Below are 59,934 nucleotides of genomic sequence, written 5' to 3'. Positions count from 1 at the left end.
GACAGTATTTCAATTTGTTAGACAATGCTTCAAACCGTAGATGCCCCCCCCCCCCCCCCTCAGTCTTTAAAGAGGATTCGGATGGTCTGTGGACCCCCCCAGTGGAGAGAGTTGTCATCTCCGAGAGGCGGGCGGGCGTGCGGGCGTGGGGAAAGGAACGAACAGCCTTGCTGCTTTTATAGATTGCTGTTAGGTCAACAAAACTTTGGCAGCATTGATTAACTTGACAGTGAATGCTCTCGTACATTTATCACTAATGGCTGTGCAGTAGGAAAATCTAATAAGAGGCAAACAATCCCCCCTGGAGCTGTAACAGGTTCAGCATGACCAGTGGAGCGTGGGGCTGGGGAGAGCGCCGTCTCCCCTGACGACCGAGCCACGTGGGTCAGACAGCCGCCATCACCGCCATGATGCCCCCAAACGCAAGACATCATGGCGCTGCATCATTCCCTTCTTCATGTCCTCCCTCCCTTTCTCTCTCTCTCTCATGCATGCAGACCATCTCTCTTTCAACCCCTGCTACTTACCTCCCTTGTTCTTTCTTCTGTTTCCCCTCTTTGTCTTTAACTTCTTTAGCCTCTCTCATTCTGATTTCCTGCTCCCAGGCCCTATGCTAGTCTAGAGGGAATATGTAGCCTTTGATAGATGACAGAAAAGCTGATGCTGCGAGGTCACATCCTGCCAAGAGCAAACCGCACAAGTCATTGGCCAAAAACGAGGCTCAATTCGTTTGGGTGTGTTTTGTTATTTTGTTCTTCCACAAGCCTGTCTTCTTCATTTGCTTCCTAACCATAAAAATTAGAACTTTTTGTGAGCAATGAGTGTGTGTGTGTGTGTGTGTGTGTGTGTGTGTGTGTGTGTGTGTGTGTGTGTGTGTGTGTGTGCGTGTGTGTGTGTGTATGTGTGTGTGTGTGTGTGAAAGAGAGAGAGATTTTTTCTTCACCGCAGAGTGGAGTGTAATTTGCATCAGGAGCCATAAAGCATGCAGCACATACGTCAGAGTTTAGCGGCCAGGGGCCATCGATTACCCGCCACCTGGGCATCAGGTTCACTCTTAGGATTCAATTTTTTTTTCGTTTTGCATATTGTATTGATCGGCTGGTGGTAAACGAGCAAAAAGCACACGGCCAAGAGGATGAATTGTTTACTCGCATAAAAATAACCTTTCAATAGGGGAAGATGCATGGAGCCGACTTCAGGTGGCGATCTGCTGGCCCAAGCAGATGGCATTCAGCTGCTATTGATCTGGCCTGGCAGGCCATCGCCGGGGCCAGGCATGGCCAAGCCTCTCCTTTTCTCCTCCTGGCCTCATCCCTCGCTCCTCTCCTCCTCTCGCCATCTCCTCTCTCCGCACTGAGAACAAAGGAAACGAAGGTGATGGAGCAGAATTGATTTTTTTCAACCCGTCCAATTTAACCAGCAGCCCCCTTAACTTCTCCAAAACACAAGCTTGGGAGCCTGGAGGGGGGGGGGGGGGGGGGGAGGTCATTATGTCATGATATGAAAATAAAACCTGGAAAAGCAGGTGAGTTGAATCACTACTGATTTGTAAAGCACCCAATCTCCTCCCTATTAAACACTGCCTCACCTCAGTGACCCTCAAGTCCAGCCTTGCCGCTGACCACCAGACCAATGTGCTTCTTCCATATGTATTCCAACCCACCTTTTCTGAACAGCATTTTATAAAAATCTCTCGCATTTCTTTACAGGAAATAGATTACAATAGCTGGGGCTATTGTTTTTTAGAGTGAGTCTAATTGTCTATGAGAGAACAAGAAGGATGGATATAAAAAGAAACGGGACTGGGGATAGAATGAAAGATGAAAAGGTAGAGTTTTCATAAAAGTGGGAGACACAGAAATACAGAGATGGAAAGACACATTAACAAGAGGAAGAGGGAGGAGAAGAAAGAAGGAGAAGAGGAGAAAGCCTCCCCCCCTTGACCCTCCATGTGTCTGTGTCTGTGCTGCGTCTCCACAGCACACTTCAGTGCTAATTAGTTTCAGAGGGAATGTAGGGGCCACTGCCTCGTCCACTCCACACTGAGAAGCACACAGCAGAAACATTACTCAGACAAATACAAGATAGGCCTTCCTCAGCCCTGCTGTAAAACTGCCCCAGCACAGAGAGCACCGGGCAGGAGAGACCATGGAGGACATCAGCCGATGTGAAGACCAAAGGCCTAGAAACGCCATCCCCTGAGTAAAGCCACTTTTCTTTAATTTTCAACAGCTTAAACACCACCCCCCCACCCCCCCCCCCCCCCCCCACTGGCTCTGAAAAGAGGCAAGATAGTTTGATGACCAGAGCTACAGTGCTGCCACAGTATGTGTCCAGAGGAGGTCCATTAAAGCATTCCTCTGTAGAGGTGGACCTTACACTTACCAGTAACACTGATGGGTTTATGGGTCACTGGTCCCTGTAACAAATCTGATCCTTTGACCTTTCAACATACCAATGATCCTTTGCTGTCATCTTTTAGGTTTTGTTTTGTATTAGGTGGACATAAACATTAAAACCAAGCTATGGATAAAAGTAATTGTTGAGCATTGTACATGAACAGGTGAAAACTCATCCCATGCTACCTGTGACTAAATGGGACTATGTGCAGAGTGCTCTGGTGAAAGTTCCCTTTGATTTGTTAAACAATTCCTTTCTGACCAAGCCCTGATAAATGTTCTGTTATATATAAAAGCGACTCAAACATTTCCCAAATTCTACAATACAAATGAAAGTAGTTGATCTTTACTGAGCGACATCTGTGTGTTTGATATCAGTGATGCTGTGTTGATGAACAGGCCTTCCTGCTGTGTGTCTCCATCCATGCCCTGCTCCAGCTGACCACACTAGCCAGCGCCCACCTCATTAGTTCCAACTCGTGCTTGTGTTGATTAGCAATTCCACATGGCTGGCTCCAAACACCAGGGCGTGGGGACACTTACTTTCTGAACCTTGACTATGCCTGTTTTACAAATGCACTTCTTTCCCTTGGAAACAAAAAAAAAACTTGCCTGTATCTATTTTGGATGGCAGTTGGTGAAAAAGTCCCTGCACGAGGCAAAGTTTGATCGGTAGCTTCTGCAGAGAATCTGGAATGCGTTTATAAATAGCCGTGCTGGGTTGTGGCGCCCCGAGGGCCACAGCGTTTGGGTGGGTTCTGGCAGAGTACACACACATCATCTCAGAAGGTTAGCCGGCTCTCTCCTCCGCCGTGCCGGCCGGGGCTGCTCGGCTACCGCGGTAATTGGCTGATGAGGAAGCCGGGGCCTAAAAAGAATGTCAGTGTTCGATTTCCCAAGCATCCTAAGTGAGGATATGTCACCATTTCTGCTGCTCGCCGTGACATGGCTCTGTGGCAGAGGCTCTGGGGAAATCATTAGACTGTTTATACCTCTCCCCTGTCTGCCGCCTCTTCCCTCTGATATTTTCACAACGTTTTCCTCTGAGTGATGGTGGCTCGCCAGGAGCAGGGGAGAACAAGTCCCCCTTGTAAATTTGCCACCATATTTTAGCTGGCTGGAGGAGGAAAAATCCAGACAATTGGTGATGCTCTGTGGGAGGTTGAACGGCACAGGGGGATGGAGAGAAACAGAGAAGGAGAGAAGGAGAGGGAGAGAAACAGAGAGAGGACAATCAATGCTGTCCACCTAGTGTCTTGTTCCCAATGTAAGGGGATGGAACAGTAAAGATTTTTGGAGTGGTTGTAGTGGTGGGACTTTAGTCATTACACATTTTTAAGAAGTATTCAGTCGAAAGGTTTTAGGCCTCGGGCTTTAGCACTGAATCTAAAAAGGTGTCAGGCACACTTACATAAAGACCAGCACGAGCATACAGGCCCCAAAGGTGCAGCAGCAAGTGAAAAGAAAAAAGATTGAAGTTATTTACCAAAACTGTGAACTACTTAGGCGTTCCCGAATGGGGTTCAAATACATATCTTTACCACACAGGTGTCCATAAATCTAACCCATGTCCAACAGCCAAAGCAAATACACAATTAGCAGATGAGGCAGAAGTCAGTTGGTCAGGGTAGTGTCCAGTCCTCATGCAGTAACTATACGAGCTCTCCCTATCTGATCAGCGCTCTGTCCATTGGGTGTCAGAAATGTCAATATGATAATACCCAGCCTAATTGTGTGGACCTGGAGGCCTGAAGGCGGCGGTGATAATTGTCAAAGTATAACAGGGTTAGACACTTAGACACTGTCATTACAAGCCAGTCAATATAGCAGAAACTGAGCGGAGATCGGAGAAAGATTCTGCTGACAGCAAGAGACTGAGAGAGAGAGAGAGAGAGAGTGTGTGTGTGTGTGTGTGTGTGTGTGTGTGTGTGTGTGTGTGTGTGTGTGTGTGATTGAGAGAGAAAGAGAGAGAGAGAGAGAGAGAGAGAGAGAGAGAGAGGGAGAGAGGGAAAGAGAGATAATATTAGTTAGATGTTCTACACACATGTGATCAGTTTCTATCTGGACCTGGATCTCACTCTCAGCAGAGGAAGCCCTCCAGTACTTAAGTCCCATACAGCACAGTGTACTCCAGTACATGCTTAAGCCCCATACAGCACACTAAGCACTCCAGTACATGCTTAAGTCCCATACAGCACAGTGTACTCCAGTACATGCTTAAGCCCCATACAGCACACTAAGCACTCCAGTACATGCTTAAGCCCCATACAGCACACTAAGCACTTCAGTACATGCTTAAGTCCCATACAGCACAGAAAGCACAGAATTCTTGATTCTGAACACGCTCTTGAAGCATTCTCATTTTCAGTTGTAGGTACATGAAGTTTTTGGTCTGTCTGCAATGATATTTAGAACAACATCTCCAAAAATGTCCCAAACATCTGATATATTTCAGAGAGAGAGAGAGACAGAGAGAGAGACAGACAGAGAGACAGAGAGACACTGAACATATACAGTACACAGATACAGAATGATCACATGCACGCATCAAGACAAAAAGAGCAGCTAAAGAAAACGTGCATACTGTTCACACTACACAACACACAAAGACACAAAGACACAACGTAAGTATCTAAGTGTAGCCGGCAGGAGCGCATTGACGCGCGGTTCTATCAGTGGCAGTTTAAGAGCGTTTCCGCCGGGCTGATTTGTCTGCTCTTGACCTTTTCCAGCGTGGCGTCCCATCAGCCAGCAGCTGGCAGCCCCACAGGGGGCCTCCTCACAGGGCCAGAGGCGCTCTAATGAAGCCTGTCATCTCCCACATATCCACCAGCAACTCCAGCTCCACCGCCCGGGCCTCCCCATTGATCCCCTCTCAGCTTGAGTGTGTGTGTGTGTGTGTGTGTGTGTTGGGCAGTGTGCACTGTGAAGAGGAGGAGGTTACAGAGTCTCCTCTTAGAGGAAGGGAAAAGGTGTTTTGTGTGCATCTTTCCATGTGAATGTGTGTATTACAGTGTGAATGTTTGTATTACAGTGTGAATGTTTGTATTACAGTGTGAATGTGTGTATGTGTGTATGGCAACAGGGGGGAAATAGTTGAGTGCAAAACATAGTTGCTGGATCTAACGTAATAAACACCATGAACAGACACACGTGCACATAAAGGGTGAAAGAATCATTCCGCTTTACAAATGCACATACACTCTTAAAACAGATGTGTTGAAAACAACACAACTTGCGTTGTTTTTAACACATCTCTGTGTCCAGATAGGGACAACACAGTTTGTGTTGTTTCCAACACATTAGTTTTAAGAGTGTAGCCCGGCACTGGTCAGCTACATCAATAAAATCAAACATAATTACAGACTTGAACACTTTCTAATGAATAATGGTCACTGTTAATACACCAACAGCTAAGTTTCTGGATTTGAGAAATAATAAATCTTTTCACATTTACATTTCTATGTTTCTACAGGATATGGCTATATCAGTATAATACACTGTAGTTATCATACAACTCTTTTATTCTAAGTGTTGTCCTTTTCAATCTCTCAACCAAGAGACAAGGTGGGGGGAGGATCTCAACAGTCATATTTCTCACACTTTGTTAACCTTTGTTCTTGAGGTCAGAGCTGGAAATGTGTTTCCAGATGTTGAGAAACAGGGTGGTATAAAACCAAAATACACAGCCTTGCGTGACACAAATGTCACAGATGGGTCTGTGTGTGTGTGTGTGTGTGTGTGTGTGAGAGAGAGAGAGAGAGAGAGAGAGAGAGAGAGAGATTGAGAGGAAACATTTGCTTTAAAGCCCAACATAAAAATATACCCGGCTTTTAATATTTTCACAAACCAAGATCTTTAACCAGAATCTTAGCAGCTGTGCCAGTGCGACTGTAGACCTTGAGAATTAAAGTCAAGTTCTCTGACACAAGTGTCATACCAATATGAAATCTATATTATTATCGGTGTCTGACCATTAGAACTAGTACATCAACTCAGTTAGAGCTGCAAAAACAAAACAGGGACAGCGTGATCTTGTTATGAAATAAAAACTCTTTAATAAAAAGTAAACATGAATAACATTTGTCCACTGTGTTTCAATGTTTCATTCAGTGACATGAAAAAAACACAAAGGAAATTACAGCACATACAATAAACAGACCAAACACGTATTATTGCTGAAAAACATAAATAAACAATAAACATGTATAACAATAAATTATGTGTCATTGTGACAATGTGACATTTGTTGCACATTAATGTGACCTATTGCTCATCTCTACTGGTGATTTAACAATTATTTTGGAAAAACTTGATATGACTTGATATGACACCATCTCAGAACACTGATATTGTACACTGATATTATTAATATTGATTATAACTCAAAGAAGGTGTGGAAACGCTTGACTCTAACAGACCCATGCTCCTCAATGACTAAAGACTGTTTTGCTTGTGGACATATTGCCAACTAAAGCCCAAAAGACAAAACCGCAAGATTATTGAATATTCTTCAGATTACCAGCTGAGTAAACAACATCTAACAATGGACATTATTCAGACTGCATACATGAATGCAAGAAAATATACTTAATAATTACAATGTGAGGTGTCATTAAAAATATCAAGCTCACACATTTAAATTGGCAATGAATCCGTGTCTAGCCCACATTAAACACCACTGTGTGAGTGCCAAGATTTCAAGTACAATATGTGTTTTGACCAGTCAGGAGCTCAGCTTTTGCATAGGCAGTAGAGTTGGTGCATGACAAAAGTTCTAAGTGACTGTCTTTATCAAGAATCTACACCTACATTTAGAACTGCAGCACTGCATACTTTTGAAGTTGCTATCTGATCTAATATAATCAGTGCCATGGACATGTTTTAAATCTGCATCATTTGAAGTCACAATATGCAGGTAGGGTACAAAAACACTGCAGAAATACAGGTACAACTGTTACAGCATTCTCATCATGTATCACGGGAAGACATCAGTTAGTAACAGCTGTGCTGTTGCAGGTGTTTTAAAGGCAAGACTCTTGGCTGTTAGTTGGTTAGCTTGTTAGGTTTAGACAAAAACATCTTACTTGCTTTTTAACTCTAAAGATGAGCTTTTAAGGTGATACATAACATTTCAAGTAACAGAGCAACTAAGATAATAAAATTGATCCAGCTACAGACATAGCCCTGGCTATGGAGTGGCTACACACTTCCCACACCCCTGAAGATCGTACTACATTTTGCTTTAATTAGCTACTTTAAATGTGCAAAAGTTAAGGATTTCTTTTAGGATTTTAGTTTTTTTTTTGAGAATTATAAAGTGCTGAAGAAATGTTGCAGCTGCTCATCTGCGTTTGGCACTGACATCCGTTTGGAAATAATAACTAAAGAGGAAAAGAGAGCATCACGTGCATCAGGCTCATGACTGCTATAGACATCATGTTTCACCATCCACATGGAAGTTGTCCACAGAGCAACATGTCTATTCAAGCCTAAATACAGTATACATGAAGTACATCTGTACTGTCTCATACATCAACGGTGTGCTGGTGATCTGCACAGATTGCTCTTCTAGCTTGTTTGTTTTCATTAAGATTCCAGTTAAAGGAAGACTTCCATCATGCCATGATGACTTCACTCAGAATGAGCAAATCAACTGCCCACATGCAGTTTATTAGGCCCTGTGTACACCTTGCCATGATATTTGTCTTCTGTCAGAAGACTATTCCCCTACATTTGCTTTCAGTATTAATCATACTTCTCATGTAAACAATAATTCTCCACTCACCTCCCCAAGGTCAGTATGCTACAGAACAGGACCGAGCCAAATAATGTGCAATATGCTATGGGATTTGCATTGACAGCATCCGTTTTCAGCTGAGGTCCTTGTTACTAATAGTATTACTACTGGTGATTATGTTACTACAGTATATAGATGTAATAGTTAGTCATTTAGTCTGACATTTGACATCATTTACTGACAATTTATGACATCTTAAAGGTGCTCTAAGTGATATTGGATAACATAGCTTGCCTCTCCCTCCCCCTCCCTCCTGTGCAACTGAAACTCTCCTGAACGTGCATCTCGCACGCGTGTCGGTGATTGGCTGAAACAGTTTATGTTTCATAGTCCAGGCTGCACCAGGCTGTTTTGTTGCCATTTTTGGAGCCTGGGCTGAGTTTTTTACAGTGTATTCAGGGGACAGGCCGCTAGCGGATGGTGAGGTGATGTTTGCTGTATGTGACAAAAAATGTTTTAGCTTAGAAACTGCGTAATATCGCTTAGATCACCTTTAAATAAGTCCTATAAAATGTAAATTATGAGAAAAATGATAAGAACAACAGCAACAAAGACAACAACAGAAATATTAGACTATTATTTACATCTGACAAGATGATCTAAAAAATTGGACTGACTAGACCAGTTCATTTCACAGCTCATATTTGTAAATAATTCAAACATAAACACATTGTCTCATCAAATATGTATTGTGCAGAAGAGCTCAGATGAAACCTCAGGGTTACCAACCTTCTACCTCAACCACAAAAGGCTCTTTGACTTCAATCTTCCCACTGTTCACAATCACACACTCAGTATAGGGGAGGTTCCGATCGTTTGTGTCCTGGAGTTCTATGGTGTGTACCACAGGCTAGAAACAGACCATAACGATGTGTATGAAATTCAAATAATATTTGAATAAATAATGTATTTAGAGTACATCATATGAGACTAATAAATTTCATCAAACAAAAATAGTGCTATACATTATGCTATGCTATGCTACACACACTACTTGAAACTACATGTACTGCTATAGTTTAACCCATTTCACCCCAAAAAAATTACTTATAAGCCTCTAAAACTGTAACTGGGGAATATCCCAATACTCTTTCAGTAAATATTGAAACAATAGAGTGTTTCAATGAAATGTGTGCAGTGTCAAATGTTTTGAGTAAATTGTCACATGACCAGAGCTGTTTACTTCCTGGTTGCACCTTGAGAAGAGGATGACTGCCTCACAGCTCCCAAATAAAAGGTTTTTAAAGTATGTTAAAATAAATATAGGACAAATATTTTTTGTACACATGGTCTTTAAGGTGTCTAGTTATGATATATACATTTATAATTATTCAAATGTCTTTGGTGTGTTTGCAGAATGAGTAAACATGTTAACGGTCACAAAAGTGACCGGTGGGATAGAATGTTGTATCTAGATGCACACATACTTCTACACCTACAAACACACACACATACACATACTCATACATACACACATACAGAGACATACACACACACAGATACACACACACATACATACTCACACACACATACACAGATATACACACTCACAGACATACACTCATACACATACACATATTCACACACACACTCACAGACATACACACACACACACATATTCACACACACACACATACACACACACACACACACACACACACACACACACACACACACACACACACACATATTCACACACACAGACATACACACACACACTCACATACACACTCACACACACACACAAACACACACACAGACATACACACTCACACAAATACACACACACACACACAGATATACACTCACACACTCAGACACACACACAGACATACACACTCACACACACACAGACACAAACACACACACACACAGACATACACACTCAAAGGGACTTCACATTGCACGCGACATACACTTTGCCTGCTGTTCTCACACACCCACCTGCAGATACACACACACACACACACACACACATATATATATACAGCGGGGAAAATAAGGATTGAACACGTCAACATTTTTTTCAGTAAGTATACTTCCAATTTTCACCGGACATTAGTATTAACTCAGATAATCCACCCATATAAAAAAATCCAAACATTAAAGTCCATAGGTAGAGTTATGTCTAATAAAGTGAAATGACACAGGAAAAAAGTATTGAACACGCCTGCTGAAATTTTTGAAATACTTTTTAGAAAAGCCTTTATTTGTAATGACAGCTTCAAGGCATTTCCTGTATGATGAAACTAATCAGTCACAGTATTCTGGTGTGAGTTTGGCCTATTCTTTTAAACAGATAGTCCTTCAATATTGAAGATTCCAGATTCTTGTGAATCCTGATCTTTAGTTAACTTCCAAAACTGTTCAATTGGATTGAAGTCAGGGCCTTGATTTCCTTTCTCTGAAACCAATTGAGAGTTTCCTTTGCTGAATGGTTTGGATCATTGTCCTGCTGGAAGGTCTAGCCATGTCTCATCCTCATCATCCTGGTGGATGTAAAGATTCTCCCGGAACAAAATGACTCCATGCATCATTCCTTCAATTGTATGAAGTCTGCTAGTACCATGAGATGAAAAACAGCCCACACCATGATGCCACCACCTCCAAACCTCACTGTTGGTAGGGTATTTTTAGGGTGATGCACAGTGCCAAATATGGTGTGTAGTATGACATCCGAAAAGTTACATTTTGCTCTTGCCTGACCAGGATACATTCTCTCAGTATTTCATAGGATTGTACAAATGTTGTGTAGCAAACTTTCAACGAGCTTTGACATGTTTTTTTCTTCAGCAATAGAGTCATGCGGGATGAGCATGCATAGAGGCCATGGCGGTTGTGTGCATTACCTATGATTTTCTCTGTAACAATTGTACCTGCTGCCTCTATGTCTTTCTGGAGCTTTCTCCGAGTGGTCCTTGGCTCTTGGGCTACTCTTCTGACTTCCTGGTCAGAAATCTTGCAAGGAGATCCTGTGCATGGCCAGTTGATGATGCAGTGATGTTCCTTCCACTTGCAAATAATGGCTACAATACTGCTCGCTGAATGATTCTGAAGTTTTGAAGTACATCTGTAACCAGTCCCATTGATATGTTTTGCAACAATAAGGTTGCAAAAGTCTTGGGAGAGCTCTTTGCTTTTACCCTTTATCATGAAATATTTCTTGTGTGACACCTTGGTAACAAAAAACCTTTTTATAGCCTACCAGTATGTACTAACCCAGCTAATATAAATTTGCACAGATAGGAGGGATAATTTCTCTAACTACTTATAGATTCCAGTTTGTTCCTTGCCTTTGTGTACTGCTTTTTCTTAGTGTGTTCAATACTTTTTCCCTGTGCCATTCCACTTTTTTACTCATAACTCTACTTTTAGACGTTAATGTTTGGATTTTTATATATGTGTGGATTACCTAAGTTAATACTAATGTCCGGTGAAAATTTCCTGCGAATAGCCTCACTGGAAGTATACTTACTGAAAAAAAATGTTGTGTGTGTGTGTGTGTGTGTGTGTGTGTGTATTTGTGTGTGTGTGTGAGTGTGTATCTGTGTGTGTGAGTGTGTATATCTGTGTGTGTGTGAGTGTGTATGTCTGTGTGTGTGTTTGTGTCTGTGTGTTGTTTGACGAGCTTCGGCTCGTTAAAATAGAACCCTGAATGTGTATGTCTGTATATGGTCTGTGTGTGTATCTGCATGTGAGAGTTAGTGTGCATATTGTGTATGTGCGCGTATATATATCTCACAACTACATGCAGACACACACGCACGCACAGACATACACATTCAGGGTTCTATTTTAACGAGCCTGGTAAATGAATAATGTTTACATATCATATTTATTATTGCCATTGGTCTCAGTGTTCATATCAGTTTGAAAAGTCCTGTCAGAATACCTTTATTTTAACAAAAAAGCAATTTGAGCAACCTTTAATTGAGTATACGCATATTATCCCACCGGTCACAATTGTGACCAGTAATAAAACTCAATTTTTCATCTACTTTTCTACATTTAAAAAAAATAATAATTATTGATTACTTCAAAGGGTTGCTAATAACACATGATTTGCATATTTGCATGTCTGGGAAAAATTTGGGCTTAAATGGGTTAATGGTCAAGGAACGTAATCTAATTTAACTTTCACCATTTCCCCTGACAGACGTCAAACCACAAACTGAACTGAACAAATTTAGCTCACACTTCTCATACTAGCATTGGATGTAAATCCTTTTCTAATAATTATATGTAGTGAATTCTGGTGAATAAGAATGTGAGTTCTAGTGCGTTCCTCACCATGCCCTCCAGCACCTTCCCAAAGACCACGTGCTTCCCATCCAGCCACGGTGCACGGGCCGAGGTGATGAAGAACTGGGAGCCGTTGGTGTCGGGCCCTGCATTGGCCATGCTGACCCAGCCAGAACCCAGGTGCTTCAGCTTGAAGTTCTCATCAGGAAACGTGCCGCCATAGGTGCTCCTACCTGCAGGTCGAGTTCAGTTGATGTCACAGGAGCGAAAAAAACAAGTTGATGAGATAAACACAACAAACATACAACCACATGTTGACAAACGTTCTTGGCATAGAAAACACTAGAACTGTGCATGATGATTTTTTATGAGCACACATACAGACAGCTCATGGACTGAAGCAATTAGCTGAATTTGCAAAAAGCTGTATGGGATAATAATGAAGGACTATACCTATAAAGCAAACAACTTGGGGCAGCCGTGGCCTACTTAACGCATTGGACTTGTAGCCAGAGGGTTGCTGGTTCAAACCCCAACCAGTAGGCCACGGCTGAAGTGCCCTTGAGCAAGGCACCTAACCCCTCACTGCTCCCCGAGCACCGCTGCAGGCAGCTCACTGCGCCGGGATTAGTGTGTGCTTCACCTCACTGTGTGTTCACTGTGTGCTGAGTGTGTTTCACTAATTCACGGATTGGGATAAATGCAGAGACCAAATTTCTTACTTACTTACTTATACTTGCAGTTAACGGTGTTGCCATATGGCAACATACCCTTTCTTTTACCATTTCTTTACATTTGAAAATAAACATGAGCTATGATTGGTCTTAAATTCATGGTAGAATCTGGTGGCAACCAATGATATGCTTTGATTACATCACATGACACTATGCTGCCTTGTACTGTCAGTCTTTCCCCACACTTTTGATGACTACAGTCGCTGCAGAAGTGCTCCTGAATATGTGAAGATTTTCCTCAATATTTCATATTTCTGCAGAATTTAAAAATAACTTCATGCATCTGGGGTAAGTTCTTATCTTTTTTTAATCATTGTCACATTGTTTTGATAGGATTATTACCTTTTTATTCAATAAAATAGTTATGTTGCCATATGGCAACATTGTGCGGTAGTGGAACCATATTTGCTCATGCTAATGCAAAAGCAGAGTAGCTTTGTTTGAATGAGACATTTAGATGTATAGGTGGACTGATATAGTTGGATGGTTGTATTTTGCTCATTTATTTAATTTTTGGTTTATTTTTATAAAGTTTAATAGTAAAATATACACTTATTTTGTTTAGAAAATGAACACGGCAGTATTCTATGGCAAGGCTAAGAGGAGGGCTGAAATGTCATTGTGCAGTCCCCATTCAGACAAACAGACACACACACACACACACACGCACATGTTCTACCATTCTATACTTGATAGGAGCTGTATCTAGTATTTCATTTGAAATGCCAATTGTTCATGCACACTAGGGTAAAAAAGGTTACAGTGTATCATCTTTTGCCTCTTTCCATGTATTTCAGTTGAAGTTCAGGAGGAGGCACCACCTCAGGTGGAAAAGATCAAGAACCTGAAGTGGCAAAAGAGGCGAACCATCCTGCCCGTACTTAAATGGAAAGGTGCCCTACCGGTAGAGTGCTGCTCTGGGTAGAGTGCTGCTCTGGGTAGAGTCTGCTCAGGGTAGAGTACTGCTCTGGGTAGAGTGCTGCTCAAGGTAGAGTACTGCTCAGGGTAGAGTGCTGGGTAGAGTGCTATTCTGGGTAGAGTGCTGGGTAGAGTGCTGCTCAGGGTAGAGTACTGCTCTGGGTAGAGTGCTGCTCAGGGTAGAGGGCTGCTATAGTGCTGCTCTGAGTAGAGTGCTGCTCTGGGTAGAGGGCTGCTCTGGGAAGAGGGCTGCTCTGGATAGATTGCTGCTCTGGGTAGAGTGCTGCTCTGGGTACTGCTCTGGGTAGAGTGCTGCTCTGGGTACTGCTCTGGGTAGAGTGCTGGGTAGAGTGCTGCTCTGGGTAGAGTGCTGCTCTGGGTACTGCTCTGGGTAGAGTGCTGCTCTGGGTACTGCTTTGGGTAGAGTGCTGGGTTTTTTCAGTGTAAATGTACATATGCTTTTTAAATGTGTTTTCCATGTTATAAATATCTATCTAATACTACATTTTGTTACATTGTTACATTTGTACATTTGTACAACATTACATTTGTTACATTTTGACAACAGTTTGCATCAGATGTTTTGTGAATGCTGCTGTTGTTTTGTTTGTTTGTTGTTTTGTGTGTTGTAAACAACACATTAAAAATATTTGTGTTGTTATATGTTTGATACACAAACCTGGAATAGATTTCAAGTGATTCTTACACATGTAATGTGAATGTATGCATGCTTTGTGAATGTATTTGCTGTTATGATGTAACTATACCTGTTACTACCTCTTACCGTTTGACAACAGTTCTTAAGAATTTGCATCAGATGTTTTCTAAATGGTGTTATTAAAATAATGCTTTTGATAAAGCTCTTGATAACATTTTAACATTTTAATAATAAAACAATATAATTTCTAAAAGAGGGGTCTGTAATCATTTATGAAATTCCTGCAATTTTGGGAGACAATACATTAGGCTGCTCCATTGTCGCACAATGTTGCCAAATGGCAACGTACCCAAAAGTACCCCCTAAAAAATAATAATAATAAAAAAAATTATAAATATGTTACTTTGAGTCCATTTTATACGTTAAAAAACACTGTAAATTTTTTTTCCATGATTGCATAATAATGTGTGCAGTAGAGGGTTAAGAAATTAACATGGCAATAATCTGTGATCACAGTAATAATGCCTCTTCATACTTACCTCCAGTTCCATCTCCATTGGTGAAGTCGCCTCCTTGAATCAAGAAGTCTTTAATGACTCTGTGAAACTTGCTCCCTTTGTAGCCGTATCCTTTCTACAAAACGAAAAATAAGTACATCACAAATAATATTTAATATATTTATATAATAATAAATAATATTATTTCGATGTCACTGAAGAATTCTGAGAATTGTGTGTGTGTGTGTGTGTGTGTGTGTGCGTGTGCGTGTGTGGGTATATGTAGGCTGCATGTATATAGTTATGTGTACATGTGTACGTGTGATTCCATGCCTGTATGCCTGTCGTGGCATGCTTGCTGTATCATACCTCTCCTGTAGCCAAAGCGACAAAATTATCCACTGTCTGTGGTACAACCTCGCCAAATAAACCAATCACAATCCTGCCAACCTCATGTCCTCCAACTGTGATGTCAAAAAAGACCTGGGAGATTAAGAAACACCTGTCAGCAGTACTTAGCATCCTACTTAGAATGTATACAATATGATACATTGTATGGTGTAAGTTGGGTTACATTTTAGTAAGTAAGTGCATTATCTGATGGCCTTTAATGGATCTTTCATTTATTTGAACTTGATATAATATACCTATATAATAATTTAAGTCAACGGAGCTAATTCCTGAAAAGACTAACTGTTCCCCACATAGTCTGGAACAAAACCCTAAACATATCTTAAGTTTGTGTACTTTGAACATTCATGCATTCATTCATTCATCGTACCCCATCCCCCACACGCAGCAGAATACTGCATCGCTGTTACACATGCATGGCCGGTTCATATTCAACGGCCCTAAGGATGCTACTGTTTTGTGCATACACGCATTAGACCATGAACTCTAGACACTGTGCAATGCATGCATGCATGTTTGATTGTATGTGTGCCTGAGGAGAGAGCGAGAGAGAGAGAAAGAGAGAGAGAGAGAGAGAGAGATAGGATGGATAGCAACCTTCCTCTTTAGATTGTCACTTCAGTCGCTAAGAAACCTTCAGACGATAAAATGCTTACCTTGTCTGTTACCTTGGGCCCAGCTCTGGATTTCGAACCGATGGCATGTCCCACCAATGCCGTCATGAATAAAAACATAAATGGTAATATCCGGCGCTCCATTTCGCACATTGCGTCTGCAGCAGCTCTCAGTCAGCGGCTGCGCAGTAGGCTAAGTGAAATCTGAAAATGATTTGGCCGGTCTTCCTCTATCTCAGACCCCTCCTCCAAGACTAACAACGCTCTTCCTGAGAAAACCTATGATCTCCAGTCATATGATATTAGACGGAGTATAGTGTTACAAAACAGTAACGCGTATCTAGTCAGTGGGGTCTTTGGTGAATATGACGTGGAGAGAAAATCTTCACCCTTTACAGTTGATGAAACAGTTCGACATTGGCTACACAGCTGAGGGTTATATTTGAATGAGGTGGACAGCAGTCATAGATGTTCTGCTGTCTAGAAACAAATAGTGGTATTAGCATATCAACACCCAACATCATCCTGTTTCAGAACAAAGGTCAGCTCCCGCTCTTGTTTATGGAGCTATCCAATGTTCTGAAACACACGTGACCCTTGTAGACTAGCTAGAGCAAGCTGCCATATCCTGAGATTTGAACTTTGAATGACTGGCAAAGAAATTATTATTTTTACTAGGGATTTCGATTTATATAAGGCTAACTGAAATATAACCCTGAAGGGCATATGACAGCAGTCAAACAAATTGTGCTTGTGTATGTAGCCTAGGCATGATTTTGGTACACTACTAAGGCCTCTGGCTGAAATAAATACATCAGATTAAACATCATGGTAATATTATCATGAATACATTTGAGTAGGGCCTAATATTATTTGTAAATTCAATTGTGTTCTTAAAACTCTGTCACTGAATTCATAGCTGCCAGAAATCCTTTGACATTACCTACAAACTTTAACTTCCAGGATTCATCGTACAATAAGCAATGTCTTCCCCCAGGACGATCTTTCTCTCTCTTTCTCTCTCTCTCACTTGAGACATCACTATCAGGCATGTGTTTTGTAATAAAGACTTGTTCTGCTACAGCAGAGCAAAAGTACGATATGAAACATTAATACTGCTGAGATTACTTAAGCAGTTATTCCGCATGGTGAAGAGAGCCACTGGGACCTGTCCTTTTAACTTAGACTCATACTTGATGGAAATGTTCACATCATATGTGTAAAAACGGCAGAGGAGCCGTAGTTGTCTGCCGTCCCATCACTGTTCTATAAGGGAAGATGGTAAGATTCATGTCTTCAGATATCTACCAGAGATACAATAAATCCAACCTCAACCAGCAATCATACGTAGGCCCACATTGTAAACTCAAGGTGCTGTAGGCTATTGCTTCCCCTAGGCATCTATCATTATTATGAACTATTATATTATATTATTATCTCTTATTCCCATTGACGACCCAGTTTATGATGACTCATCATGATGCAAGACACATCATCAACCAAGCTGGCTCTCTTACTGAGTTCAGGGATCAGCTCTCATTTGGCAGGTTATTAGTCTTATTGGTCTTGGCTGGACGTTACATTGACCCTTCATACCTGGGTAGTGGAATATGGAACAAATCACTACCACAGGTTCAAAGGTCACAGCAAGCAAATCAAGCAAACTCTTGAAATGGTCTATGCTGTATCTTTTTCCTGTCCGATGAAAACAAAGCAAACATTTTGGAAACATGGCGCAGGGATGAGGAGGACAGAAACTGATCTATAGTGACGTCAAGCCCAAGGCAATCAGTCAGTATGGTGTCTGGCTTTCCAATCATGTGACGCCTTTGTCAGGGACACGTCCTTCATGCCTGACATCCGGTGAATCCCTTAGAAAACATCCAACAATGGGGAATATTTTACTGCCTTCATGACAACCGTAAACTCGGAAGACTCGACTTTAAAAATGTTCCCAAAAAAGTGTGTTCATGAGATCAGCTCGGAAAACAAATATGGATTCCCACAGTAACATGATTGCATTTTTGTGTTGTCTTTACAGAGAACACATTTTTAGAACTGTGCCGCCGTGATTGGAGAGCATGATTTGGATGTCAAGTCGGCTAACGAGGCTACAAGATTTCCGCACGAGTCTCCGAGCATAGAACCTGACCCGACTTTGCGGTCAAGTCATTTTTCCTGCATCGGAGGTGTGGATTTACGAATATCCAATGTGTCATGAAGGCACCATTAGCCAGGCTAATATGGAACATAGCAATTTTAGATTTTCAGGCCCATCAGTGTTCCCTAAAAAGGTACTCACTTGAATTCAATTCAATTCAATTCAATTCAATTCAATACAATACAATACAATACAATACAATGTTATTTTACTTACAGTGCCAAAACAATTGTACTGAGGCCAGAGCCTGAGCCCCTAGAGCTAGCATAAGCCAATCGAAAGTGGAAAACTCCCTTTTAGGGAAACCTTCAGAAACATGGCTTATGGGGGGCCTATTTGCTTTAGGCCAGTCAGGTGTGTGTGTGTGTGTGTGTGTGTGTGTGTGCGTGCGTGAGTGTGTGTGTGTGTGTGTGTGTGTGTGTGTGTTGGGAGGGGGGGGGGGGGGTGCAGGCTGATGAGGTCATACATCAGGATCAGAAGAATCATACAGTAATAAAATATAGTACATACATGATACACGATAGTGGATGAAAAAAATGAGGAAAGCCAGCCTTATTTAAAGTATCGGTTGTAGAAGAGCTTAGTGGGTAAACTGTGGACTCATAAAGTTACTATTAGAAGGAGAGCAATGAAGCAAGTTCATCATCAGTGTGTGTGTGTGTGTGTGTGTGTGTGTGTGTGTGTATGTGTGTGTGTGTGTGTGTGTGTGTGTGTGTGTGTGTGTGTGTGTGTGTGTGTGTGTGTGCTTATTTAAACAATGCACTATGATTTTGTGGCAAAAAATGGACGGTGAAAAATGACTGCCCATCATGGCTCAACAAGGCATGGGCAGGTGTTACTCTGGAACAAACAACCAAATAAAAAAACATGATGCTTTCTACCAGTGGAAGTACCATCTGGCAGGCCCTGCAGAGAGGCTGGAGAAGAGTCTGCTGCTTTTGTGTTACAACAGATGACCAGTGAACCTGGTGGTTAAGTGTCGTGGCAATTGCACATTTGTCTTTGCCATGTTCAGATGTGCATTTGTGAAAAAAGAATTCCGTTGTGCAATGCTCGTAAGTTACTGTACCAACATAAACAATATGTTTAGACAATCATAATCTTGGCTCTCACTGGCTTGGAAGAGAGAATTCTAACAAGCCGCAACACAACTTTTTTTTGCACACAAATACTATGCCAACTAGCCAACTTTTTATGTGGCTTAAAATAAAATATCTCCATGATTAACTATGATTAATTATTTTATATATTATTTTTCTTTTGTGAATGTAATGGACTTTGCACTAAATTGCCTCATACAGTATGTGGACAGTTAGAAGTTCAAATACATTTGTATTGTCTTGTTCCAGAATAGTGCATATGTCTACTTTTTTATTATTATTTAAATGAACACCTCTAAAAAGCCACTGTGTGGTTCCCGGTTAATGTCTTATTGAGGCTGTGCTGGAGACTCATCATATCAGATATCCATAACTGTACATACTGTATGTAACAGTAACAATAACTGATGTCTACATTTTAGTAGTTCCAGAAAATCATTCAAGTTTGGCTATTGGCGCACATCAAACAAGTTCCATGACATAAAATCCATCTCGTTTCAAAGCAAATATGAAAAAGTTATGAGAAATGCCTTTTCTTGTCAGGTGTAGTATACTACCTGAATACTATCTAAGTTATTCACTCATATAACTCATGATTGCCATAGGCTACGTTCCTGCTCTCCCTCTCTCTCTCACTCTCTCTCTCTCTCTCTCTCTCTGACACACACACGCACGCACGTATGCACACACACCATTACACATACGCATACGTAGGCTAATACTGAAATCCACCCGCTTAGCTGAGGGTTTTTCAACTATAGAGCTGAAATTGAAATTCATTAATAGCCTAACAATGTATTCACAAAAAAAGCTACGGACACAAAATAACTAGTAAGTTTGTCACTGCGTTTCATTTGGGTCAGTCCCCATCCTCATCAGCGGCACACGCTCTCTCTGAAGTTGGGTTTACTGCGCCCTCTTTGGTTGTGAAGGAACGGTGATCTTAATTATGCGCGTTCCAACTCAGACTCATCGCAGTCTGCATGAACACATAAAAGTTGTTTAACTGTTGATGGAAGCGGAACTACACGGAGATTTGGAGCTGGACGTTGAAACAGCAAGCTGGAATAAATGCTTTGATCGAAATCAACAGACTGGATTAATGGCAATAGGTTTGTTGTGAATAGGTAGCCTGTGCTATAAGTCAATTTTCTTCTGAGAATTAGGCCAGTAGTTTACAGCAGGGGAGCGATAGGGAAATTATGGATGAGAAAAAAACCGATCACATAAGACATTTTATGTATCACTGTGTTAATTTCGGTAAGATGAGCCCTGGGGCTTTTTTTTGAAGATGGCTCTTAACCTTGCAAAAGTGTAAATAATTCTAGCTCGCCTGTTTCGATTGACACAGGGAGGAAAAATATATTGGCAGGTTCAGGTGTCAGTGTGGCGGTCATTAATGAACAAACCATTAGAGCGGCTCATTCATCTGCCTCAAATACACGTTTATTGGCGAATATATTTCGAAAGTAGCCTAAACGTAAATGCAAAACAAGGTTATATTAGGTAATTGTGTTGTTCTGGGTATTAATAAACAATTACCCTAAGTTGTCTGCAAAAATTGTGTTACGACAAGGGGGGGATCACCGGAGTCAGCCAAGTCCCATCTGAATAAACGTCTATATTAATGAATTATACACCCACCAACGAGTGACCTTAAAACCATAATAGGAGACACTTGAGGGGAGAGGTTGCTGAATTCTTTATCGGACTTCTGTCACAGGGGGCATTCATTCGTCTTTCAGGCGAATTAATTAACGAGAAATGTAAACGTTTTAATTGAATGTCAAACGGAGTGCATTATGCAAATTAAAGCGACAAAATACAGACGCTTCGAAACAGGCAGAATCATGTAAATACGCATTCCTTAATATTTTTTTCATTCAAGGTCAATAATTAACCTCTTTCTATAGGGAAAGAAAATGATACATTTCTGCAGTTAATTTATTGATTGAGAGTCCACCTCTTATGTGCTTTACTTGACCAGTCATTTATCAATGCATAAAAAAACACAATACACCCCGTGATGATGGCGTTGTGATTCAGTCAGGTTATTGTATATTTAAACCACAGAGGCTGATCTGAAAACGTGTAGCATACCTTACCACATCTCTACGGGCATTGATTTTGAACTCAAAATAAGGATTAAATTCAGTCGAAGCAGGCCTGTGCACTATTTTTCTGTGGGATAGGCCTACGACAGCGCACTTTAACTGACCTCTGTAAAACAAGAATTTGCGCACAGAATACACCACAAAAATGATTGTTCAGAATTGTCTGAAAATCCTTTTTTAAAATTTAGACAGCAATCCAGTATTTCCTAGCGTTTTAGTGTCGTGAATTAACATGAAATACTCCTTCTCACCCCTTTCGGGGACATACGCTTAAGGCATCATTTTTAAAAAGAGAAACATTAGAGTAACTAGACTAAAGTTGGTCAAGTGCACTTGAGCCTGTCCAAACACACTTTTCAGCTTTAAAGAGGCCTGTATTCCCTGAAGAAAAATCACATTAAAACGTATCAGAATCGTCTAGTATGCTCTGTTATTATTCACATTCCTTCGCAGTGAAATGCAGTTGGAGACACGAATTCATTTTCAGACCATTATGTTTGTGTTTTGGTTCGTTATCAATCTGCAGAGAGCTTGAGATGACAAATGGCCTTGTCAAAAGAACGCCAGTCAAAACACTTGGCCACCCCTCTGGACAGATCCGTGTAAAATGCCCTACATTGAGATATACAGACACTATCCAAACAGCAGTAACTTTCTCAAGCGTCTGAGTGCGGGGGTGGGAAACGCAGGATAACAAGTTGCAGCAACAATACTAAGAGAAGGGTTATCTAAAAAGAGAGTCAATTTGGTGCACAAATCTCCAAGGCACAGGGCGAAGGACAAACACGTAATAATTAAGTACTTCCGTTTTTCAATTGTGTAAAATAAAAGGGAATAAGGCACCGCATAAACTAATTTAATCCAAACTTGCCAATCACAGCCATGGGTCAAGCATGACACCAGACTGCCATGATGCATTTAGTGTATCCTTGCAATGTGTATAGCCGACGCCGGGCACCTCAATAAAGATGTTCTCTCAACAAAAACAACCTAGGCCTATTATCTAAACTATGAAATAGCTATTAGCCATTTATTTTTTGAGGTAGGTCTAGGCAAGTAATTTCTTCAATAGGCCATTCGCGTTCTAATAAAATTTCCTCTGCATAACATCAGAATTCAACAGTTCGTCATGGTACTGTTAGTAAAATCCAGGCTACCTTTAAAGTGATATTGTGTACGACTTCAGGTTACAATTGGCAAAGACAGATGGTCAAATACATTTTTGGGGCAAAATGAAGTCCTCTGTCCCTTGTGCTTTAGACTGGCGTAAAACCCACGTGCCCCCCTTTCCCGCCTCACGAGCGCGCAGAGGAGGAGAGGGGCAGGAGAGAGAGGACATGACCGAGAGCTCTAGCCACAGCGTATAGGAAGTAACGGGCGCAGAGTGCACGCGGGCAATTCGGCTATGGTGTAGCAGCGTACATGGAAGAATAGCTGTGTGAACTCGCCGTTTTGGACAAAACCACATTTTGGATTAATTGGGTAAGTTAAGTTAATTCTTTGATATTGACACAGAATGAAAGACTACCCTATTCAAAATGAACTCTCTCCATGAACGCACTGTCCACCACCCTTCTGAAACTATGTTGCCTTCTCCTGGCTCACCAGCGAAAGCAAGAGTTTACAATAAGAGTTTTCAGTTTAATAGTTAGTCTGTCGTCACTGACTAACGCTACTTTAGGATGATAAATAACATGGGACGCAGTTTACTAACTCTCCAGTAATGGGGAAAGTGTTATTGTGTAATACGTGTTTACATAATTCTAATCTCAGAGAGGTTCTTGTGTTTTTTGTGTAGTTGCTCTTGGAAATGTTGAAGCCCGGAGACCCGAGCGGCTCTGCTTTTTTGAAAGTGGACCCAACTTACATTCAGCACTGGCAACAGCTCTTCCCTCAAGCACAACTGAAGAACGGCGCCCTCGCGCAGCTCCAGCCACCGGAGCGTGTCACGATCCCGGTGGAGAGCTTGCGACAGCGGCCGAACCTCATCTCTGTATCGTCCTCATCGGGTCTCACTTCGTCCTCTACGTCCACACACTCCTCTTGTACGCCCTCAGCAGTGTCTTCGTTGGCAGGTTTAACGCAACTCTCTGTACCACAAATCGCACTTTTTGGACAAACTTTGTGCACTGACCTGGTAACGTCAGATAGCAGCACACAATCCAAGGAACTCTGCTTTTCGTCGAACTTCAAGAATGACAAAAGCTCAAAGTTCAAACTGACCTCGGAGGAGTTAGACTACTACCTCTACGGACAACAGAGGATGGAAATAATTCCATTGAACAATCACACCAGCGACCAGACAAACCGTATGTATAACTTCATTTAGGCCCAGGCCTGCATTGCGCGCATTTTGGGGAAAGAGACTTATTTACATTTACACATCTGTAAAACCACCGCACACAAGAGACAGAGAAAGTAGCCTATGTAATCCTGCACTTGAAGTGAAGTTGATGTGAAGTCTAGCCTACTGTCATTAATATAGGCTAGGCAAATGCAACCAGTATTTTTTTAACATGACACTTACATTTGACACTTTAGTTTTATTCTTATTTTTAAAGATGATTTGGAACATCCAGGCATACATCTTTCAGTGTAGTAAACACTTAAGATTAAACAAAAACATTATCGTGGATATTGGTCATTCTTATCTGTCCATCAGCCGCTTTGTGCGCATCAGTGGCCGCACTTTAAAGATTAACTGTTCTTCCCGACTGGATTATCGACAGGGTTATTCAGTTAACCTTAATTAAAGGGGGTATTACTTCCTTTTATATGCGTATTAAATTGGCCAAACGGATAAAATTGTACTTAATTGCTGTAAACATTTTTGCCTCTAACCAACTAAATAGTGTAAAATGTCATCTAATAAAATTAATATTGCCCAAATAATTAATTATGCAAATTATGACTGCTTGTAGCGGAGTTAAGGTCGTTTCACGCCTGGGAATTGTCACTCAAATACCAATTTACACATGATGAATCAAAACGGAGGTATGCTAATTAAAGTTATTAAGACAAAGATTTGTTATTAATTTGTCATAGTCTAGTAATAGGCTACCTTTTGGCAGTCTGCACCGAAATGGAACACTCATCGTGTCTTGGTAAAATAGGTTACTTTGGTTATTTTTAATGCAAGCAGTTTTGATCAGACAGTCTAGTCTATCAGAAGCAAACAACCCTTCTTTATTATCGAGGAGTATAAACTCAGGAATGGGTTGGCTGTAGTTGTTTCTGTGTTTACAGCCTTTTAGTTTTGCATTTTGTCGTTGAGGCTACATTTACATACTTCAAACAAGCACTAGCCAGAACACAATATATTAAAGCGAAGTTTGAGAAGGTGGTGAGTGTTTATTTAAGGTGATAAAACGGCCCATCAGCAGTAATCTCCGTCGATACATGCCACAAGCAGATGAGGGATGGGGGGACAAGCCAGAATTAATTGCTGTATAGTTTTGTAGAAGAGAGTGGAGTGAGTGTGGATCAGAGATCGATCTCTCCCATCGGCCGCTATTCATCATCCCTACATGGTATATGGAAGTCTCCGGGGGACAGTAAGACTGCTTTATCTACATTCGGCATTCTCTCTCCCATATTTCAAACTGGTGGCGCTCATTTATAAAGCGGCCTATAAGTGCGAATACAACACGGGGAAACATTTAATTCCAGCCGCTTTGGGACATACGGAATTTTTATTTTATACCACGCAGTCTGAAATAACCATCTTGAGATAAAGGTTGGTTCTAGATTTAATTCTCAATTTTCTTCATCATAAATGCATTTTTTTCAATTTCAGAATGCAAAGAAAATTCGTCAACAGATTCTTTCCCTCTTAAAATCTGAAACCCTAAACATTTCGCAAACGCATAATAGGAACACCAGGCTATTCTAAAAAGGACGATAACTTAAAAGTCCATGTAGTATGTAGTAGGCTATAACACTGCGTCAAAACAGGTAATATCACAGATCATATCACCTACTTAAATTATAATAATGCTAGGAAATCTAATAGCACAAAGAGACAAGGAAATGTGTGCTCTCTGTCTACAGTAAATTAGAAGTACCTAATCATAAATGATAATGTAACAACACAGTGTACATTTCCTTGAAGGTAGCCCACAGTTGCTGCATTTTCTAATGCTTGAATAAACTACTGGCTACTGTTACAGAACTTTTGGAGAAGATTTTGCAGAAAGTCTTTCATTCCAAAGTAAATGAAAGGAGAGCCTATGAAAAATGCTTGTGATATGTGTGTGTGTGTGTGTGTGTGTGTGTGTGTGTGTGTGTGTGTGTGTGTGTGAGTGAGTCTGCGTGAGTGCGTGTGTGGGGGCGTGCTGTTGTGTGTCTGTAGTTTTTCCATGCACAACATTGTTATGATTGTTAGGACATAGAACCCTCATCAATCACCCTATATTTTATCTACACAGTTTCTGTCAGAAAATGCAGTTTGTCAGCAAAACCCTTTTAGACAAAATTAAATGTTATAAAATGTGAAGACCTCTCTTGAAATAGCCACTCCTAAGCTTGTTTGCATGTGTTGAGTTGACATGCATTGGCTTGCTTGTCCAAGTTGATGCTTCCAATTGACTGGCACCAGAGTGCCCTTTGCATGGCGTGTGTGTGGTTGTCCATATGTATGATATGGTCACTTGTATGTTTGTGTGCATGTGTTTATGTTTTTGTCCGTTGATGTTGATTTACGTATGATACATATGACGTCTGTATTTTCTTATATTCTGTGTTTTTATATAATATGGTTTATGTAATTGTCTGTGTATAGGCTATGTGGTGTGTATATACAGGTTCTTTCTGTGTTTGATGTGTGTCTGTTTTTACTCATTGTCCGTATGTGTGTGTGTGTGTGTGTGTGTCCATATTGTGCTTGTGTGTGTTGTAACTGTAGGCTGTGATATGTGTGCGGATAACCGTAACGGAGAGTGCCCCATGCATGGACCCCTGCACTCGCTGCGGCGTTTGGTGGGCACCAGCAGCGCGTCCTCCGCGGTGCCCCCTCCAGACGTGCCTGAGTGGCTGCGGGACCTGCCGCGCGAAGTCTGCCTCTGCACCAGCACGGTGCCCGGCCTCGGCTACGGCATCTGCGCAGCCCAGCGCATCCCACAAGGCACCTGGATCGGGCCCTTTCAGGGCGTCCCCCTCCTGCTGGAGAAGGTGCAGGCGGGAGCCGCGAGGAATACACGACATCTGTGGGAGGTGAGAGACGCACTGTGTGTGAGTTATGCACTTACAATTCAGTATGTATAGCCTACTATTATTTGTCATTTGTCATTATTTGTCAATATGAGAGTGTTGTGTCCAAAGTATATTTGATATCTTGGAGTGGTGTTGTAAATATGATGTGAATATGCCATTGATTGCTTGGACGGGAATAACAATTTAAGACTTCTTCTGCGTGGTACTGGAGATGTAGCAATATTTCATACACTGTTTCATGCTTGGCCAGCGCTACAACTACTACATTGTCGTCTAATTGCGGCTTGGCGTGCTTTTCATTTAGTCTTTGAAATGGCACATGTTTTGTTGGCTTGTTAACTTATTGAACCAAGTTGTCATTTAAGTATTCTGACTTCTTTTGTTTGTGTCAATTGTTTAGAGTTGTGAGAGTGTGTGTGAGCATTGTGCTTGGTGTGTGTGACTGTTTGAGAGGGCGAAAGTGAGTTTTACACACATGAGGCTAAACATGAATGAATGTGAGAGCTGCTGGGGGCTCTTTGAGCAATATTCCCATCCTAACCTACGACACCAATTATCACTAAACAGCAGTGGTGGTGTCAGAAAATGACTCATACTTAGTTGCCATAAACCCTGAAAATAAATATCTAAGAGTATTTATTTGCAATTACTAATGTAAGTAAATCAGCTATATCTATTAACTATTAATAATATATCTAATTAAAATAATTGATGAAATACAGTATACAGTATGTTTATACTGTTAATAGTATGTTAATAGTAATATATTAGTTAATACAAACAAACAATAAACTTCTGACTTTTGACTTGACTTGACATTAATTATTTATTAATTTGGCCATTTTATTAATTATGAAAATTAATTAGCTAATACGTTTGAAATTAATAGTTGTTTTTATAAGCCAATTTGACAAATAATTACACAGTGCATAAAAGACACAATGTATGCAATCTCATGTGGACTCACACACACACACACACACACACACACACACATACGCACAATGACAAATCAATGTTACATCTGCCATATATATGTGTAGACACACTCAAAGTTATATAGCCACATACATTATACAGTAGCCTTGGTCACACTGTTTCACTGGTCAAGTGCAGTGTCCACTTTCTAGGGGATTGGTTGGCCATGTACGAAAGGATGGTTAAAATGCCGCTAGGCTGATCATATTGTGGGGTGTGAGGGGGCACTGAAAGGAATCCAGTAGTCTGACTCCATCCCTCTCCCAGGAGGATCTCCAACCTCCACTCACTCACACGGGGTTAAACTCACACATCAGCAGTCATATGCAAAAGAGAGAAAATACTCACAAACATGGGGTGCGTTGGACAGTGTGTGAGTCTGCTGGCTAGGATCTGTCTGGGCACTCATCGCATAGGCCAAGGGGATTGTGTGTAATTGTCCAAATATTTTCTGGACAGCATCAGGAATCACTTTTTAAAATAAGACTATTAATCATGATCTAAACTTGGCTAGGAGAGTTCTAGAGGATTTGGTCATAGCCTGTATAGCAACACTGTATCAACAATAGCGCTGTCTTACACTGCGCTGGGATTCTTTTGATTCTCACTTTCACAAGAAACAAGGTGCTGCATGTGAGTGTATTTGTGTTGTTGATATAACACAAAAGATTAGATGTATGGCATTAACAATCACAGCTGAATAAACAGAAATGTGTTTGTGTTTATTCAACCAAACGAATATCTTTTTGAGCTGCCAGGAAGTCCCATAAGCCTTTGCTTTGTTTGCTTTGAGCTCAGCACTATATCAGGCGTTGCTTTTTTCTTCCCTGGTATACGGTCGGACCTAATGATATAATGACAAATGACACGTGCACTTTACTTGCCAAATACTTTAGTGTCCGAGAGGAACCCTCTCCCTAGCACTGGAGCTGATAACTTGTGAAGTGAGTGAAGAGGATACTCTCATGTGAGTGGACTCATCCGTCATCAGCGTGCCCGAGTGGTCAGAGCGCAAGAGATCTTTTCATCTCCAGACCATCTGCTTGTGGGATTTTGTGTTGGGTAGTTAAATGTTGCTTATTATTTGTGTTTTTTGTAGAGACTGTTCATTTGACTTCAGTTGCACAACCACTGTGCAACTGTGCAACCTTCCAGTACCAGTGAATAGAGAATCAGTTTTTCCTTTTTGGTCTGGTGTATGTTTACAGAAAACATGACTTGTTTTATATTGACTTTGGCATTGTCATGGTGATGAAGTGACACTTTCCTGAGCTATTTATGTTTAATTTATCTACTTTGTAAAACTGATATTTGGTGGTTAAGAGGGTAAACGGTTCAAAGTCAACAGATTAAAAAGTTCTACAAAGAAAAAGTGCTGAACATGAAGTTCTCTAAGCCCCTATTTTACTACTTGACTTCATGTGCAGTTTAGGTCCTATGAAGGCAATTTATCTGTGGGTGCATTTCCCAGTTACAATGTCTGTTAGTGTTTTACAAAGCCTCAAAAGGAATACCTTACTGAAGTTATTTATTTTACTGCGAGTGTTTCCCAAACCATCACTTAAGAGTTCCCCGAAGAAAAACCTTCCTATGTGTATGCCTTAAGAGGATAAATCCAGGTTTCTGGAATACATGATTGTCATTCTTGGAGGTTTGAGCATGCATGAGATGTGTATAAAGAGGATTTGAGAATACATGAGATGTGTATAAAGAGGGTTTGAGCATGCATGAGATGTGTATAAAGAGGGTTTGAGCATGCATGAGATGTGTATAAAGATTATGATTAGAACGTCAACAAGAAATACTATCAAAATAAACTTAAATCACTTGCAAGTGAATAAAAATGAACTAGTCAGCCAGTTAATTTCATACCATTTTTTTCTTTTAATTTAATTGCATACCTTCTTAGTGTTACATTACAGCTAGTGCATACATTAAGACATTGCCACATGAATAGCTCCAATCTAAAAAGTGTGTTAAGATAAGAATGGTCCAGACCAACCTTATAAAAGTATTCCTCAGCGAAGGATACTCTGTGAAACATCCCCGGAAAAAGTACGAGTTGTGAAGGTGTAATGTGGAAGGACACAGTGTTAAAAAGGCATGTAACCTCAGTTAGAATATAGAATGTAACTTTTACTTTTACATAGACTTGTTATATTAATCATTACCACAAAGATATTAAGTAGGCATTGGTGAGGTAGTCTGTTTCTGCTACACCATAAGTCATATATTAGTTCCTGTGTGTGCCCCCTTAATACTTTGTCTTCAACACAAAGATCAGGGCTGATCTGTCAGTGAAATTGAGGGAACAGTGCCAGGTACAATAATTGTGGTTTTCACAGCTTTTAATAATGTTATTCTGTTATTTTAATGCTTAGTGAAATGTCTGTCTAAATACAACTGTCTGACTCCTATATTTTGGCAGAAATAGAAAGACAGAGTTTAGACTTCTGTTTGTGACTTATGTTTACCAAGGTCTTAGTCTTAGACTTGGTAACTTATTTTACAATAAGAATTTTGATTGGAAAATCAAGGTACCACTGCAAAGTTTGATTGTATACTGTAAAGAAATCAGTTAAAGTTTTTATATTATATTTTCGCACATCTAACCACCATGGCATAAATGTATGTACTGGACAAATAGTGATGAATCACATTATTTTGTTGTTATGTTTCTAAAGATAAGATTTTAAGCTTTGGATTTTGGAATCTCTCTCTTTGAACTCTTCAGGGCTTTTAAAAAGGTGAAGTCCAAAAGATGTAGCTGAGCGTTCCGTATCCTGTACCTGGTGTTCTGCGTCCTCTCTGTCCTCTCCCTCCTTCTCTCTTCCTCACTCTGTCTTGCCGTGCCCTGTATTCGGGCCGAGTGGGTGTCCAGCCTCACACTGGAATGTTTGGTTGGAATGTTCTAGAATGTCCCATTCTGCTCCACCCTGGCCTTTGCTATGATAACCTCCTCTCAATGTGTCAGGGACGTCTATAGAAATCTGATTTATGTTCCATACGTATACCACCCCATGCAGAAGGTCGAGTTTCAATCGTGTTGCACGGTAGGACTTACATCAAACTTTGGTATTCCTTTTGCTCAGTTGAGAAATGGCTCAGAAGGAGTGGATCAAGAAAAAAACAACAGTTTCCTAGAGACAAAATGCTGTCTGAAGGCAATTGGGCTGTTTAGTGGTATTGCATGGCTTGGAGGGGGGGGGGGGCAGGAGTAATCTATTTCACGGGGTCATTGATTTTCTTACCTAAGAACACTTACTCCACTAAAGAGCTCTTGAATTGAAAGGAATGTGGGCAGGACTACCTCCCAGACCCCCAAGTTGGTGTTTTTATCAGGCACACGGGACTGAAAAACTACAAACCACACTGGCTGAGCCGAAAAATCTGTCAAAAATCAGAATCCCCATCCCAATTAAGATTATGAGACACTCAACTCTACAGTATGTAAATGAAGATGATTTAATCAGGTGCTGAAAATTCAACAGCAATTTATTGAAACAATATTTTTGGGAAGCGCCCATAGGACCTCTGAAACTGTCTTTGTACTCAGCGTGTCTCTGAACCAAAATGGTGGCCTCCTACGAAGGCTTTGCTTCGGGCAGCAGTGGTGGGTGTTCCCAAGAAATAATAAAGAGCTTAGGCAGGGTGCCAGGGTAATTATTTTTATTTTCTATGCTCCAGTATAGAGGTGACTCCTTTAACAGCGGTTCACTGACACAGAAAGCTGCATAATTTGTCATTTAGGTTATTTTATGGTCTATTTCCTGCCTGATCTAAGGCTATGTTGTGTGAGAAAGCATTGCTCTAATGCAGGACAATTTTATTTGAAAGGTATCAGGGGCTCAATAATGTAAACACTCGCCTGTAAGAGGGGGGGCATTCTTCTGTGGACATTTGGTTTAATAACGTGAGCACCAGAGTGCTGAAAATAGTTGAGGAGTTTAAAATAAAGCTTCATGCCTGTGTGTGGAATGGGAACGCTCTATGTGGAATGGGAACGCTCTTGCTTTGTGCCTCCCTGACCTCTATGTGTTAAACGAACAAATGGGAATAACAAGCAGTTAAGATTACAACGGCTGATAATGGGGAAAATGACTGAACCTGAATTGATCAGCTGGAGAGTAATGTGCCACTGATTGTGTCCTCACTTACTGTTCAATTTGGGAACAAGTACATTAGAAGGGGAAAGGAAGATGCAAACTAATATTAGATAACACATTCAGTTATTCAGGTCATTTCAATATGTGCCTGCATGTGTGCATGTGATTGTGTATGTATGTGTGTGTTTGTGTATATCTTTTCTCCAATTCGTCTAAAGTTTAGGGTCACTGAGTTAGTCTCTGCCTGACCATAGCCATTTGCAGTATAGAACTTGGTTGAAAGAAGCATTTGCATCCCAGTAAGAGACTATATGCCATACTGCTATACTCTAGTGAGGGAAACATGCACTCATTTAGCACAATCTCTTTCTGTCATGATTTACACAGCAACATTCTGTCAGTAAACCTCACACTGGTTGACAGAAAAAGGCACTATAGATCTTCTTTGTCTCTCCATTATTATTCAGGATGTACTTCCTTTTAGTACATCAGGGAAAATGTGAAAACCCTTCTCTGCTTTGGGAACTGTGGCCCATGGTGATTGATTAAACCAGTGACCACTTTTGCCCACTGTAGGCCTGGGTGTTTTACAACCCTTTAAGCCTAGATCAAAGTCAAACTTTCCAATTCCCACAGACCTTAGTGACACTTGATTGAGTGATTCAACATAAATTAATGAAATTCCAGTCTCTTAGCCATCATGTGGCTTCCTGTAGGCATCACTTGGCTTTATTTGGTTGTGGATGCGCGGTGACAGCTGTCATAACTGTTTAGGGAAGCTCTGTGTCAGTCTGTGACAGGGCCCGACTTCATTCTGTGGCAGCTCAGCAACTGTTTTGGATGGGTGCCTGAGAAATGGGGCATTCGTCAGTAAGCGTGCTTTGATAGCGGTAATGACTAGGGATTTGCCCATTAAGCAGTGAATCTGACAGCACTCTGAGAGGCCTCTTCTGTAGCGCATTGTTAAATCTGGCACTTCAAGGGGAGACTGGGAGCAGTACAGGAGTGTCAGTGTAGGTTCTAAAAAATGACACAAATTCAAAACCAAATGAGGTATAGACTAGTTTCCACCTTCATTCCCTCCTCATATGTCACATTCTGCTTTAGCTCTGTATTCATGTGAGGGTGCAGAAATGACAGCAGGAGAGGGGATCTCTTGCTCTGACTTCCCCAGCTTAATGGAGTCCTGGAGGTGCCCCCTGCTCCCCATTCTACTCAGATCCTTCCCCACATTTCACTTCATCTTCATCTTCTCACTTGTTTGTTGTGAATCCTCACTCAGGCCCAGTGGTGCTAGAAATGACCGCCTGGTCCAGACGTTATGTTTGCCTTAAAACATGGTATGTATGAGCAGACCACACATGGTTGAGAGTGTGTTTTGCCTGCCACAGGAGCGCAGAATGGCGAATGGCACTTTTCTTACTCATGCATATGAATTTATGGGAAGGTCGAGGGAAACGCGGGAATTTGTGCAAAACATGGGAGAAGTGTTATTAATCATTAGTTATTCCGACGTATGAAACATGTCTGTTTTGCATTGAATCATTTTTGCCTTTTAAAAGCAAATCCAAATTGTCAATATGAGAAACTTTCAGAGACAAGGGAATCAGTATTCAGAACACCATTTTTTTTTTTTTTTAAAGTGGAGCAAAACTACTGGTCTGCATTATCTCTCATGTCGTTGATATCTTGTTATCATTTATTATATTATTTCATGATTGCTAAACTTGATTCCTTTTAATCTTGTCATCAGTTGACTCCATTCAACTGCGCTTGTGATTGAATTATACTGTTTAGTTGTGGGCACCGCAAATGACGTTAACGGGCAGTGATGCGGTGAGGCCGCTGTTTACCTAATGAAGTGAACGCTTAGTAAACTCCACACAATATGGCAAGGCACAGCGTTCGCTTTCTGCAGACAGAAAAAATACGTATTAGTGCTGTCTTCATACATTGGCCCCTCCAGAGTTGTATGCAACTCAAAGTTATGATCATATGATGATATTGTCTCAGAGACAGACACACACACACACACACACACACACACACACACACACACACACACACACACACACACACAGCTTGTACAATGACTGCACCATGCAGAGAGCTCTCTCTAGCTACAATATGCTGTGTTCATGGCACTTTGGTTTTAATCCTCCTGAGGAGATAACAGACTGCATTATAATCTGGTGTGATGCATGCATTCACACCACCCTCCCACCCCACCACCACCTCCGATCAATGCATCCCATTTACATGCCAGTTGGACTGGGGAGATGGTGGCTAAGTGTTTCCCCAGATAAGGAGCCCAAATTCCATTATCCAAAGTGTTCCACGTGTGCGCCTCTGCTTGACCCCGTGTCTGGGCCTGTGCTGGCTCTGACGGGGATGGAGGCATAGTGGGGGCTGTTTGAGAGCCCACTGCCCACTCTAATGGCTCCAGAGGCCTGATTTACTTGCTATAATAAGGTCACAAGGTCAAGCGGCTGACAGGTCAGGCTCTCTGTGGCTGTTTCTGCACCCCCCCCCCCACACACACACACTTTCTCTCTCTCTCTCTCTCCCTTAGCCTGACTTTCTCTCACACCTCACTTTCTCTTTCCTCTCAATCTGTTTCTTTCTCCATCCCTTCCTCCGTCCTGCTGTTGTACTCTGTCCTGCAGCCTTTTCTGCCTTTTTCTCTCCCTCTGTTGTTCCATCCTGTGGCATTGATGCTCAGCTGTTGTGGGAGGATTTACAGGCGCCGGGGTGACAGGACCCAATCAGTGAGCCGTAGCTATTGGGATGGAGAGATCGAGCCGTAAGTGAAGCAGTGGTGGAGACACAGCTCGCCAGCCTCTGATCAATGACTCAGGAGCACGGAAGCAGAGAATTGCATTCTCTCTCTTTCTCTGTCTCTCTGATGTCTCTGCGTTGTTTTCTCTATCTCCATTTTGCCCTGATCTATCTCCCTGTTATTTTGATCCTTTTTTCTTGCACACTCAAAGAAAAGTGTCTGAACTGGAAAGAGGGAGTTTTAATTACTTCGTCTTCCCAGTGTGTGTTCTTTTTGATCTTCTCATTCTATTTCCCTCATGTGAGTTACTAGGCGTCTTTGAAGTTTGCAAAAAATGGGTTCATAACACGGTTCATTATGGAATTACTCCACCATTGACTCCACCATGTAGAGAGGATCTGCTGGGGCAGTGGTGGCTATTGATCAGGGCAGTTGAAGTGTTATTCCTATGGCACCAGTGACATCCCAGCAGGGGGTCCACCTTGATTATGGAGACGACGAAGAACGCAGCCATAAGTCCATATGGCATCATGTATAAACAACAGATCCAGAGTGATTTCAGTGTCCTCAGCACTAACTGGACCGAGGTCATTAAAGCGCTGCACTCACACATTTATAAATTAGGCAATTTCCCTGATTATTGCAATCATTTACAAAATTGATTGGCGCAGTGAGCTATAGACAGATTTCAGCAATGCTATTGACAGGGTTCGCCTCACTAATAAACAGGGCCTCCTCCATAAAGTGAGATGTCATTATTTGTGTGTGTGTGTGTGTGGGAGGGGGTGTTTTGCATGGTGAGATGGCTCAAGGTCATGTATGGCTGGACATGAATAAGCAGGAGGGGCTGTGCTGAATCAGAGGGCACGGCAGAGCCACATCCATCATGGCCGTCATCTGGCACCATAGATTATTTTGTCTCTTGGATAAAAATAATACTGTCTAGAGCTGTTGAAGATTTCTTCGTGGAAATTGCAGATTTTCTAGACAAGGCTGTATCTGATTGCTCGCTGAAGCTAGCTGGAAGCATTGTTGTAGTTCCTGGATACATTCCTTGGTCTAGTCTAGTCTAGCCACTTTTAGCGGCCATAATTCCTCAATTGTTGTCCGGTCACACCAAGTTGACTTTGCTTAGAGCCCTTTTTCATGTGGAATTTGAGCCAAAGCACCGGGCTACAGAGCACCTCCACTCCGGTGCACCACTGGCACTGTGGATGCCACATTGATGCTTCTTTTCAGAACAATAACTCACCACTTGTCACTGTGGCTCTGATAAAACCCCCTAAAGCCTCTACTTCCCCAATGTCACACTCACAAAGCAAACTCAATTTACTCTATTTAGTCAAATGAGAGAAGCATCTATTACTATTTTATGCCCATGCAACTCAATGCAAAATGTGATATTGAATGAGAATAAATGTAATCACTGTGCGGAATTCTTGTCTGTGTGGTCAGAAGCCCCTGCAGTGCTGCCCCAGCTGGACAGCTGTCGGAGACCAGGGGAGGCCCATGTGGGCGTAAATCACTTTTATTGGGTGTTTACTGTAATTCTTACTTAGGGCTGCAACTAACCTGCCCTACTCAGTGCATTAAGCCGCAGCGATTGCCATCAATCAAAGTGTGTTTTCCACAGGGTTATACTGTATATTATCTCTCTCTACCTCCTGGAAAACCCAGCTTCTCCATACCCTTGTCCATTTTCAAACTAAATATGGAATCATCATTGGTTGTTTTTTCTCTTGTCGACATGTTTTAGAAGTTGTTAGAGCATACAGAATATTTCATTTTGATATATTTTAAGAGTCTACGGCTGAAAATAGTACTCCCAAACCAGTGGGTTCCCATGCCCAAGTGCTGCGCTGGGCTGTTAGTGTCTGTTCGAATGCAGCAGCCTGGCACAGACCCCAGTATGTAGTTGATGTAAATTAAACCCAGATGAAAGTGATTTATTCACAAGTGAATTATGTTGCCTCTCAGAGAAATATTCGAATGGAATAGAGCAGGACGCAGACATGAGATGAGAGTATGTATGTAAACAGTGATGTCATTTTAGTATAGGCTTGTGTTCAACAGCAAGGAAGTCAAAGTAAATACACACAGACTTGCATATACAGTGCATAGCCAGGCTCATTTGATTTCTGATGCCTTCTTTTGAATATGGAGGAATGGTCACTCTCCTCTCTGCTGGACCTATGTAGTGTCACATAGAGGCCTATATCATATGTTTGGGTCAGTGAGAGCACAGGGGTGCAGCTGGGTTTGTCTGTGCCATGGCGCATGAGTGTGGGAACAACTGGATCCCTGACTGAGGGCTGGAATGAGAGTAGACATGGAGACCTGGGCCTGGGTTAGAGTGAGAGAGGGCCAGAGATGGATGGAGCTGTGGTTGACGTGGGAGGAGAAGAGCTTGAGTAGACTTGCTCCTGGGCTGGAGTGAAGGGGGGAGAGGCTCTTACTGGAGTGCTGTTCAATTAGAGCTGCTAGAAACATGATGAGGAGAAAGCGGAGATTTGTCCCTGGTCGGATGCGTGAGGGTGGTTGCCAGACTGGGAGGAGAATCGATGATGTATCTGTCCCTGATGTTGGAAGATAAGGCTGGAGGTCTGACCATCCGTTTGCGGACTTGTGGGAAGAGGAGGTGCCAGAGGGTTTTGACAGGTCAGGCGTGAGCACTGTGGGGGGGGGGGGGGGGGATGAATGGTCTGTCAGGAGTTTTTCCAGTCTGGCCATTTCTCCCTCAGGGAGAGTGAGGAGTGGAAGGGTTCAGCGGCTCAGCCTCTGATCATTTCAGATCACAGCACAGCATAGCCGCATGCATCTCCACCATTGCCCTCTAATGCACGTGCCTGTGTGGGGTGTGGAGTTTGTGCCAGGGCATAGAGGTACTCTGTGTCAGTACTTAAGTGTCAGTACTTAAGTGAACACAAATAGTGGTTGAATTCTGTAACTGATTACAGAATGACAGAATAACTTTAATTTGAATGTAACTGAAATTAATACAGGTACACATTTATTCATGTTGTGTGTAAAGTCTGTCCTGGTCTCCTCATAGCTATTCTGATAGAAGGAAGAGCAGCTACTGGAAATTGTGTGTGTGTGTGTGTGTGTGTGTGCCCAAGTGCAAGTGTGATGTATGTGTTTGTGATTGTGTTTGTTTGTGTGTACGAGTCCATGTATCTGTGTAGGAGTGTATCTGTGCATCTGTTTTTGTCTGCTCCTGTGTCCCTGTGCGTATGTGTAATACACTTGTGTCTGTGTGAGTTGGTGCACTTGTGTGTGTGTGTGTGTGTGTGTGTGTGTGTGTGTAGTGAGCGTCTGTGTGCTCTATCATGCTGTCAGAGCTGGTGGAGGCCGAGTGTGGAGTAGGGAGGATCCAGGAGGGGAATCAGAGCAGACAAACTGGATGTCGGAGATTCTGTGGGGTCACCAGGGTCAGTTGAGGTCCTGGAACCCCATCCATTCTGCCCAGGCCTCAACTGACAGGTCTCGTGATTCATACACACAGCCTACAAACAGAGCGATCTGTAATACTGATAAATACACACACACACACACATGCACACCACACACACACACACACACACACACACAAATGCACACACACACACACACACACACACACACACACACACACACACACACACACACACACACGACACACACACAGACAAACACACAGACAAACACACACACAGACAAAAAGAATTTGTGGAATCACACACTTACAATACTGCTCCACAGTGGTCAGAATCTCCTACATGTACACTAAGGGCCAGGTGTAATAAGAAATGACCCCTTGTTTCTGATGTTACATGCGCCTTTAAACATGGTATCGCATGTATGACCAAACCTCACATGAAAAGTGTTTGCAATAAATTTCTGTAAATTCCATGCAATATGGCAAGGCACAACGTTTGCTTTCTGCTAACAGAAAGAAAATTGGTATTTGTGCTGTATTTGTACATTTGTACAAGCAGAACAGAACGGACGTACGCAGAAATGGACATTCACATACCTCACTCTACTAAACAATAAGGACCATTTTATTGAAAGCTTGAAAGTAATTGAACTGAATCAGTAAAGAGAAAGAATGACATCTAGGGTTGCTCTTGGTCTGTTAGAGTAGAATCAAGAGCACTATCAGTAGCATCTGTTAGTGAAGCTTTACACAGCTCTCTCTCTCTCTCTGCCAAACAAAACGAACAGGATGGAATTGCTCACTCAAACCTCTGTGACGAGCCACGAGAGAAATAAACTAGAGCAAGAGGTGAAATGAAATCAAGTCTTCTGGATGCCAGTATGAATTGAGTTGAAAAGACTTTCTCACGCCCCTTGTCAGTGTTAAAAACCAGTAAAAACCAGTACATTAGTGTGTCAGAGCCCTTGTCTCCTCTAAAAAAAGCAGAACACATTTTATTTATGTGTGTGTGTGTGTGTGTGTGTGTGTGTGTGTGTGTGTGTGTGCGTGTGCACCTGTGGTTCATCCCCCAGAGCTGGTTACCTTATCATGCACTCTTGGAGGAGGAGTGACTGAATATGCCAAGACTACATTAAATATTTCCAGTTGGCTGTCGCTCAGATCCACAGGCCTGTTCAACACAATGGGGTATTTTATGTTTTTGCTGCAACAGTGAATCCTAACACACGTCTTGTTTGTGTGTGTGTGTGTGTTTATATAGATCTATGACCAGGAGGGGACACTACAGCACTTTATTGATGGCAATGAGCCAAGCAAGTCCAGTTGGATGCGTTATATTCGCTGTGCCAGGCACTGTGGGGAGCAGAATATGATGGTGGTTCAGTACAGGTAATGTGCACACACATCCATACATATGCTAGAGGACTAACGGCTGCTAGTGCAGGATGTATTATTGACATAACCATGAAGAAACACACATCCCTTAGCAGTCACACACAGTTACATGCACATGCTGCTCTCTATGCGGACACACACATTCAACACCGCCCAAAATAAAACAAGCAAAGCCTACCCCAATGGCATTACAGTTAGTGCACAGACAACACACTCATCTGCACAAACATCTGCTTAAATACATTGTCATATTCAAAAAATGTCTTACACTGATGTGATATATATATATGTATGTATGTATGTATTTTTCCTGATTAGCTGTGGGATTGAAGTTACTCAATGCAGTTATGTAAATATTGTTCACACCAAACAAAACGAGCACATTGACAAATCCAGGAGTTCCAGCTATAGGTGATGTCTGACTCTGTATTCGTTCTTTTTTTAGTCCCTTGCTGTTTCTTTCTGTCCTCCATCCTTTCTTTCTTGTTCTTTCTCTTTTCTTCCTGTCTGTCTGTTTGCCCTCCCACTCAGCTGTTTTGAGTTCCATATGTTATTATTTGAAATATCTCGAGTGGAGTTCTTCTTCAAAGCCGCTCCGTGATTGATCGACCCTCACATGGCTGTTTTGTTTTGCTCCGACGGTACGAAGAGCTGGCATGTGCTGTGCTCTGTGTTCTTCAGGACGCCCCACCGTTGGCTTTATGACTCATCCAACCACAATACTAAATACATGTCAACATGGGAAATCGTATCCAACAAGGAGAGGACTAGGAGGAGGAGGAGGAGGAGGAGGAAGGAGGAGGAGAAGAAGAAGAAGAAGAAGAAGAAGAAGAAGAAGAAGAAGAGAAAAAACGGCTGCCCTGGCGACGGCTTTGATGTGCCTGGCCCGAGCGGAGATTTGTGCGAGTTTTGAAAGTGACGGCAGGCTTGTAAGCCGGCGTGTACATTTACAGTCTCTCGCCCCTCCGACGAAAGTGTGTAGGACCACCCATCGCTCAGAAAACAGCCCTTCTTTCAGCAGCCAACTGAGTCATTTAGTGCAAGTCCATTTATTTGTGCGCTGCAGTGTTTATGTTAAGTGAGGCCAAACTGAGAGACATGCGCATGCAGGGGGACGAAGCCCGCGCTCTGGTCCTGTTTTTCTCAGGTTATGAGATGGCTGTGATTTATGGGCTCGTCCTTGTTTTATTTTTATGTCGTGGTGGAAAGAATTAATAAAATTCACAGACCTCAGCAGCTCTGTTGACGCAGAAGGAGCGCTTTTCTGAAACGTTTATGGACATTTTTCCCTTTTAACTTGCAATGCAGACATGCTCCTAAATACATGACTATGTATATTTATGCCACAAATCTGGCAACCGCAGGATGACAAGGAAAAAAAGGAAGGTTCAAAGAAGAATTTACTTATCGTCACCACAGAGTAAAATATTGAGATTCCACAGACTCCTATTGATTTCTGCGTTATCACTGCCAGGGGTCACTTTGTGGTGACAAAGCAACCCTCCCACTGTGCCACAGACATGCAAGAAGTCATTTATTTTGCGAGTGCTTCATTAAATAAGTGTTGCATCAATGTGACACACTTTACCCTCACCAAGTGTCTCGGCATTGCTCAGTGTTTTTAGCACTGTGCCTCTACTAAAAGGAAAAATGTCGCCCTTCATCCAAATTAATCAGAGGGTAGAGGCATTTTGAACAAGTGACATAATGTCAGTGGTGTGTAGCATTCTTCTTCTTATTAATGTTGAAGTATTGACTGTTAACAGGCTTTTGGATTGTATGCAAGGCAGTGTCATAGAGAGGCTATTTCTCATGCACTCCTGTCAGGTCATGGAAACATGGGAAGAAAAGAACTGAAAATAAATGTTTCTTCCCCTTTCCTGCAGGTCATGTATTTTCTATCAGGCCTGCATGGACATCCCTCGAGGGACAGAGCTGCTGGTCTGGTACAACGACAGCTACACCTCCTTCTTTGGCATCCCTCTCCAGTGCATCGCCCAGGATGAAAACCGTAAGCCGCTCTCGCTCTTCCTCTGTCCTTTTCTTTTTTGTGTCTCTCTCTTCTTTTCTCCTTCATGCTCCATCCTTTTCTTCCTCCTTCTGTTGTCTGTCGGCCTCTCCGTTCTGTCATCTCCTCCTCTCTGGCCTCCTGTGGCATTCACTTCTGTGTGCTGATCTTCCCTGTTGGTGATCATGATGAACACAATGATAATGGACACTTTTGTTTATTTCATTGCTGGGTTGTATGTGACGTTTGGTTGAGAAATGATTTTTAAATAATTGTGAATCTAAAAAAAATATGTTTTAATGTGTGATACTGAACATGAGAAATCAAATGCTTTCACAGTCTAATTCACGGATGCCATGGAATTAGAAAAGCCAGATTTTGTAAAAATGTTGGTTTAGTGCTTGTAGTTGATGCCAAAAATAGCCTCAGTCCACAAATCTTGAGAAGGGGTTATCAGTGAGTCATCAGTCATCCTGAACTTGGATCTTTCTCTTTGGCAAGGGGCTTTGATACAAGTTTTTTGAAGGCATGTTCTCCTGTTATCTGATCTAACATCTGTGGAGATATGCTGCCAGATAAGGCTAATATCCTCTTAACCTTGCATCTGCTTACATTATTCATTTAACACAGTTGTTTATCTCCGTTTTACTCCATCCAGAAATGTAATTGGGTGACACAAAGCAGGTGGATATCCCAGCAAAATTCGCTATGTTTAATGAAATATGTTGTTTTATTTGTATACGTTTTTTTTTTTTTAAATGTGCTGATTTTAAAAGGTTGTCATTATCTCTATATGAGCTAATGGACAGCAGTTACAGGCTGTGTTGCTATTTGGTCCTTGGACTTGCAGATGAAATAACCCAAAAAAGGTTTGTGCTGGACTGGTAGGGATTGAAAGATGGACTTCATAACAACATCAGCAATTGTTGAGGACTATAGGGGGTTTTCAGAGTAATTACACCCTTTGAAAATCACAGCGCTTTTAAAAACCCAGAATGGCATTGGCTGGATGAAAATGAGAGCAAGAAAACACAGAAAATATGTGAATATTTCATTTTTTGTCATTTCCTCAAAGGGCGTGAAGTTCAGGGGCATACATCTGCTGTTGTTATTTAAGCGGTGCCCAGAAAATCTCATTGAGGCGTCACCACTGTGATCCCTGCACATTTTCCAAATTGTAGAATAAATACAATCAGTTTTCAGGTTCAGGGTTTACTGCTGGGCTGGCAAGGGCATGGCTGTGTGTTGAAAAAGTGAGTTCTTCAGTCCAGGTTCACCAGGTAGCTGGGCAGTGGCAGGGATAGTAGAACTGCGATTAACAACACTGGCCGGCTGCAATAACATAGCAAATATAGACCATGTAGTTGCACTGAAAGTGTTTTAATGGACAAGAAATGTATATTCTTAATTTCACGGATGGTTCAATTACTCTAAGAAGTAAACATCGAAAAAACTGATCATCACATTATTTGGGATTCATAGGGAATTGTCTTCTACAGTGGTATATTGCTTGGTAGACCACTGTTGTTGTACATGTCATGTACATTACTCACTTGTGTTTAACACAGATTTATATATATATATTAAATATAGACCAAATAACCAACATCTGAAAATGAATTGAAGCTAATGTTGGGCTAGTGTGTTTTGAAATGGAACCAACAGTCCAAACCACTGTGGACATTAAAAGAAAGTAAAGGATGAAATGGCCATCAATTGTGGGTAATTTAATAGATATCATACTCATTATGCAGCGTGACATAATGAAAACATACCACTAGTTTGGGTATTTAACACATTCCTTTTTAGGACATGCAACATTGTATTTTCTATATATACCACTGCTTTGTATACTATTACTAGTACTAGTTTTGAAGACATTTGATCACTAACTCATCTCCTGGCCTGAAGTCATCATTCATGTCCTCTCACAGCTCACATTGGGCTTCTCTGTGCTCATTTACCAGAAGGAGGTCCTGGACAACTGACAACATTTGACAATTCTCTGTTTACACATTGGACATTTTATGACTTTAGTCTGGTTGCAGTTTTGTTTAGACGACTGCCACTCTATGTAAACTGTTTTCCTGAGCATGCAGTATTATCCTGAGGACATAATGCTGTGCATGAAGAACGTGGCAAACAATGAGGGCAGAAGAAAGCCATAAAACTCACACTGGAGTGGACGGTGACAGTGCGTATAAACATAATCACAAACACAAATGGCTTCATTTGAGTGGACCACGGTCAAGAAGGCACAGAGGCTTTTATACCTGAACTGCGCTAAAAGTGCCCCTCCTAGCAACATGTAAACATGGCCTAATACTCTTTACTGTTAGCAACATGTAAACATGGCCTAATACTCTTTACTATTAGCGACATGTAACATGGCCTAATACTCTTTACTGTTAGCAACAAACATGGCCTAATACTCTTTACTGTTAGCAACAAACATGGCCTAATACTCTTTACTGTTAGCAACAAACATAGCCTAATACTCTTTACTGTACCAACATGTAGTAACATGATGGCCTAATACTCTTTACTGTTAGCAACATGTAACATGGCCTAATACTCTTTAGCCTACTATAAGCAACATGTAAACATTGCTTAATACTCTTTACTGTAAGCAACATGTGAACGTGGCCGAATACTCCTTACTGTAAGCAACTGTAACAAATACTATTATGGTACATTGAGCTCAATGATTTGAATGTGTGTCATTTAATACTTCCTCTGAGCCAATCATACCACCAGATGCTGATTATGAGATGATCAGTGCACTTGTGACATTTTTGTGGTTTTAGGTCTTAAATATGAAATTGTTAAATTGTCGTTGTGTAATAAATGACAACAACCCCAGTACAGTTCAATCCACCATGGTAGACAAAGCTAGCCTACCTGGTTATTATTAAATTGATATTTGTGACTACTTTGTAATTTTGTATTTTGTAATTTTTGAGACTGAGGGCTGAGATTAGACATGGATGTGTGTGGTTTGAAACAAAGATGACACACCTAAACGAGTTGACAGTCTGCCCGTGAGGGCACCTAAGACTGCAATATTTTAACTATATGAAAATGGAGAACATTGTTTCAGTTGTTAATAGATTGCAGTTCATTGGTGGGTTTAAAATCAATCTAACTTTGTCTGCTGTATAATTGCATCTATACTTTTCGGTAAAATGATTATGATGTTTCTAAAACATTTTGTTGACAGTGGTAAATTCTAGCTTGTAATACCAGAGCAAGAACCACTTTATTTTGCATTCATCTTGGTGTTGTGCTGGGTGCAATATAAGGTGTCCGTGCAGTGACATTATTTAGGATATTACGTTTACAGAAAGAATATATGAGCACAAAAAGTAGTTGGTAGTCATCAAGTTCTGTTCATCACAAAACTGAGTAGAGGGAGTCTTTTGTTTTACCAATGAAAAGATTACTTACTTTTTCCACTATCATACACTAACATACATTTTAAGTGACATTTCAATAAATCAGTATGTTGGAAAACATTTCAATGGGAACTGAATGCACTCCTCTCCCATGCAAAGTCCTATCCATGCACATTTTCAAAAGTTAGCTTTAATCACACATATCCCAGTTGAAATTTACCAGTGATCAAAGATCTTACATAGAAACTAAGTTCTGAAAAAAAAGCCTGATTTCAGTTTTATTGCATTAGATGAGCAGACTTTATTGAATAAGGATGCCACAGTCTTCATCCCACATGTATCACATTACAGTGTAGCGGTGCTGTGTTTGTGTACACAGCATGTTGCGATAGCTGGAATGTGGAGTGTGGTTTTCTTAAGGATGACTTGTCATGGTGGGGACTTCCTCCATGTTGAGTTTTCATTAGAAACTACTGTTAAGGACGCACATGGTTTTGCTCATGGCAACTTAAGAGAAGTGTTTTGGGCGCTGGTTTGCAAAGCATTGATGATTGCGTTTTACCGTCATTGATGTCATTGCAAGAGACATTTGGCTCAGCCATTTTGTACACAAAAAAGGGGGATGAGAGAAGGAAAGTATGAAGCTGCTGAAGTGACAGGAGTTTGCATAAAAACAAACAGCTTAAGTTGCAGGAAATGTCTCTGAAGGAAATGACTCCAATGTCGATGCAACAAATGATGTCCCTCTGTGGGATTGCAATGGCCAATCCAAAATCAAAGCTTAACATCTGTACCTGTCTTGTTGTGCCATTCATCTGCTTATCTGTTGGTCTGTACAGCTTTCTTATGGTCTGCATGTTCCTCTTGTTCATGACCACAGTAAATGTCCCCGCCACTGTCATCGAGGCGATGTCCCGGCAGGAGAGCCTCCAGCCCTTCAGTAAGGGTGGGAAGGGGGGATCCTCTGGCGTCCTGCTGCGCTCCATGGTCTTCCCCCACTCGCCCTGCCCACGAGGCTTCTCTCTGATGGACAAGGGTGGTCCAGCTGACTCCGGCTACAACCAGATGGGCTCCAAGAACCAGCGTGTGCTAGCGAGCCCCACCTCCACCAGCCAGCTGAGCTCAGAGTTCAGTGACTGGCATCTCTGGAAGTGTGGCCAGTGTTTCAAGACCTTCACCCAACGCATACTACTGCAGATGCACGTGTGCCCACAGAACCCAGACAGGTAAGGCCCTGGTATAGGTGTACGTAGGTATAGGTCAACACACAGATTCTTCTTCAAGTCTAACTTAAGCTGCAGCATCAAACTATAATGCTTCCCAGATGCTGAACATGCTGCCATGGACCATATGTTCATATGCATGAAAAGTGGGAGTATCACGCAAACACAGGGGAGAAGTGCTAATAGCCATTGATTAGCGATTGACTGCATATGTGTGAAAACAGCGTGTCTGTTTTGCGGTGAAAAACTTCCGCCACAGGTGTAATTCTGGTTAAATGGGTAAATTATAGAAACTTTCAGAGACAGTTGAATAAGTATTCAGAGCATCAGTTTTCTTCATTGTAGGCTACTATGTCAAAAGCAACTTTAACTTTTTTTTGCCTTTCGAATAAACTTTCGTATATTCACTGTCACAACATCCACTTCCCAGTCATAGCCTTAGTCTACGTGCAGTATAATAGTTCGAGTATCCTATTTCTTTAAGTGGAGTAGAACCACTAGGCCTACTCTGTGTGTTGCTGCTTGTTGACATCCTATTATCATGTATGATCGCTAAACTTTGATTCTTTTTAATGTCACAATCGGTTAACTCCAACTGCACTTGTGGTTCAGCTGTGGGCAATTAGTGTTGTAGAGGGGCGGGGAAGGGCGGTGATGAGTGCTGTTTATGAACATAATGAAGTGACATCTTAGTAGCCCAAATTCCATGCAATATGGCAAAGCACAGCGTTCGCTCTTTGTGCATAGAATACGCTTTCTTTGTACATCCAGTCCTGAGTGTTGGCCTTTGCTAGCTTCTTCAAACTTTGCAAACTCAGCTGGGTGGTGATGTTTCAAGTGTGGTGCAAGAGTGCATTTGACCGGCACGAAATCGGCATGTCTCAGACTGTCCGGCCGGTCGCCGGTCATGGCCGATCACATGAAAATCGTCCAAATCTGGTCACCAGCCGATCAATCGGTGCATCTCTAGCCTAAGGAGATCAAAAGCCAATAACAGTGATGTGAAATGTTCCTAATTAGCTCATTTTCATACAAAAGGACACTAAATATATTCCATAGGGAGCCCTGCTGGGAAATTGTTGAAATACATAATTGATTATACACCAGACCCTAGAGCAGGTCCATGCTCCCTGGTGCTAAATTATGTAGGATGAAGTGAATAGGTAGAAGTAAGTTTTTAGTTTTAATGTAACGTGCAATAAGTCTTCATGTTAAGAAATTGTTGAAAAACTGGTTGACTTGTCTTTACCATGAAAATAGAAAATAACCTATCAATTTCAACAGAGAAAGACAAATTCTTTCCCCAAAGCATTAAAAAACAGTCCTAATCCTTCAGGATTTAGCTAACATACAGTGTATGTACTTAATAGCAGCTGTAGCGCTCACTATTGATATGAATCCTGTTTTCTTCAGGCATACCAGGAACATGTCATTGTGTCTGGCTGGAAGTCAGCATGTGAATTACTGGCATATATTTAAGACCCCTGGCACATTTGGTAGATTTAAGTATTTATGTCTTTAGTCAGATTAACAAGATGTCAACAGTTTATATAGGCATAAACACTGGGCTATTTTCTGAAACATGAAACTTGTTATGTCACAAGTGCTGACACTTTTAACTGCACAAAAAAGTCACAGTTCAGAATAGTAGTTGTATTAGTGTTTGAAGTTGGTTTGAGTGGATCCGTTTTAGGAGATGTACACATCTAATCAAAGTTGAACCTAACTTTGATATGTATATAATCTTTCTACTTATCATATCATGTATAATAACATAAAAATGAAATATGGTTTACATGGAGTGTAATATAGGTGAGCCCTATAGTGAGCTGATTTGGTAGACCAAAGTCCTTTTACTCCTTGACAAACTGTTTATGTTGCTACAGGCTGAATTTACAATAATTAACATTATCTTTGTTCTTTTGTGTGTGACTACAGTGTTTCTTTTGTAGGCTGTAGGTCCCAATGATTTTAGGACAGCTAAGGGGCGTTGTTAGGCACGATGCGAAAAGGCCCCTTTAAAGGTGCAGTCGGGGATTGTGCAGGAAGTCGTGTATGTTGATATTTACATTTATTAGCTTAGATAGGCTGCCCCCACTTTGTTTCTAGTTTTCGGAGCCTTGGCTGCCTACAGACCATTCATAAGGAGATGATTGCTAAATGTGACAAAAAAATGTTGGGGTGGAATCGTGAAATCCCTGACTGTACCTTTAAGTGATACAAGAACATAAAGAAAACATTAGTTTGAAACGTTATGTTGAGAAGTTATGCGTCCGAAGTTTAGAAGTTATGCCTCCGTTTAGATGTCCAGGGACAGGAGCATTGACAGCTCTCGTTCACCCCACCTCTGCATAGGAGGTTTGAACTGGCCTCAGCTGGCCACGTTGTGACACTCCAGTGCATCACTGGAGAGGGGTGTCACCGGACATCATGCATGTGATCTTCACTAAAGGCATACCAGGACGTCGTCCAGCTACCAACCAAGCATGCTAATTGTTGGCATATGAAATCAAGCGCTTTGATGGACAAACTAGTGAAATGAGGCTGTTACAGGCTCATGGCTGTTAAAGTTATTTGCTGATGTGCAGGATTCAATAACCAGTAGTCATCAGTGTAGAGCCTTTGAGCTCCATCTCACCAACAAACTACAAGTCCCTCCAGGCAAGAGAAATTCCCAAAGGTCTATTGTGTGGGATTCTGTCCAGAGATTTGATATCTAAATAGCCTAGAAGACCAGAGGGGCTAACACTTTGCACAGTGATCCCACCCGCCCTGCTGGCATGGCTACACATAGCAGGGCTTATAGGCTATGACATATAACCCCTGGCTGCAATTTAGACACAGATCTTGAGCAGACATTTGTGTTTTACAAAAAGTGTTTTTTTAATGTATTCCCTTACAATCGAGATGTCCAAATCTGCTTTCAGGCCCATGCAACATTCCCAACATTCCCTTGCAACAGTCTCTTCACTTGAGTAGACCAAGCCTTCAACAAACAAGCTGGGAAGCTGTTTCCTGTGTTTGCTCCTTTGTTCACAATGGCTCTGAGCAAGTGTATTGCACAGCCTCTCTCAGGTGCAGCATTTCTGAGCAGTGGAGTTGGAGTTCTCATGTAAGATCTGAAGCCCCTTGTAAGCTGTGTGCTGCGGCTGACCCAGATGGGTGTGCAGTCACTTAGCAGGCCGGCCATTACTCTTCCTCCCCAGGGTTTGTGACGCGTGGTGCGGCCCGGCGCGGCCCTCTGCCCCCCTGACAGCAGGCTGCATGGCTGGTAGCCATGTAAATAATGTGAACTAAGCATGTGTATCAGGCCTGCTGATGCTGGGCTATTCATCCGCAGACAACACTTCTAACTCATTCCACTACAGTATTAAGGAAATCTGCTGGACCAGCTGTCACAGTTTTAGGGTTCAAACACAGTGTGTAACATCTCTAAACCTAATTAAATTCGGTGTGGGGTGTATTGGAATTTTTTTGCTTAGCTCTATTTTTCTTGGGCGCATATAGACCTATTAATCAGCAGGCCCTGTCACAGAGAAATACCTTCTCTAACTGTGATGCAGAGGAAAACAGATGCCACTTATTCAATAAACTAATATTCATACAGAAGAAAAATGTGGCACAGATAGCCTAGAGTTGAAGTCAATGTGAGTGTTTGTCAATAGTTAACTTTATGACCCTGGGGTGGAGATAAAATTCAGCTGAACAAGGGAATCTAGATGTGTTGATATTTGGAGGCTCAGCCTATGCTCATAGCAAATGACCCAGCACATCTGTTTAAAATGGCTCCTTTGGTGGTTTATGGCTTCGGCTTATACATATTTATTGATGTTTAGTTTATATGTACATTTGGGCTAAGATAAATGACTCTAGTATATCATCACGAGGGGAAAATCGTTTTGCTTATCTGTTTTGCTGACCTCTATTTTTCTGGGCAAGAGGGTTTTTCTTCCATTTTAACTCAGGCCTATCAATCAATGTAGAATATACACTCACATCTCACTGTAGGACATAAACCCGAGGAGATATACTCCAATCTGACTAAAGGAGAGACAATGCACACTCCAGAGACAACATAACACTGTGTGCAGGAAAGGGCCTGGGCCATTTTTTCATATCAAAAGTCATACCTCTAAAACAGCCATACAGCATTTGCATGTACAGGAAAAATAGGAGACTCGTGCCGTGCCCTGTTTTATGCTTACCAAGTGCCAGTCAAGTAGACATCTGCTCAGTCCTATACTATAAATTCATGTTCCTACCTAACCTTGCATGAGTTGACAGCAGTGCATCTCTATAGTTAGACATAGTCATCTGTATTACTTCATGTTCCAAATTTGTTGACCACTACTTTTGAAGTTGTGGTGAAGTTAAAATGGTCCAGTCCAGCTAAGCCACAGAAAGTACACAAGCGGTATGGTTTCCTGTGGCATGATGGTGATACACATGCCATTTTGTCATGGATTGGGTCTGATGTTTTTCCTACTCTATATGGACAAAATATAGTATAAATATATATTTTACGTCATCAGTCATCACTATAGGACATTAAACACATTGGGTCCTAAGGAAAAATGTGTATAGGAATTAAATATGAAAAATCATTTCAGCTTTCCATATTTCCATAGTTCGACACCAAAGATCGAAAGTCAGATGACCGGGAAATAGGGATGTTTGGTCACCCTACTCTCAAGGGACCACAAAATAACAAAATGAAAACAAATTGTGAAAACCACTAAAGAAGAGGCCAAGGGCTTGTATACCAAATTCTTTTATATTTAGACGTCTGTTTTCCGAGATCACCGAGTACTATAAAAAACAAAAACAATTGGTTTTCCCTAGCTTTGAGTTGCTGCAGCCAATAGTTAGAGCTTCCAGGCAGCTAGGGTGCTACACTCTGGGGGCATGTTCATGAGCCCCCGTGTTCATGCCCCCAGAGTGTAGCGCTGTAGCTGCCTGACTGCTTTAGCTGTTGGCTGCAGCAACTCGAGCTAGGAAAAAAAAACGATTGTTTAAAGGGATATTCCACCATTTGGGGAACTACGCTCATTTTCCACCTCCCCTTGAGTTAAACAATTGATTTTTACCTTTCTCCAGTTCATCCAGCCGTTCTCCAGCCTAGCATAGATCATTGAGTTGGATTAGACCTTTACCATCTCGCCCGCTAGCACCACGCTTAAAAGTGACTTAGAATTCCAGTCATTTTCCTATTTAAAACGTGTCTCTTCTTAAGTTAGAAAGTGTAATAAGACTAACGGAAAATGAAACGTGGTGATTTTCTAGGATGATTTGACATGGAACTATAGGCTACTCTCATTCTGGCGTAATAATCAAGGAACATTGCGAACGTACCATGGGCGCAGCAGCACAATGATATCATGCAGCACCTGAAAATAGTCCCCGTAGGCTGTAACTTCCAGCAACAAGTTTGAGCTGCAGCAGATTATTATGCAGGAATGAGAGTAGTTCCATGTCAAATCAGCCTAGAAAATCGGAACGTTTCATTTGTCCATTAGTCTTATTACAAAGTACAGCGATTATGATGCTAGGGTTGGAAACATTTCCAAATGGAGAGTACCCATGAGCATACCTGTCAACACTCCCGTTTTTCCCGGGTTTCTCCCGTATTTCAAGGTCATCTCCCAGCACCCTCCCGTTTTGTTATTTCTCCTGGAAAACTCCCGTAATTTGCATGGCCATCCAACTTCATTTTAAAATCATTGATCCATTCATGTTGCCAGGTTGTGTATGAAATACACCCTACACATACACGATTACTTAGTTTCAATTTCAACTGTTTTGTCATAGGCTAAACCCTGGCAATCCAAAAACCAAAATAAGGAAGCGGGTGCCAACTGCTGAGTCTCGTCGTAAGCAAGCGGGCTAGTTGAATGGCCTACTCCAGAACTAGCTGTTGTGAAATTGTTGGGAATTGAATTGATTAACACATCACATAAACTGTTATTGAGTGTTGTTGATACACTGAACTTGTTCCCTCGGAACCAAATCTGACAGCAAGCAGCTTTGGAGTTTTAAAAGTAGGCTGCAGGCAGGCAGCTGGTGGATACATAACTGGCATGCGTAAGGTAATGGTAAGGTAAAAGCAACGACCAAAATGTATTGTTGAAACACGTGTATGAAACGTGAAAGCTCCCTTTTTTGGAAAGCTAAATGTTGACAGGTATGCCCATGAGTCTGGTGATACCAGGCTAGTGTCTAATGGGAAAGACTGTAATAACTGTGTCTAAGAATGACTGTAATTATGGGCCCTATCTTACACCTGGCTCAACGTGGCGGGAAGCACGACACAAGTGCTGTTCCTATCTTACACTCAAGGCAGTGATGATTTTTTCACCATGGGCTTCAGTTCAATTGAACATTGCGCCCAGGGGCGTGTCAATTAAAAAAATAGGTGTGGTCAGGTGCATAATCCAATAATCGTTATCTTACACCCACTAAAAATCATTACGCCACTCACCCAGAAAAACCTGGTTTAAAGTGAAAAGCGCATATAAGCACAGCTATTTTGAAGGCGCGCTATCACAAAATGTAAGCAGCCCTTAGCAACGAGTCCCAGGCAACGACTTACACACACACACACACAGAGAAGCACACATATACACTAACACACACATGAACACACTCATTTACATACACAAAAGTTGCAAGAGTTGGGGATGGAGTAGGAGATGGAGACAAATTGGCCATATTGTGTACCGCTTAGTTACTGTAGCTATAGAGCAGGGGCCACATGCGGCTCTTTAGCCCCACTCTAGGGGCTCCCTGGCTTTGTCTAAAAATGGAAATTAATAAACTATTTTTTTCCATTTTGATATCATTTTTTAGCTTAAAGCCATCCTTACGTTATTGACTTGTGAAAAATATGTATCCTATACACTGAGCAAAATGTGGAGAAAACATAGAAATGGTTTTACTATTTGGCGACTAGAATGCGTCATGTCACATCCTGACGTCCCTTTACCAAACTCCGTGGTGGCTTGAGTGGTCTTTTCCCAAACTAGAAATGGTAATTTATCAAAATCTTTGCAGTAAAACTTATAGTATATATTAAATTATTATTAAATTAACTTATATGAAAATACTTTATAGTGCTTGGAGAACTTTGCTTTCACCACCCCTGAGACTGGGCTGAGAATGAAGGCCAAACTTGCTGCTCCAGACAGATTGTTTTCTTGTCAAAGAAGATGGTTCTTTTGAAAGTAAAAGTTGCCGACCATCTGTATTGCAGAAATGAACCCAGAAAGCTGTAAAAAATGCACTGTAGCCCAGCACCCAGAAATTTTACAGATCAATAGAGAATCGCATCATATTGCATTTTTTCACGCCTCTTCATGCAGTCGACATATTCAAAGCTGCACTGTGAATGAATATTCAACCGAGTTGAGAGGATGTCTATGTCCCAATTACGCTGATGATCACAGTTCATTCTCATCTTTCACTGGTGAGATTAATTATCAGGAAGAGCAACACCGTTTTCCATTGACTGGCTTTTATGTGGTCTTTTGTCTATCTCCTATCACTTAATTACCTCCTTTTGAATATCAAGTGCATTATCTGCCCACTAACGTTTAATAGTTTCATCGATGGTGTGGAGCTCCTCAGTGGATCTGGATTAAATGTTTTCTGAAGAGTCATTTTGTTGATCATTGATTCATTATTGACGCAAAGTGTGGGGTGATTTATGACAGTTCAACTGAAACAGCTTTGTTTTAATGCAGAAAGGACAAGCTGGAATTACTTCTACGTGTGAATTATTGTAGATAAAGAGCTTTTAATAGATCAGCCTGTCACAGTGGAGTGCATTAACTTTTGATCTAGACAGGAGAGCATTTGCTCGTCCACAGATATAGTACATGTTAAGAAAACCAATTAATTTGTTTAATCTAGCACAAAATTGCTCAACTTTCACATCTGATGACAGCTTGATTCACATTACGGGATTACATTGTGCAATGTTCTTTGCTTTCATAGGTCTGTAGTTATAATCATAAATATCTTAATTCCCATAATGGCAGTGTATAGAGCAAGTGGATGATCTTGGGACTGTGAGGGACTTAAGAGTACACAGAAACAGGGCCTGGGGGTGTTGGGTTAATTTAACAATGCTGCGTTTTTGTTGTGCTGTAGGTTTAGCAATGTGTGTGCCTTAAGTATCATAGGGAGAAGTGTAGCTGAAGCAGTTCCCAGAGATGATAGGCCATTTGGGCACAGGAAGTATTTATCTGTTGTATTGCGCTCCTGTAAACCCAGAGCTGCAATAAACAATACACCCACATTAATCATAAGTGCCGCCATAGTAAATACTTTGCACACATTAATCACGTTAAAATATTCACAATCGATGCATCTTCTCCCAGAAAAACCTTCCAGTAAATTGTGCTCTATGTCAGCCACCAAGCCCCTGTGATCCAGGCGGCACAGAATACAAACTGAAGTGAGGGGAAACAGGATTTGGGTCATGGCATGATTTGGGTGGTACAAAACATTATTCTTTCAGTTCATTGTTTTTATTGAATTGTTACCGATTCTGTGTTCTGCTAAGGTGAAAAGACACAGTGAAAGCAGATTTGAGAAATTGAGAAAAAATACTTCCATGAACATCTGAGGATTTGTGAAAAAAATAGCATGATCTTAATGTTTATGTTATGTTATGTTTATGTTAATGTCATTTGACAATAGATGATTTCAGAGAAATAGTCTTATTCAGTGACATGATACCCTATCAGGGTGCTTTTCAGTGTTCTGTATATTTCCCCATGTTTAGACAGCAGACTTCAGTAAATAAGCAGAAACTGGTGTTGTCTTGTGCATGGCCAAAGCATGAGAGAGAATCCAAATCTCTCTATCTCTCACTGTGTGCTTCAGCCCTGTGCTGGTGAACTGAGTGCACAGTGATGGATGGTTCAACGCAACACCACATCTCATTGTTGATGAAGGGTCATGGTGCCATGGTAACAGCCATGGGGGTTAACCCCCTTTTTCTCTCTCTCTCTGTATATGTGTGTGTGTGTGTGTGTGTGTGTGTGTGTGTGTGTGTGTGTGTGTGTGTGTGTGTGTGTGTGTGTGTGTGTGTAGACCATACCAGTGTGGCCACTGCTCACAGTCCTTCTCCCAGCCGTCGGAGCTGCGGAACCACGTGGTCACACACTCAAGCGACCGGCCCTTCAAGTGTGGCTACTGTGGCCGAGCCTTCGCTGGAGCAACTACACTCAACAACCACATCCGCACACACACTGGGGAGAAGCCATTCAAGTAAGTAACAGTGAGTACTCACTCTCCCTCTCACCGACCACCACATGTGACCAATACACACACACACACACACACACACAGAGACAGACAGACATACAGACAGACATACAGACAGATAGACATACGTACGCACACACGCATGCACGCCTACACACACACACACACACACACACACACACACACACACACACACACACACACACACACACACACACACACACACTATATGCAACATTCTCCTTTGTGTTCGCTGTTTTCCTAAATAATACATTTTCCAAACATCACAGGACAAGACAGAGCATGAAGCAGTTTCTCAAAGCTCAGGTGGGCAAAGGGCAAGGCTAAGCTCATACACACACACCAGCTAGCACTAGAGGGACTGTCCATCATACTACAATAGACACATTTGGTTGAAAGGTTGGAATGAAAATAGATTTCTGTTAATGTAACAGATGTTACTTAAATTGAATCTAATAACCCCTTATATTTCCCATGACCTGTGTGATTACAGTTAGTTATCAAAAATATGTAGACATCTACTTAAATGATCACAGCCCTATTGTTATAATGATTCCTATAGCTAATAGCTAATGTGGTTATTTAAATACAGATGTGTTGAGTGTTCTTTGTAATGACCTACTACCATGAAATCATTTCTTTACTAGTGTGCTGTGTTACTCCTAAAATGTTGACACCACATCAGAGAAATAAAGCTGGAGTGTTAGAACCTGTGGAACAGCTGGAGTCTGTTTTTCACTGTCTTTACTTGTGCTGTATCAGAAAAGACTATTTTTGTGCAAAAGGAAGAATGCATCTGTTACTCAGGCTAAGCCTGAAAGCACACAATTGGCTTGGTGCACTGTAGTTGAAGGCTAAGAGATGCCTTTAAAACAAAAACCAAATACATAAATCTTGTTTTGAATGATTAGATTTGCTTGACATAGGAATCTACTTACTGTAGTGCGTCTTTTGAGGAGTTAAGATATGAATGGGCTTATCAGACTCCATTATGCGTACATGCATTCTGAAGAATGTTGCAATTATAATCAAATTCTTACATAGTATTAAAGCTCTTTTGAACATATGACTATGATATCTACTAGGAGGCCTGTTTGTGAGCTGGCTGTGTGTGTTTGTGTGTGTGTGTGTGTTTGTTGAAAGAGGAGCGTTGCCTGTGTTTGCGGGGGTTTGTGTCTATGTTTATGCTCACTGTGCAGCCAAGTTACAAATCAGCTTTCTAATGAGCAATCAGTGATACACAAACGTGTCATCAGCACTTCAGCCGCTCCTGAGGGGAAGAGGGGCACAAAGACATTAATGAATACACTGCACCAATCTTTAGTCAATCAATAGGGCTGAGTTATTTCCATCGAGCTGATATGCTTGATAGAATAAAGATGGCATTTTCTGTTTGTCAGGGAGACTAGATGCTCTCTCCACTCTAGCCCTGGCCCTGCAAAGCATCACTGAAACTATTCTGCACCGCTCAACAGAACTTTGGCAGTTTTGTCTTTCTGCTGTAAGAATTTAGATCTGCTTTGGCTCATTCTACTTGTGTCTTGTCTGCTTGACTGCCATTTTGTTTCACAGGGTATATATACTAGCTACAGTCCTGACGTTTACAGTGTTGTAACCTAATGAACACACCTTGACACACAAGTGTCATTAATACTGTCCTGTTTAAACATTAAAAGTCCTGTTGTTTGAAAATGACTTTGAATGTATTCTGTTAGCTTAACTAGAGAGTATACCAAAGGTTTTCTTTCCTTTCCTTCCCTGTGCTATTACATGAAGGAGATTCTCTCCTTTGATAGTAACCCCCCCCCTACTGAAAATCTCTTTTTGTTCTTTATCTATTGTAAGTGACAATGATGCGTGGCCCTTATCTGGACAGGCCCCCTCCTGGGGGACCCTTCCTCTGCCATTTATTGACAGGACCCCTGTGTCACGCATCACTTGGGCCCCTCTCCCGTCATCACCCCCCCAGGTCCCCTTCAGACAGGGCTCCTGCAATTATACCCCTCTGGCCCTACAGGATCCTAGCCACTTTCATGTGTCAGCTGTCATTAGCAGCAAGGTGAGGATGAGGCACTGAACGCTCTGTCTGTCTGTCTCTCTCTCTGTGTGTGTGTGTGTGTGTGTGTATGTGTGTGTGTACAGGTGCGAGCGCTGCGACCGGAGCTTCACACAGGCCACGCAGCTGAGCAGACACCAGCGGATGCCCAACGAGTGCAAGCCCATCAGTGAGAGCAGCGAATCAATCGAGGTGGATTAGCTGATTGACTGGCCGGAATTAAACTGCAAGGAAAATCATGATTAAATGTCACGGACACTTAAGCAAAACCAAAGATTTCCTCTGAGAAACTCTCAATCAGCCCCACGGAAAACCAAAAGCAGTAATAAAATAAGTAAGATGTTAAGAGATATTGATCCTGGCACAAGATAAGGAGACTGGACATGGATGGGGGGTTGGGGAGGCAGGAGGGGGATTGGGAGGTGATACTGGGAGAAACAAAATGTGGGAAGAGCAGAATATTTATTTATGACTCTCAGCTCTGTGAAGAAGAGGTTGGACAGTAAAAAATCCAAACAGTGCAAAAAGTGGTTTCTTTGCTTTTGATCTTGGTGTCTTACACTCAGTGTTACAAAACCAAAGAGACTGTAGAGCATTGGATGCTTAAAAACTACACTGACAATGCACAACCTTTGCCCAATGGCAAAGGAGCATGAATTAAAAGGACACACTTTAATTCCACCAATAAATGAATGAGAAATGCATTCAGTGAGTAAAACAGGAAACATGACACACACCACCTTTATAAAATGTACATTCTAAATTATAGTATATTTCTCCCATATCATGCTTTTGGCACTTTTAAATCTGTTATTTATGTTTTCTGATTGGCCCTGCTCTTAAATGTAATGCTGAAGAGACTATTTAAGTATAAGCAGACATGGTTGCTTAAATGCAGATTATGCTAGTCCTTACTACAAAATATAATAAGAAGGGCTGGTTTCTCTTTCAAGGCACAGCATGTGAATTTTGTTGTTGAAAAATAAAAATGTTTCTAAACTTAAAACATCACAGGTCTTATTCAAAGGCATGTTAAAAGACAGAGTTGATCAACATACGAATAAAATGCATTTGTGTCCAGAAGAGTAAAGAACAAAATGAATGCTGTGTAGACCTTCCCAACAGAAGTGGACAACACATGGGATATTTATAAACACTGTCCATGTGGTTGCTGAACTGTTTGTAGGTAGAGAAACAGTATTTTTCTACAACAAAAACTCCACCATGCCTTCAACCTCTTCAGGGTAAATGTCAGACTTAGATTGGACCTCAGCATCCTACACGAGAGCTCATTCTCTATGGCTGAGTTGTGTTGTGATCTGCGGATGGCTTAATGTTGCATTGCTGATGCACATGCTGCCCTCTCTCTGATTCAGAGACAAACCAAACTCACTTTTTCAGTGCTATTGTGATTGTTTGTAATGTCACATGATCTAATGTGTATCGTTTTTTTATTGACAAAACTGTACAAAGTATCATTGTGAAATGTCAGAAGCCAACATAAAAGCACAACCCAAAGTAGTGAAGACTAACACCAAAGATTATTTTTAAATGTTTTGGCCAACAGTAAAACATGTTGACAAATACACAATAATCAGGTTCATCTCTGAACCTGTATTCCGATGAATGATTGTGCTACCTTTGCAGCACAAGTCCAGCACAAGTGGACTTTATTTTTCAAGGACAAAAGCTTAGTGACCATAAGCTAAGCTTGGACCCAGATGCATTTAATACAGTGCCATGTGTATGATAATCATGTGTTAAGCTGTATTGGGCAAAAAAGCTTCTGGAAAATGTTTAACTTGGATTCCCTGACTCTTGTTTGCATGATTTCAAAATGTATCTTTTTTCAATAAAACTGCTAAAATCAGCTGAGAACACAGAGACCAGAGCAAACCGAATGCCTGAACAATGGTGTGAGAACTTGAGAGTCAAAGAGTCTGTTGTCGATTATCATAGGTTTTTGTTTTAACCATGGTGTCCAAGGATTCACCAAAATCGGAATTTCAAAATCTACAAAAAAAAAAAAAAAAAAAAAAAAAAAGCGGCATCAAGGTCCGGTCCACAGTGAATTTGGTCTTCTTTCATGTGTGCGGGAGGTGGGGAGGTGTGGGGTGCCACAAAGCTGGAGCCTCCTCTCTGGAGGCCAGGGAGGCGGCAACGGTGCGCCTCTGACCGGTGTGTTGAGTGAGGGAGAGCGAGCGAGAGGTCAGCTCCCCCGGGTCAGCTGTCGCGGGGTTATGGATCTGACCCGGCGATTGTGAAGCAACCACGCTGCGCCTGCTGGCCAGCTGATTTATTGGTCTCCCCGCATAGCCAAGCGTAGGCTACCTCTCTAGCTTTTCTTCCCACCTCGAAATCACCTCAAGCTGCTCCCATGTTGATCCGCACTCCTTTGGAAGAAGAGTTTGAATAAAATGAAATAA

At 41.6% G+C, this 59,934-nt stretch overlaps 2 protein-coding genes across 4 annotated transcripts; one reads left to right on the top strand and one right to left on the bottom strand.

Moving 5' to 3' along the window:
- Nucleotides 1–6,432: 6,432 nt before the first annotated feature.
- LOC121715418 (peptidyl-prolyl cis-trans isomerase C) lies at nucleotides 6,433–16,436 on the bottom strand. Its single transcript, XM_042101115.1, has 5 exons — nucleotides 16,316–16,436; nucleotides 15,618–15,731; nucleotides 15,291–15,384; nucleotides 12,490–12,674; nucleotides 6,433–9,049 (listed from the first exon to the last, which is right to left on the bottom strand). The coding sequence occupies exons 1-5, from the start codon at nucleotides 16,424–16,426 to the stop codon at nucleotides 8,921–8,923; spliced, it is 633 nt and encodes a 210-aa protein (XP_041957049.1). The 5' UTR covers nucleotides 16,427–16,436; the 3' UTR covers nucleotides 6,433–8,920.
- Nucleotides 16,437–22,993: 6,557 nt separating this feature from the next.
- On the top strand, nucleotides 22,994–58,341 carry prdm6 (PR domain containing 6). 3 transcript variants are annotated; one of them, XM_042101112.1, is made up of 9 exons: nucleotides 22,994–23,130; nucleotides 23,447–23,957; nucleotides 26,552–26,859; nucleotides 39,402–39,529; nucleotides 41,422–41,546; nucleotides 45,819–46,164; nucleotides 55,258–55,434; nucleotides 55,722–55,758; nucleotides 57,595–58,341. In XM_042101112.1, the coding sequence occupies exons 2-9, from the start codon at nucleotides 23,459–23,461 to the stop codon at nucleotides 57,679–57,681; spliced, it is 1,707 nt and encodes a 568-aa protein (XP_041957046.1). In that variant the 5' UTR covers nucleotides 22,994–23,130; nucleotides 23,447–23,458; the 3' UTR covers nucleotides 57,682–58,341. The 3 variants fall into 3 exon arrangements, with proteins under 3 accessions (XP_041957046.1, XP_041957048.1, XP_041957047.1); XM_042101114.1 differs by having other exon boundaries at nucleotides 55,258–55,444; nucleotides 57,595–57,610; XM_042101113.1 differs by lacking the exon at nucleotides 55,722–55,758.
- Nucleotides 58,342–59,934: the final 1,593 nt, after the last annotated feature.

This window comes from Alosa sapidissima, chromosome 8, assembly GCF_018492685.1.
Source record: "Alosa sapidissima isolate fAloSap1 chromosome 8, fAloSap1.pri, whole genome shotgun sequence".
Lineage (NCBI taxonomy): Eukaryota > Metazoa > Chordata > Actinopteri > Clupeiformes > Clupeidae > Alosa > Alosa sapidissima.
This window is presented reverse-complemented; position numbering and strand designations above follow the sequence as displayed.

Coding starts and splice junctions, on each gene's coding strand:
- LOC121715418 (XM_042101115.1), bottom strand. CDS start 16,426: ATGTGCGAAATGGAGCGCCGGATATTACCATTTATGTTTTTATTCATG. Junction 15,732..16,315: donor GGCCCAAGGTAACAGACAAG/GTAAGCATTTTA, acceptor TTAATCTCCCAG/GTCTTTTTTGACATCACAGT. Junction 12,675..15,290: donor CAATGGAGATGGAACTGGAG/GTAAGTATGAAG, acceptor CTCGACCTGCAG/GTAGGAGCACCTATGGCGGC.
- prdm6 (XM_042101112.1), top strand. CDS start 23,459: ATGTTGAAGCCCGGAGACCCGAGCGGCTCTGCTTTTTTGAAAGTGGAC. Junction 39,530..41,421: donor ATGATGGTGGTTCAGTACAG/GTAATGTGCACA, acceptor CCTTTCCTGCAG/GTCATGTATTTTCTATCAGG. Junction 46,165..55,257: donor TGCCCACAGAACCCAGACAG/GTAAGGCCCTGG, acceptor GTGTGTGTGTAG/ACCATACCAGTGTGGCCACT.